Genomic DNA, 66,813 nt, shown 5'->3' with positions numbered 1-66,813 from the left:
GGCAGGCCTGGTCCCCAGTTCTTGCTGAGCCAGGGAGACCAGGGCTTAAAGACCAATCAAGGGCTTTCACACTTTCATTTATTGCACTTGAACTCTTCAGTGGTCCTTTGGCCGCTTTCCGATACTGGCACTATTGTCAGCTACTGTCCACAGCTCTCGCTGGCTCACAGATTCACCTGGGGAACGCGGCCACCACAGGCCTCTTTCCCAACACTGGACCCTGGGCCTTAAGCCTAGTCGGGGCCCTACAGGTGTCCTCATCTGGAAAGAAGGGGAGCTGTTACCCTCTGCTGCCCCCAAAGTCCTTCAAGTCACCACCTCTTGCTTGGATTCCCTGAAGCGCAGGACACTCAAGCCACGGGTCTCGGCTTACTCCTCTGTGTCAAGTCTCGGGGATGGGGGACTTCGTTGGCCTGCGCAGAGTTGTGTCCCGCCGCTGGGTGGCCTGACCGGGCCGTACCAGCAGCCTGGTTGGCTCCGCTGGCGTTGGCAGAGCTGGCAGCCCGGGGGGCCTGGTTGGCTCCGCTGGCGCTGGCAGAGCGGGCAGCCTGGGGAGCCTGGTTGGCCCCGTCGGCGTTGCGGGCCGCCCCGGGGGCGTGGTTGGCTCCATTGGCAGCGTGGGCCGCCCCCTGGGCGTGGTTGGCTCCATTGGCAGTGCGGCGGACATCGCGCGCTGGGGACTTGGGCGGGCTGGGCGGCTTGAGCGCTCTGACCGCCCGGATGAGGCCCATGCGGCGGCGGATGGAATGGTCCAGGTTGACCGTGCAGCGCAGCAGGTTCTGCGCCTCAGCCACGGTGAAGGGGAAGTCGGCGCTCAGGAAGCGCTGGAAGAGCTCGGGGTCACCGTCCAGGTCGAGCACGTTCTGCAGCGCCTTGGTATTGGTGTGCAGCTCCTGGCTGTTGTCGCGGAACACATCCCAGAGGCGCGCGCGGGCCTCTGGCGCGCCCCCGGACTGCTGCCGGTCCTCCAGGCACTGCAGCGCCCAGCTGAGGCGGCAGGGCCACTGGTTGGCGAGCACGACCCAGGCCACGGCCTGGCGCGGCGTGGGGCCCTCGAAGTCCCGCTGCTGCTGTTGCAGCAGGCGCAAGGTGATGGGCACGGTGTTGACGATGCGCCGCATGGACACCACGTTGTCGGGCACGTACTCGTAGAGGCAGTCGCGCTCGTCGTGCAGGCAGAAGAGCGCCTCCTGGATGCGGCGGGCCGCCTCGGCGTCGATACGGCTCTGCGTGCGCTCGGCCCCCGCCTGCATCTCCACCGCCAGCAGCTGCGAGCCCTCGTCAGCGCCCGGGCTCGGCGGCTGCAGCTGGCGCGTCATCTCCCTGTACAGCAGGTCGTCGCGGCTCTGCACGGCGTCTTGCAGGAACTGCAGCTTGGTGCGGCGGCCCATGATGGGCACGGAGAAGGGCAGCGTGACCGTGCGGTTGAGGAAGAGGTAGCCGTTGTCGGCCATGCCCTTCATGGAGCCGGCGCATTCGAGGCACGCGGCCAGAATGCTGGGGTCCACCACCAGGATGAAGATGAAGGGTGCGTGGCTGTCAGACAGTAGTGTGTTGATGGCGTTGAGCACGCCCACCACGTGCTCGGAGTAGCACGTGTCCAGCCCGGTGACCTCGAGCACCACGCGCAGCCGGCGCCGCTGGTAGATCTCCAGGAAGCACAGGAAGTCGGTGAGCAGCTCCACCTCCTTCTTCACCTCGCACATGAAACCCAGCTGGCTGCCGAATTTCTCTTGCGACACTAGCCGCTCTATCTTCTTGCGCTGGCTCACGAACAGGTGCTTGCCCACCGAGTACACAGCCATGAGCAGGCCCGAGCCCGAAAGCGTGGTGGCCGCGCCACCGAACACCCGCAGCATGCTGTTGTTGGCGCCACTGTGGCTCAGCGCGTGGGCGCCCAGCGACAGGTAGAGCAGCGCCACGCCGAGGCCCAGCGCCGCCAGCAGCGCCACCAGCGCCAGGCACACGCGGCGCCGGCAGTGCCATTCGCGCTGGCGGAAGCCGGTCGACGTGGCCGGCTTGTTGCCCAGCACCGAGTATACGCTGAAGGGCAGCGCGCCGTAGTGGTGGCGGATGCCCTCGCACAGCGTGGTCACCAGGCCAGCCCACAGCTTGTCCGAGCCCTCGTACTGCCAGGCGCTGAAGCGGATGAAGAGGAACTTCACGTTCCTGCGCCGCAGGTGCACCTCGGTGATGACCGGCTGCAGGAACACCAGGTACCACAGCAGCTGCGGTAAGCCCCAGCCGCGCACCGCCCTCGGCTGCCACTGCACGCGCTGCAGCACCTCGGCCTCGCGCTGCGTCGCCTCCTGCTCCATCAGCGCTGTGGGGACAGAGGGGCGCGGGGATCGGGTCGGCTGCAGAGGGTCGGGGCCAGGCTCGGGCGCGCGCAGCGCTCGGGTGTGGGCGGGGCTCGTCGGGGGCGGGGCTCTGGTAGGGGCGGGGCCTGGATATTAGGGTGGGCGGGGCTGAAACGGCCGGGCTGGCGCGGACAGTGTGGGAGGAAAGGCTTGGCTGCGGCTTGGACCAGGAAAGGTCGGAGGGCGAGGCCAGCGAGGGTCAGGGGTGGACATAAGTAGAGCCCCCGGAGGAAGAGGAACGGAGAGTGCAAGGAGGGCTCGAAAGAGTGAAAGAATGGATACGAGGTTCTAACGAAGACAAATGTTGGGCCGCAAGGGTACAGCCTTGATCTGGTTTTCCTGGCTTATTGCTCCTTCTACAGCTCTCAGCTCCGCTGCCTCCTCCAGGAAGCCCTCTATGATTCCCAGACTGGATTAGGCGCCCCCTGGCTCTCCTCCCTCCCCCACCTCCCTCCAAGTCGGCTCACCTACTTTGAGTTGTCACTAGGGACAGGTGTGTCGACCTCTCTGGCCTGTGAGCCCTTGAAGGGGAGGGCCCTGGTTGTCTTGGTAACCAAGAAAGTGCTGGAGAATGTTTGAAGGATGGATCAGGAGAGGCTGGGGGCAGGATCTGTCTGCTCTGAGGTCAGTCAATGAATGAATGGGAATGTGTCAGTCACCTAGCACAGAGGAGGTGCTCCATATGTCATATCCTTTTTCCTTATAGACAAATCTGCTCTTCTCCCAGGACCCTGTGTTACTCCAGGACAACACGGGGCAGAGCTGGGCCTGTTTATTAGGTGCTTGCCAGGCCTGGGTACAGGAAGGTGAGTCACCTCCAGCCCTTTTGGCCACAATTGGAGCTGGGGTCTGAGTTCCAGCAGGGTTTGAACCAGGTCCAAGCTGCTGCAGATCCTGACCAGGTTTCAGCTCATGCCTTCAGTTGACACCTATCTGTTAGGGCTCTGTGGGCACCAGGCCATGAGCCAGAGCTGAGGAAAAGAGATGGATCTAGGGGGCAAGAGTCTACAGCCTCAGTGAGGAGGAAGCTGGGCTTTCTCCCTACGGTGCTAGGGAGCCATAGAAGGCTTTTGAGCAGGGAAATGATGGGGATAGATATGTATTTTAAGAAGATTCCTTGCAGTGGGTTTGGTAGGGGAGGGGGGGAGGCCAGGAGGTCAGAGAGGAAACTGGAGCAGGGATCTGGGGGCAGAGGCTGTGGGTATGGGTAGGAACCTGGTTAAAACTAAGTTATAGGCATCTGGCCTGGGGCAGGCTGGCCTCAGGGATGAGTGGATCTTGGGGAAGCCTGGGGCTGGGCAGAGACCAGAGTCTATTTCCTCTACCCTCACCCCCAACACACGAGGGATCCTCACCCGTGATCTTGTCCAGCATCAGGTGCAGGCGGCAGCCAAAGGGGGCGTAGAAACCCACAGTCACAGGCACAGGCACATGGCAGAGGGTCTTGGCCAGGCAGCTGCAGTAGACATCATCCTCTGTCAGAATATCTGGGGGCCAGGGTTGGGGAGGGGGTAGAGGTGGGGTGTCAATGAGTCTGGCGGGGCACCACCCTCCTCCCACCATCACCACCCTCCAGAGCACCCACTCAGCCCCTCCCTGCACCAGTATCCCCCTCCCAGAGATGACTCAGGTCAAACCTCAGATGGATGGAAGTTATGTGGCTGCAGGCAGCCCCTTCCTCCAGGGCTGCCCAGGGTGAGCTGACTCCAAGTTTTCCAGGCAAAGGCAGGGAGGCTAGACTCCCCTGGCTCTAGCCCAGAGACCTGTGCTAATTCACCAGCCCATGACTCCCCTGGGAAAATCCCATGGCCCTTTCTTGGAACTCATGGCCCTTGGATGCTTAAGACACCGCTTTCTGTGCTCCGGGTGTCCGCTCCTGCCTGTTGTGGTAGCCTGGCTTCAGTGTGGATGGGACCCCTGTAACCAGATCCTCTCAGCTTCCTGTCCACTCTGACCCTGACCTCTCTCCCTCTCCATGACCCCATGCCCACAGTCACTCATCCTGCCCTGAGCCCAGGCAGACCTGCCTTTTGGTGCTGGCCCTGTCATCTTTCTCTGCGTGACCCGGGCAGAGTGATGCCTCTGGGAGTGACAGAGACACTGGGGCATGGGTACCAAAGGATCTGGCCAGGGACAGACCCTCAGTCAATGCCATGGTCTGGAATGGCCATTGAGGGCACAGACTTGGGGTTAAGTCCTGACACCATGCGCAAGCACCTGGAGTAGGGGTGTCAGAAAGGCAGGGCTCAGTCACAGGGCTGGGGGGAGTCGCAAGGCCAGCCTTTCAGAGAGGCCCGTGGGCTGTAGGCCCCATCCCTTGCCAAGGGCCAACACTGGGCCTGCAGGCTCAACTGGGAGGGTCAGAGGAGGATGTGCGACGAAGTGGGCCAAGGTGGTGGCCAGGACCAATCTGCTGCCCCTCTTCCTGATAGCTGGTGACCTCACCTCATTCAGCCTCTGCTTGTCTGTGTGTGAATTGCGCATCGTGGACCAGAGGCTCCAGTCACAAGGCTGCTCCTGATTTGTAGTCCCAGTCCCTGCTCAGCTGTTGCTCTATTTTCTAACCAGAGTTGGAAACCAGCTGTGTGTCCCCACCTTTCCCTGAGGTCAGGCCACCAGCACCTCTGGCCTGGACTCCTGCATCCGCCCTCGCCTCCCACAGTCCACTCTCCTGTTAGGTCCGGAGTCAGCTGCCATCCCTTCCACCCATCGATCCACCCGCCCTTTCCCCTCACTGCCTGTGCTGCAGCCACACTGACCTCCTCGCTGTCCCCCCGAGTCTGCATTTGCTGATCCTGCTGCCACTTACTTAAGAGAACTGCCCCATCTTTGGTCAAATGTTGCCTTCCTGATGACACTATTTAATTTGAAAACCTGGATGTTCCCCAACTCCCCTCCCTGCTGTATTTTCCCCGAGTGCAGTGACGCACCTTTGAACTTTCCTATTTCTCGTTTCCTGTACCGGCCTCCCCCAAACACCTGTAGAACTTGAGCTGTGGGAGGGCAGCGGACTGTCTGCCCTGCTCCCTTTGCCCGCCCCCCAGAACAGAGCCTCGCACCCTCTGTAGGCGTTTAATACCTAGTCAGCGAGTGAATGAATGGATGGATGGATGGATGGATGGATGGATTCCGCCCATCGCTGCATTGCTCTCTCCATCCCCCAGGCCACTCCCTACCTCTTGCTGCAGCCGCTCACTTGACCATGTTCCCCACACCAGAGCTGCCAGCAAGCTGGTGCTCGGCACCCTGCCCATGCCCCTGTGGCCTGTTGGGCCAGTGAGACAGAAAGCAAAGCAAGGGAGTCAGCTCAGGCCCCTGGCCAGCCCAGCATGGAGGCACCATGGACAGGCCCTGCCTGGAAGCCTTGGATCCCAACAGATGAAGCAGAGTGGCCACCCCGAGGCCCAGGGTCAGGGACAAGCGCCCTCTCAGACAGGGGCCCCAGGGAGGGATGGGGACAGGCTCCAGGCCCGGGCAGAAGCGAGGCAGCAGGGACAGAGCCCCAGGGAGGCTGGGTGAGCACCAGAGCTGTAGGAGGCGAAGGGCCCGCAGGCTGCGGGGGAAGGCAGGGGCCCGGCGTCAGTGGGCCTGCTGGGCTCCTGGAAGCCGGTTGCGGAGGGCAGGGCTGGGCCGCTGCTGGCCATGACGGGTGCCTTGGTGGGTGCAGGGGGCAGCTGGGGGGCGCTGGCTGGTCCCATGAGGGCAGTGGTGGTTGTAGGTGGCCCCTTCTGGGCACCAGGAACAGGGCAAAAACGCTGCCGCAGGGGGCTAGGAGGTAGGGGCTGGGACTGCCGCTGCTGCTGTTGCTGTAGGATAGGGGGCTGGTGCCCCCGACAATAGCCCCCGACACCCCCATGGGGGCTGTGGTAGGCTAGCTGCCACCGCACCTGGGGGGGTGGCTGACAGGGCCTGTGGGCTCGAGGGGCCGCTGGGTCATGGTACCACTGGTGACAGCATCCTAAAAGGAAGGAAGTGGGGGTGACTGGGCCTGGGTCCCTGACACCTGGGGCCACTGGCAGGAACCAGGTTGGGTCTTCAGATGGAGGCTGGGGTTGACCCTCAGCTAAGGCCCAGGAGTCAGAGAGACAATGAGGACCATGGGTGGGGCAGGGAGAGGTACAGGGGCCTGGGCTTTAGCTGGGGGAGGGACTGGAGAGGGATGATACCCAGAGTCCCTGCCACCCCAAATTCCTTGGTCCCTAGGGGTCCTCCAGTGAGGTGACATAGGAATCCATGGGGAGCTGGCCTGGTTGGTCCAGAGGAGGCCAGAGTGATGGGAGATGGCCGTGGAGAGGGGACAGGGCAGGGATGGGGCTCGGGGGCCTACATCCAGTCTCCGGCCAGGCTGGTACCAATGGGGCTGCCCTGGGAGGTGCAGGTCACCCTGGGAAGCTGGCCCCTACCTCATTCATACACACTCAGTTGCGGGGGTCGCTTTCCTATCCCTCCCTCCCACCACACTGCTCCCACCAGGTTGAGGGGCAGCCCCCACAGGCCTGGCGACTTGGGGAGGAAGAATTCTTCCCACACTGGGAAGGGGCAGGCCAGGTGGGCCTCCTCTGCCGACAACCCCAGCCCAGGCTCCCAGCTTTGGTCCCTGGGTCTGTGGTCCCGCATGGTCCCAACTGCCGAAGCCTCGCCAGGGAGTGCTGGTGACTTCTCTCCCGGGGCCTGCGCTTCTGCTGCTCCACCATCCACCCTGCAGCCCCCCACTCACACACCAGAACCCCTCTCCAAACTGAACCCCTACCTTTTTGGTGCCCCAACTCTGGGTCCAGGAAGTAGCTCTCAGTGGGGTTCTGGTGGGGCAGGGTGCCCTTGGCAAAGTGGATAGTATAGTTCTGGTGCATGGCGGCTGGGGGCCCACTCCAGGACGGAGATGATGGGCTCAGTGCCCAGCCCCCTGAGGCATCAGCAGCAGGAGCCCACTTCCAGATCAGCTGCCTGTGACCTAGGACAGGTGAGAGACCCCATCCCAGACGTTGGGTCCCAAGTCACCCAGAGGTGCTCTTCAGAGTAAAAATGAGAGGTCAGGCCCAGGAGAAATGGCCAGATGTTGGAAGATGGGGAGAAGTTGGGGGTGCTAATTTGGGGTTGGCGAGATTTCCAAGGTGATTGGGTGTTTGGGAGTCCGTGGGAGTTTCCAAGAGACCAGGGCTATGGGGTTGCTGAACAGATGTGGGCTGCGGAAACAGCTGGTGGGTGGGTGGGTGGCTGAGGAAAATCAGGGGGAACTAGGCACCGGGGGTGCGTGCTGTGGGAGGCAGGGGCTGATGCTGTTTGAAGGACATGAACCCAGTGTGCTGAGGGCTGGGGGGCAGGGAGCACTGAATGGCTGACTCTCAGGGCTGGGTCCATTTGGAGACTGAATAGGGGGCTGAAGGGAGGGGAATTCTGGGGAGCAAAAGAAAGTGGGTGGTTCCATTTGGGTCTCAGCAAGCTCAGGATGAGATGAATACCCTGGGTTTAAAATGTGAGGCACCAAAAACAGAAGGGAGGGAGGGATACTGTCTGGGGGGAGAGGGCTGGTAAAGCCCAGGGCTGAAGAAATTGGAGTGGTGAGAGTTGGGGCTCAGTGAGGGTTGGGGGCCAGGTGTGTGGCCCCTGCCCACTGCCTCCCAACCTTGGGTCCCCCTTACCTGATGGCAGCCTCGGCCTCCAGGCCCCAGCTCCCTGCCCAGCCACCAAGCTGCTGTGCCAGCCCCGCCACCAGCAGCGCAGGCCCAAATGGTGAGAGGCCCGGTGCTGGGAGCTGAGCTGCCTGACTGACCGGTTTGCCCGCCCAGTCCCCTCCCCTTCCCCCCAGCTTGCCAGGTGCTCTCTGCTCTCTAGGACTGGGGGCACTGCCCCTGCACTGTACCTGAGGTTCAGGGATGGAAATGGCTGGCCTTGGTGCTGCCTGGAAGGGACCTGCCAAAGGGTCTACGGGGGCCAGCCCCAGGGCACTTCTGCTGTGGGAGGGAAGCTGGGGCAGGGATTGGGTCCAGGCCAAGCCAAGATGCAATCCCGGGTTCAGATGCCAGTTCCACAAGGGCCCAGCTGTGTGACCTTGGACAAGTGACTTCACCTCTCTGAGCCTGAGCTTCCTCATTGCTGAGTAGGCCAGTGTTGGTGCCTGCCTCTCATGGTTGTCAGGAGGAGCCCTCTGAGCAGAGCGTGGTATGTAGCGATGACAGCAGCTAGCATGCTGGGGACCGAATGACCCATTTCCCAGGCTGCTCTAAATGCTTCTCATATAATGACCACAACCACACGCTATGAAGGCCTAGCAGGGGCCTCACACGGTCTACATGCCTCTCATACGCTAACCCCATTCTTCCTCATCACGCCCTGGAGGGGGGCATGATGCCCTCCATGGTCCCTCGCAGGGTCACACGGAGGCAGGGTGGGACCTTGAAAGCAGGCTCAGTGGTTTGTGCTCAGGCTCTGCCTCCTGCCTGCTGGTAGATGGGGGCTCCTTAGAGACATTCTTTCAGGGGCGCGGCTGGGGCTCGGCAAGGGGCCTGATGCCATGGGTGCTCTCTGCTCTCCAGGGTCCTGCTTCCTGCACCATCAGACAGTGGCTGCCCGGGGAGATGGGTGACCTGATGGGGCTGGGGGCGGCAACCACGGAACAGTGCCCAGGACAAGGGCGTTCGGGACAGAGAGGAGCCTGAGCTTGGCTCTCTCCTCCCCCAGGCCTTCCAGTTGCTTCTCCTGGAGGGTTTCCTCCCTGTCCTCCACCAATTCTGGACTCGGTCCGGATAGGGGGTGAGTCTGTGGGGGAACCTCCAGGGTGGGCCCCTAAACTTCTTAGAGGCAGGGCTGGATCAGTCCCCCTCCTGCAGGCCCACACACATGGTTTAGCTGAGTAATTATGATTCACCCGGGAGCACCCGCCAGGCTCTGTGCTGGGCAGGGCCAGCACAAACACGACTGGGTGGGCCATCTAGGAGTCCACCTGGGAGGGAGGGTTGGTGACTGTTCCAAGAGGCCTGGTGGCTACTGGATACCCACAAGGGAACAGGAGTTTGGAGGTGGCTGAAGGCAGGGCAGCCTGGGCAGGGAATGGCATGTGCAAAGGCAAAAGCAGGCCAGGGAATGTGGCGCTCAGCTTGTGGGCTGGGGAGGGCAGGCCGCGTCTCTGCACTGGACTCTATAGGGGTGGAGGGGCCCCACGTTCTGGGGTGTTTTAAGCAAGGAAACCCTTCCTTGTTCCATTTGGGTCTCACCCAGCCTCTGTTGGCAGCTCTGAGGTGGAGGTACTTAACCACATTGGGCAGCAGGTGGCAAGGCCTGGGCAACCCAGGTGCCTGATGCTGCCAATGTTATGAATGTAAATGGGGAAGGGAGGGAAGAGAGGCAGAGCCAGGGCCACTGTCCTGGGTATGACTGGAGTCTGCCAGGCATGTGAAGCGTGTACTGTGTGTGTGTGGGGGAAATGAGGGTGTCTGGCCTGCCCCCACTTCCATCCATTCCCACTCTTGGCCACCTGCCCTCCGGGTGCCCCTGACCCTGCTCTCCAGGGAGAGGTCCATGCTCTGGGCTCACTGGGCAGAGGGCAGCCCCACACTTGCTGACAATGGTGGGGTTGCCAGGGCTGGGGCCACCCTCCCATAACAGACATAGAAGCTCCAGGACTCACTGGGGTAAAAGGGGGCCCAGAAAGGGAGGTGATGAGGGGTGGGGAGCCACACAGGATGTTCTGCCCCCCTCCTGCCACAGGCCCTGTGACACAGTCACTTTACAGACTCTCTCGTCCCCCCAGAGCTCAGAGAGTGACCCCAATCTTCCACTTGAACTTGTCTCCACACACGGAACCTTTATTGAGCATCTGCCGTGAGTGAGGTGTCTAATGGGATCTCTCCATACCAGGCCCGATGGTGGCTGGGATCACCCTGCCCTGTGATACCCCCGACCTCCTTGTGACATCCATTTGTTGAGCATGTATGATGCCCTGAAGTGACTGGACCCCCTGCCTTGCTTGTCACTGCCAGAGCCTGGGATTCCCCAGCAGTGGCCCGGCGGGGTTCGTGGGCCCGGGCAGCTGTGAGACTCAGCTGGGGCTGGGGGCCTGGGGCTCCTCAGAATCTCTGGATCACCACCTGGAACTTACCTAGAAGAGAAGAGCTGGCTTTAGCCTGAGGCTGGGATCTGAGGGGAGAGGCAGAAAGCACCTGAACAGAACAGGCCTTGCACCAGCAGACTGGGTGGCGTCACTGTGCAAAGTGGGCGATGTTCCCACCTACCTAGCCTGCGTCCCAGGGCTATGTGTGACTAAGGTACAAAGGCCAAGCATGTGGGGAAGGGCCTGGCACAGGCTTCTATGGCATGTATTGCCCAGGCCCTAACCACGTGGGCCCCAGGGCCCAGCCATGGGTGGGACTGGGAGCCTGACAGGGTGGGCCCCTAAACTTCTTAGAGGCAGGGCTGGATCAGTCCCCCTCCTGCAGGCCCACACACATGGTTGAGGGAGAATGGGGGAGGGAGAATGGAGGGTTGGGTGCAGGCTGCCCCCAGGTAGGAATGGGCTGCAGCCTGCCTGATGGAGGGCCCTGGGGGTCAGAACAGCCCACCCCACAGGCTGCAAGCTCCATGGGGTCTGGCTGCCTTTGGAGCCTCCATCCGGGTGACTTTTATATCTGCTGGGTTCCTTGCTGGGAAGAACGGTCGAAGCCACTAGACCAGGTCATCATGGGGTGCTTTCTGGCCTGGCACACATCCAGGAAGCAGGCTGGGGGACCTCAGGGGCCAGGGGTATAGGTGGGCCGTACCTGCTATGTGGCCTGACATGTGACTTAAGCTCCTGGGGCCTCAAATTTCCTACCTGAAAAATGGAGCTCAGTGGCCTAGCCCAAGGAAGTAAGGACAGGGGAGCTCTGGAGTCCCCACCACACTCAGGGATGGTGGGGATCCCCCAACCCCCACGACTCACAGGCTGGCAGAGCTGCCACAGAGGCGGTGACCAGACTCTTGATGCCCAGGGTACTGAGGGTGCCACACAGGAGGCCGCAGGTGAAGGCCAGGAACTGGGGGCAGGGAGCACAGGTCATTGTGGGAAAAGCGGAGGCCGACACTCAGGACCAGGCCACGATGGGCGTCAGGCTTCACAGTGGGGTCCACCCCTTGGCCTGAGGAGAGGCCTCCCTTGTGTTGGGGGATGGATAAGTAGGAGAAGTGAGGCGTGGGTGTGGCCCAGCACTCCTACCTTAGGTGCTTCCTCCAGATACTGCAGGCCTGAGCCCATCCGGACGAGCAGGGGGAAGCTGTTGTCCTGTAGGACGTAGGTCCCCTGAGGACAGAGGAGAGGCTGTGGGGGCTCAGGCAGTGCCTGTGCGTTTGTAGTGGGGGGAGGGGAAGCCAGGACTCTGGAAGGATCCTTCCCTCAAAACCACTGTAGCCCTGGCCAGTGTGGCTCAGTTGGTAAGAGTGTTGTCTTGTACACAGAAAGGTTGCATGTTTGATTCCCAGTCAGGGCACATACCTGATCCACAGCCCAGGTCGGGTGCGTGCAGAAGGCAACCCATCAATGTTTCTCTCTCACGTCGATGGTTCTTTCTCTCTCTCCCTTGCCCTCTCTCTAAAAATCAGTGAAAATGTCCTCAGGTGAGGATTGAAAAACAAAAACAAACAGGCACCACTGCAGTCATGGCCCTGTCCTTCAGAGCTGCAGAAGGGCCCACAGGCCTCCTGGGCCTGGAGTCCCCCAGGGGTGTGCTGGCCCTGCCCCCCTGGCTGTGCGGTATCTGGGGTAAAAGGCAGACCAGCCTCCCCGGGTTGTGGTGAGAAGCTGCGGACCTGGCCTGAGAAGCAGCCAGTGGGGTGGCAGAGGGTGAACGGCTACTGGAACTCAGACCAGGCTGAGACAGGCAGTGTCATATGAGGCGAGACTGCCAGCCATGGGGCCTGCTGACTCTGGAGCCCCATCCTGGAGGCTCACGGACTCTGGCAAAGCCGGGCCCTGCCTGCTGGCACGGGGGTCCCCTTCAGGAGCTTCGGTCCCACCTCTGCCTGCAGCTCTGCTGGGCCCTCACCTGGTGATTGGTGCGGAGGCTGTCCATCTGCTTTTGGAACACGGCCATCCACAGGTCTTTGCACAGGAACTTGAGGACGTCCAGCTCCTCCCTGAAGGCCAACATCTCCCGGGGCAGCCTGGGGCAGTGGCAGACACTTGGGTCAGGCCCGGCCAGGGTAGGGGAGCCCAGGGTGTTATGCGGGGGGGAGCCAGGCTGGGTTCCTGCATGGAGTAATGCAACCTCCCACCTCGGGTCCCGGTGGGGTGGGAAAGCGCAGGAGGAGCTGGCTCACCTCTCACCCAGGGCTTGGCCCACTCGGAAGCCCATGCCCTCCAGGACCAACAGGTTCATCTTCTGTCCCTAGAAGGCCAGGGAAGAGACACTCAGGGGCACTTGGCCACCTCCAGTGGGGAGCCACCTGGTGAAGCAGCAGCAAGGGGACCAGCCATCTCTCCAGTTCAGCAGTGCCTGGCCAGGGCAGGCTCAGGCCTGGGGAGCAGCAGGCTGGCTTTGTCCCTCCACAGACCCCGTTAGCCCACAGGGCCAGCTCCCCTTTGCTCCAGGAAAAATGGGGATATTCCCCACACGCAGCATCACACCTGCTAGTCAGTTTTTCCTGAGAGCAGCACAACTCCCTAGGAGGCAGCTCTGCTGATCACCCCAGAAGTTCTAGGTGACCTGCCCAAGGGCTCATGTGGCAGCAAGCGTGGGCCTAGCCTGTCCAGCAGGGGGCTGCAAGAGTCAACTATGATCGCTGTGTCTCAAAATATCAGCCAAGAACCCTGGGAAGAGCTGTTCCCTCGGGTGCTGGGGGAAGGCAGTGGTAGCCAAGTGGCATTCTGGAGGGAGGCCAAGGTCTCCCAGTGGGAGAGGCCGAGGCACGGGGAGGGGAATAGCATGGCTGGAGGGCTGCCAACTTGTAATTTTCACTTGGGGAGAGAGCTGAGGGAGGTGCAGATGTTAGAAGTGTCCAAACCTGTAGTGAATTTTTATGAGTTTATTTGAGCCAAACTGATAATTGCCAGGAAGGACTCTCAAGGGGCTGAGAAAATGCTCCTGTCTTATCTTATACGTTACAATCAAAGGAGGAGGCATAAGGAGGGTTACATGAAATCCATGGGTAGTAGATTTAGGGGGTGGGAGAAAACAAGGGGGGGATCTCTGGGATTGGATAAAAAGTAAAATGGAGACACATCTCTACATTCGTGGATACAGGATAGTCAACATTTACAATACACAGAGATGGTATTCGGGGAACAAGGTAACAATGAGGGGTTCTGTCCTCTCTGCTCTAGTGTGGTGGCTGTGCCCTGGGGGGTCCAGTAATCTGGAAATACCAGATTACTCTGACATTTCAAAGGTATATTATCTTAGATGCAAAAAGACGACAGATTCACTTAAGGTAAAAATTGACCTTTGTCAAGAAATCTATGGGCCCGGGATGTGACTACCTGCCGAGCCTCACATTTAGTTAGGAACATGTATATTCAGACCACCCTGTGTGGTTACTCTCAGGCCTCCCCTGAGCTTCTCAGGTTTAGTATGTGGCCCCTTTTTCATCCAGAGGTGGGTCCAGGTTGGGGCATCAGAAATATGTCAGCCTATGGTGTGAGGCTCCAAACTTAAGAGAAAATCAGGCAGAGCCGAGGTGGATGCAGAACCCTGGGAGGGAGGCAGCTAGCTCCTTGGAAGGCTGCAGTGTCCAGGCCTGAACTTCTCCAACCCTTCCCTGCCTCCCCTCCAGCCACCACCTTCTCTTGAGAATGACTGTGACAATCTTCTCTCCAGGCCCACACTGTCATGGAGCCCCCTGCATGGTGAATGGGACTTTTCTGCTTAGATAATGTCCAGTCCTCCTCAGCAGGCCTCACACAGCCTTCTGGGACCCAGCCATCCCTCTGTCACCCTCTGCCAGCCTACACCACACGCACTTCCACTTACTGTCCCCTCTGCCTGACTCCTGCAAGCCATCTTATCACCCGTCCCAGGGCAGGTTTGCAGTCGCAGCCCTGCCACTCTGCACTGTCACTGAGGACACAGCCCTGTAAGGGTGGGGACCAGGCTGACCCTCAGCAGCCAACAAAGGCTTTGGCACCTGGGAGGGAGGTGCTTAGGAAACAGACACTGGACTGAGTGAAGGGTCAGGATTTGGGAGTACACTGTGCGGGTTCTTTGCATAAACCCTACCCGCAAGGTTGGCTGTATTTCACACCCGAAAACAGGCTCAGAGGGGTACGGTGAACCTTGCCATGGGCACCCTTGAGTCTTGCAAACCTGAGCAAGTCTGTCTCCCAAACCTAGGTGACCAGATGGGTGGGTGGCCAGGGCCCCTGGTGGGGAGGCCCGAGCAGAGATCAGCTGAATTTCCAAGCAAGGTGCCCTCTCCTCTGCCAAGCCACCTGGCACCTAGGCCCTTGCCCACCACTCTCTGCTCCACCTGTGGGAACCGGGCGTGGGTCACGACACAGCTTCCTGCTGGGCCATTTTGAGGGTGTGTACAAAGGCAAGGCGGCAGGAAAAAGCATGGAGAATGTAGCTTAGGCCACTGCTAACAAGGGACAGTGATGGGAGGCGGGGAGGGGAGCGGGCCCCTGTAGACCAGGATGAGGAGGGTGCGTTTTTCCCTGTGACAAATGCTGCCTGAATGGTCTTGATTGGGGACAGATGGAGGATGACACGGACAGCCCCTGCCCCTACAGAACTGTGCCCTAGTGCAAAGGTCCTAGCGGGAAGCACGCAAGAACCAGTACAATCGCTGGGCGGGTGCCCGAGGAAGCCATGTCTGCCCTGAACCTGAAGGAAGAGTTAAGCAGGGGAGGGAGCGGATGGGAAGGTTGCAGTCAGGACAGCAGCCCTGAGGAGGGGCGGCCAGAGTCAGTGGGGGGGCCAAAAAGGTTTCCACAAGTTTGTTTCCCTTCAGTGTGCTTTTCGGACTGCCTGGGTTTGAACCCCGGCTCCGCCACTTACTGGATGTGCGACCTTGGGCAAGCTCATGGCCCGGTGCCTCAGTTTCTCCAGTGAAATGGGGCTGATGGCAGTTGTAACAGCTGAAGTGCAGAGACTGGGCATGGTGGGATCTGGGGAATGAGACAGGGAGGGGAAGAAGTGGGGAGGGACAGGCTGAGGATGGGCAGGCGACAGGCGAGCAGAGAGCAGGGGAGGAAGCAGAAGCTGTGCACCTGCCTTTGTCACAGCCTGTTCCCCACTTTATGATGTTTCGCCTGTGTCCCCGCAAAAGCTCTTCAGAGATTAGGGGTTTATCATTCCCAGGGAAGGCAAGGCAGACATTCATTGAATCCTCTGGAACCCGCCCAGAGCCAGTGCGTGTCTGGGCTCCCACGCGGGCTCAGATGAGTTTACACAACAGCCCCGAGAGGAAGTGGGATAATCAGGAACAGAGGGGAACCCCTCAGAGCGCCTTATCAGTGTCGCACCAATGCAGCCACCACACAGCGCGGGTGCTAGGAGGAAGGGACAATCAGACAAAGGGAAGTTCTTGGAAATGAGAAAGATGGTAGCCAAAATAAACATCTGTTAACAGGAGAGCTGAAAAACAGACAAATCTGTCGGGCAGATAAAGCCTCCCAGTTGTCCAGAAGAAATCTGAGGCAGGAAAAATGACAGAAAAGTTGTAAGACAAGTGGAAGTGATCCAGGAAGTCTAATATTCCTCTGAGTGGCAAAAAGACACATGTGGAACAAGGCGGGAGAAGAAATAATCAAAGAGAGCCCTGGTCGGGCGGCTCAGCTGGTTGCAGCAGTCCCATACACCAAAAGGTTGTGGGTTCAGTTCCCAGTTGGGGCGCATGCAGGAGGCCACCAATCGATGTGTCTCTCTCACATCGATGTTTCTCTCTTTCCCTCCTTCCCTCCCTTCCTTCCACTCTCTCTAAATATGGAAAAAGTATCCTCAGGTAGGATTAACAAAAAAGAATCAAAGAGAGGAAAGGAAAATGTTCTGAGCTGAAGGGAGATTCAAGCGTTTACTCTGAGAAGGAGCGGCAAGGGCACCCACTGGGCCCGGGTGGGAGAAGGCCTGGGAAGCAGGGCTGTTCCTGGCCACCTGCTAGCCTAGCAGCTCATTACCTGAGTACACAGGAATTCGCTCCTTTGCCCACAGGCTCCCCTTATCTTCAAAGCCTCTGAGCTGGAGAACCCCCCCCCCCCCCCAGTTTTTCCTGCTTTGAGAACAAAGGCCCTTTGACCTGGCTCCTCTGGCCAGTCTTCCATTCCACCTGTAAGCAGGCAGGAGAATCCATTATTTGTTGCTGTTGAATGGATTCTCCTGCCCTCCTCAGCACAGGGGCTGTATCCAGTTCCTCAATAAATCCATGCAGAGGACCTACTATGTGCAAAAGGTCTACTATGTGGTGATCAACACAGACCTGGTCCCAGCCCACACAACACGCAGTCTGGCGTAGGAAATGGATGTGAATCAAAGGGTCATACAGATACATAGCTCAGACATGCACTTATTGAGGGTGATGAGGCTGCCAAGGAAAAACTGAACATAACAAGGATACCTAACTTCTGGGGGCTCAGGGTTGGCTTCTCTGAGGAAGGGCCATTTGAGCCAAGATTGGAAGAATTAATAGGTGTGAACACAGTGAAGCTATGACAGGTGAAATGAGCTGGGAGATGAGGGAGGAGGCTGGGACAGGGGCGAGGAGGAGGGAGCCTGGACCAAGGCAGATGAGGGGACAGATGTGAAACATTTAGACAACCGAATGGGCAGGTCCTGGTTGGCTGGAGGTGATGGAGAAACGACAGGTGTCGGGGACTACTGAGTTTCTGGTTTGAAAGCCAGGATGGATGGGCTGCTGGGACACTGCAAACCCTCCCCCCTCCGTCCCCAACACACAGGCCAATGCATACTCCTCCCATGCTTTATCTTCTGCATAGCATTTTCCCAATGTACTACACACCAGACTCACTTATCTTATTTGTCTATCTCCTCCCACTACGACATAAGCTCCAGGAGTCCAAGGACTTTTATATGATTCACTGAGTTATCCCCAGAGCCGAGAGCAGGGCCTGGCACCTCGCAGGTTCTAGTTAATGTTTGTTGAATGAATGAACTCTGAAAACACTATGTTGGCATAACATGCAACACCCTCCCTAGGGCTCCTAAATTGGGAAGAAAACCTAAGCCAATAAAAATGTCTTACACATACATGACGATCATAGTAAGAATAATGAAAAAGTGAGCACAGCCCCCATTTATTAAGCACCCCCTCTCTCCTCCACCCTTTCTTCTTGGTAACAGATTTTGCAACCAGAGTTCCCATGTGTTGAGGGTTGATTATGTGCTAGATATTGCACCAAGAGCTTTAAAGTTGGAGCTTGTTTGTACTTCTTAAGGACCAACTTCCAAAATGCTAACCATGCTCCTACCTCAGGGCTCTGCACCTCTTCCTGGCATGCTTCTCTCCCATTTATCCCTGAGGCTTGCTTCCTCCCTTCTCTTCCTCAGAAATGCTCTCCTCCGTAATCTACCACGCCATACCTTTTCTTTCCCCGATTTTACTTAGGTTTCCTTTATAGGAAATTCTCATTAGTTCTTTATGGTGCCCATTTTGTAAAGGAAGGAACAGGCACACCGACAGAGTCACAACCCAGAAGTCCTCAGTACACACCCAGTAATAGTAATTATTGTAATTACTGCCCGCGTATTCAGTGCCAGAGCTTTACCCCGAGCTGTCTCGCTCATTTCTCGAAGTAACCAACCAGCGAGGCCGGCCCGAATGGGACCCCACGTTACAGGGGAGGAAGCCAGGGCCCCAGGTCGCCCAGGAAGGCAGGGGCGGGGCCGAAGTTCAACCCGGGCCGCTGCCGCTCGCTCAGCGCTCCCCGCGACCTCTACCCCGTGACCTGCGCCTCCTCCCCGCCCCGGGCCCCGGCGCTCACCCCGGGGCCGGGGTCGAGGTCAGGGTCGTGCGTGCAGAGCTCCGCCACCATCTCCGTGTGTAGAAGCTCGAACAGAACCGTGTCCACCATTCGTCAGCCTCGCGCGCTTAACTACCACCCAGCGCTCCGTGCTCTCATTGGCCCGGCTGGATTTGCTCCGCCTCCTGCTTCTAGCCGCGAGCCCGCCTACTCTCGCTTCCCTTGCTCTTCCGGACTAGCCCCGCCTCCCTCCCCGGGCTCACGCGGCGCGCGCGTGAACTTGGGAGACCGCGGTCCGTTTTGGGGTCCTCCAGCATAGCCATTGGCCGAATCGCTGATTACACGTGACATAACTCGTTTTTTTTAAAACCCCTATTTGTCCACTTGCCTCGCAGCACAACCCGGAAGCGCAGCTAAAACGCTTCTCTATTGGTTGTACTCCTTTACACCCGCCCACAAAGTGGGCCCGAGGACGGCTTGCTGCCTGGTTGGTGGCCGACCGGCCCACGTGATTGGCCAACGTCCGTCCAACCTGCTGCCCTATTGGTTCGGGCTGCCACTCCTCCCTCCGTCCAGACGCCGCACTTCCTCTGGGTACCGCATCCCGCAGGCTCCGAGCTTTCTCGCCCCGGTACGGTTTTCGGTGATAGCGCTACCGTCTGTCCCCACTAGTGAGTGCACCCTCCCGAGTCCAGCTGGGCTGTCACTCCTATGGCCCTGGCACAGGTCCCTGAGCAGTTCCTGGAGCCCGTGTGAGCAGCTTCCAGGTGTGGCCTCTGCTAGGAGGCAAAATCGGAAAGAGCCCAGTTTGGGACCCTGGGAACTGCGGCCTCAGAGTCTTGGTCGAGCTGGTCCTCAGTTTCCCTATCAGTACACTGAAGAGGCGGGGGTCCAGTAGCCCCGATCAGCGCAGGCAGGGATGATGAGTCGCTTTCACAGAAGAGGAAAACAGGGCCCAGGCATGGGAAGCAGATGCTCCCAAATCGCTGTGATAGTGGAGGGGCTGGGAATCCAGAAAATGCGCCTTTTAACCACCGCCGGGCGCCGCGTCACGCGGTCCCTCCTTTTCTCCGTAGCTCTGTGCCATGGCCTCTCAGGGTCGTCGGCGGAGGCCGCCGCGGAGGCCCGAGACGGTGGTGCGGGGAGAGGCGGCCGAGACGGATTCGGAGCTTTCGGCGTCCTCGTCGGAGGAGGAGGAGCTGTACCTCGGCCCCTCGGGCCCGACGCGCGGCCGCCCCACCGGGCTGCGGGTGGCCGGAGAGGCCGCGGAGACCGACTCTGACCCGGAGCCGGAACCGACGGCCGCGCCAAGGGACTTGCCTCCGCTCGTGGTGCAGCGGGAAACGGCCGGGGAGGCCTGGGGTACGGAGGAGGCGCCGGCGGCCGCCCCGGCGCGCTCGCTGCTGCAGCTCCGGCTGGCCGAGAGCCAGGCGCGCCTGGACCACGACGTGGCTGCCGCGGTGAGCGGCGTGTACCGCCGCGCGGGTCGCGATGTGGCCGCCCTGGCGGCGAGGCTGGCGGCCGCCCAGGCCGCGGGCTTGGCGGCCGCGCACAGCGTGCGCCTGGCTCGGGGGGACCTCTGCGCCCTGGCGGAACGCCTGGACATCGTGGCCGGCTGCTGCCTGCTTCCCGACATCCGTGGCGTGACGGGGTCCGAGCCTAAGCAAGACCCGGGACCGCGGGCCTAGCCTTCACCTCACTCCCCACCTGCCTCTTCGTTCTCGGGGAGGCCTTGTGACCTGGCTCTGAACCCTGTATAGCCCCTCTCCCATCTTGCTGTCACCCTCAGGGCGGACCCCACCCCTTGGATAAAGGTGTGTGTGTGGGGGGGTAATGGTGCTCAGCCCGTCCATCCCCCCCTCCCACCTTCTGGTTCCTCCCCTTGGTCCTGGCCCTTCTCCTTGGTTCCTGGCCTGTATCTGAGGCTTGGCCCCAGTCCCTGGGTAACTGGCCGTTCCTTGATCTGTCTCCATCTTGGGGGCTCACCGCACCCCATCTCCTTGCACTTGCCTAAGTTTGGTTTTTGCTCCCAGGGGCTGATGCTGCTTCTTGCCACAGGAGCCCCAGCATCTACTGATGGGGGCTGCCAACCCCCTCCCTCTGTACAGACACCAGACTTGCACTGGTAGCACATCCTGCACGCTCCCAGCTTTCTGGCACAGATTTCTTTACCTCCTTGGCTCCACCTCTATGCCTGGGACACTAAAGGAATTTTGACCTCTTGGGCTGGACCTTTTTTCCTCTCCCCAGGGCTGGCCCTGGTTCCATCTCCTAGTTTTAGCCCTTGCTCTGCCATCTCTTGGCTGCTTCACCTGGGCTTAGCTCCTCCCCTTAGGCCTGATCTGGTCTCCTGGGTCCAGTTCTACCCTTAGTGTTGGTTTTGCTTCTTTTTTGCTTTTCCCATCCTGTTTATACTGCCTGCCTGATCCTGGGCTCTGGAAACCCCCTATTTCTGTCATCAGGCCCTAGATGGGTCCCCCTCGTGACCCAAGGGGTCCTCCTCCCCACTCCAGGCTCAAGATGCACTTTGCCTGAGCTCCAGATACAAAATGGGCCTCCTTCTGACTCTCTGGGCGGATAGTGGCACCCTTCAGGATTGAACTTCGGGTTCAATAAAGACTGCCTGGTACTTTGGGTGCAATACGATACCACTTTGCAGATAAGGACCACAAGCATGGTGTCTGTTTACTGTTGACCCCTGGATGCTAAGAAGACTTGGATTTCTGTTCCTTCTTCTGGCCCAGCCCTAGTCCCTCAGTCCCATTCACATTTATTACCCCTCCCCACTTTTTTATCCCAACCTAAAGTTGAGATCTGAGTCCCCGGGATGGAGATGTGCTGGAGAGCGCTCTATGGCAAACTCATTAAAAGACAAAACATTTACTGAAATGATCAGTTCCTCTTGTCTCCCCACCTGTGCTGGGGGTGGGTTGGTTAGTGATTTCTCTGAGAATGGGGTCCTTCCTGCCTGGCCTATTGAAGGTGAAACTGCAGCTGGAAATGGAAACTGCAGCCTGGTTCTACATATTTTGTTAACATACATTTACTGAGCACCTGTTCTGTATCTGTCCTGTGCTGGACACGGGATGCAACAACAAGTATGGCCCCTTGCCGAGCTCACAGCCCACTGGGAGAGACAGATGTTAATAAAATATTCTCATAACCTAATGGATAGTTTTAATAATTATGATTTATAGTTTAGTTTTGACTTTTCTGGCACCGTGATTAGTGTCATAAAGAGGTACAGGAGTTTTGGGAGAGTGTAACAGATCTTGCTGACCTTGTCTGGGGAGACAGACCGGGGAGGTCAGGTGGCTTTGCTGAGGAAGCAATGAGTGAGTCTGAGCTGAACCCTGAAAGTATAAATAGGTGGAACTGGATTCGGGTGGAGAAGAGTTGGCAGGCAGGAGGAGTAGTATATGCAAAAGCCCTGAATCAGAAGGGAGCATAACCTATTTAAGTAACAGAAGGTGGTGACCAAGGACGAGGAAATGGGCTCTGAGTAGTATGTGGGAGGAGGGCATATAAACATTTAGCAAGGGCAGCAAAAATAGGAATCAGCTGGTGGCAATGGCCAGCTGCCCCTGGAGATTTACAGAGCTGCTTTTTGGAAGGCAGCTGTGCTCACCACTGTATTACCAACATTTATTTTGGGGAGAGGGAGAGACGGAATTGACTCAAGGTATTCTGAGGTGAATTTTTGACTGTCCTGAGATATGCCCCAAGTGGGTGACAGTTGTTTGCACCCATTTAGATCTGGAGACTTTATGGCCTCCAGCTAGTGCCTTGAGAATGAGCGAGTCTATAAGATCACCCTGTTACTGGGAAATTTCAGTAGGGCTCAGGCTGCCTGTCGCTGTATCCAGTTCAACAGAGGCGGGGTTGAATCATATAAGGCATTTATTGAGAAGGCCGCCAACCAAGAAGACAGGGAGCAGCATCCAAAACACGTCTTAAGGAGTGGCCTGAGAGATAAGGTTATTCAGAGCAAGCTGAGGCTGGGAATGGAATGCAGCTATGTGCAGCCATGGAAGTCATTCTTTTGATCTTGGTCACCTGGGGATGTCTTGATAAGGTGATATCTTGACTCGATGTTAGGCCTGCCGGGCCATGCATCAGTCTTGATAAGACGGTATCTTAAGCCATTGTTCACAGCTGCGCCACCTCCTTAACTGCTTCAGCCCAGGATCACGGGGACTGTAGGGTGCAAAGGCCTAGGAGAAAGAAGCCTAAGGAAAAAAAAGACTTAAATCCCTGCTTACATAAGTATATGTGCTCTACAATTTTATAAGTAATATCATTATATTTCAGATTAACCCAGGTGCTCAATCTTTGGAAATTATAAGTGCCCTCTGATTAGGTAAATTAGTTGATATCTATCAACCTTATACTCTGCTAAATCTTAGTCTTAAATCTGTCCTATTGCTGTAGTGCTAAAATCTTTGCTTCTGCCACACAGCGCCTGTCCGTCTTGGGGCAGACAAACTGGCAGGGGCTGGAAAAGAGAGGCAGACATTGTTGACAACTACACGAAATCAGACAAATGACTCTGAAAAGTAAAAAGACCAGGCAGGCTGCCTTTATCCCAGCCCAGCTGGGTAACCAGGAGGGCGGGCGGCGAGCTCCTTAGTAAAGAAGCCTTCCCCTTGTTTAACATGGGAAAGAGCACCTTTGACTTTCTGTAACTTATGCTCTGTGAGTTCAGAGTTATCAGTTAGATTGAAGCGGCTCCTACCCTTAAAATCGTCACACCCCTGTTTGTGCCTGAGTAACAGGTAATCAATGGCGGCTCCACGTTCCCTGACCCGCCCTAGTTCCCAACCCATCGGCCGCTATACCCTGGGAGGCAGAGTTCAGAGCTTTTACCATAGCACAAGCCAAGTTAGTTACTTCAACTTTCAATCACCCTGCCCTCACTGGAGTGACAAATACAGTCACAGAGATATTCAGCCTGGCTGGACAGATGGATTCCCCATCACAGTTCTCATGTAGTGAGCTCCCGGCGCCTCCGTGGGAACGGGCTTCTGGGTGACATTAGTCAGGCGCCCGAGGGCACACGGGCTCCAGGGCTGTTCGTGGGTACATAAGAGATGCTGTTATTCCACATAATAAAACCAACGGGGCAAGCCGTACATGGCCATTTCCATAGGATGCGGAGGAATTCTCCTTTGAGCGGTTCAATTATCGTTCACTTTGTAACGACAGACAATTTCTCGGGCATCCTGGAAAATAAACACATTCTCCAAAAGAGGCTACTCCTGCTACCTTAACAGAGAACATAGTGCGGTCTTTCTTAGCGACTACCGGACCCAGGCCGTATCAACCATCATAGGTTATATCCTTTGATATATATTGGAATGGGGTAGAATTCCTTAGAGTCAGATGCATTCAGTATTTTCCTGGCTGGGAAACCCGAACATCTCACCCCGTTGAAGGGGCCCGAGTCTGCCCCGACAGGGACAGGAACACAGAGGAAGCGGCACATCACTGTTTCCTTAACACGGTCTCAAGGGGCGCGGTGGCTGGGCCCGCAGGGCCTTCGGAGCCTCTGCCCCAGGTGTGATGGAGCCAAGGCCTTATCCCGCCGGCTCCACGGCCCAGCTAGGGGCTCAGTGTTGCGTGCCAGGGTCCGCTCCACTTCTCTTCTAATTCATCTCCAGGTGACCCGACCTCCCACGTCTACAGGAGAACTCGGTCCCCAGCCGAAAAGGAATGGAGAGAACCTGGCAGGGGAGAGACCCGAGGGGAAGCAAGAATGCGAGCAGTTGCTAAGTGTTTATTCAAATGCTCTGCATATTTCTGCATAAGCGCACCTTGGTCTATGCGGGTGTTTCCTGTCTCAAGGAGGGTCTGAAACAGTGGGCCAGAAGCAATTTCATAGGGACTTAGGGCAGCCCCGCTTCGGGGGGGTGGGGGGGGGGCAGCTCGGACTTGCAACCGGGCCATCGGCAGCGTCTGGCCCCAGTGTCGGTGAGTTTCTTTGCACAATTTTGCAATTGTCCTTTTCAGGGTCTGATTCATTCTTCCGACCTTTCCTGAGGCCTGTGGTGTCCATGCTGAATGGAGCTCCATTTGGTGCACAAAGGCTCCTTACTTTCTGGTTACTCCGCTACAAAGGCAGGCCCCTTATCACTCTGCAGACGGCAGGGAGCCCACAGGGGGATTCTCTCCTGACCGAGCACCTTCACTCCTTCACTTCGGAAGCTCGTTCGCTTTAAGCGGGGAACTCCTCTCCCCCCGAGAAGGTGTCTACCAGATCTTTCCATCATCCCCTTGCTGGCATCTGAGTAAAATCTATTTGCCAGTCCTCCAAAGGGACTTGTTCATGGTACTGGTGTCCCAGATGCGGTGCATTAGGAAGACTCTTTGGGTGGTTCCTCTGGCAAGTGATATAGTGTGACAGTTTGTCGCACGATCTTGTTCAACCTGGGGCCTGTTATCCGTGGCCTTGTGTGCTCTAGAAGGGCATCCCTTCCATAATGTGATGACCGATGTCCATACTTTAGCACCGGTTCTACTAATTTTTCTGGAAGGAGGATAACTCCGTTCTGATTCCTCCTCCAGCTTTGACTGTAGTGGAGTGTAGCCCCACCTTTGGGCTCTTTGTAAGTCCTGATCTGAATAGTCTGGATTGAATTCAGTTAAATCAACAGCTGGAAGGAGGGGCAACAGTTTAGACATGACGACAGTCTTAGCCGTTTTATCTGCAAAATTATTACCTCTTGGTGGCCTACACAATGCATGACTGCTACTTGAGCCTAATAATCAAATAGACATGAGACAGATTAGCAAGAGAAAATTACCAAATTTAATACATTCTCGCGTATGGGACCCCTGCATACCTGTGAGAGTCAGAGAGCCCATACTCAGGAGTAGCTTGGAGATAAAAAGGGAACATCTGGAGCTAGAGAAGAGGTAAGTTGCCTTGGGGCTTCAAAAGGTCATTGCAGGATAGTAAGAGCAGATCTTTAGTAAACATGTCAAAAGAAGTTATCCTCTCTCAAGGGCAAGGCCTCCAACTCAGATTCTTGTAGGTAGTTAAGGTGGGAGGCAGAGCCTTACCTATTTGTCTCAAGACAATGAAGATGCTGTCAAAAGCCCAGACATTGGCCCTTAAGGTGTTTATTGAGGAGGCCGCCAACCAAGAAGACAGGGAGCCTAAGAGCATCCAAAACATGTTTTAAGGAGTGGCCTGAGAGATAAGGTTTTTCGGAGCAAGCTGCAGCTGGGAATGGAACACAGCTATGTGCAGTCCTGGAAGTCATTCTTTTGATCTTGGTCCCCTGGGGATGTCTTGATAAGGTGATATCTTGACACTGTTAGGCCTGCGCTGCCAAGCATCTTAGTCTTGATAAGCCATTGTTCACAGCTGCGCCACCTCCTTAACTGCTTCAGCCCAGGATCAAGGGGAGTGCAGGGTGCAAAGGCCTAGGACAAAGAAGCCTAAGGAAAAAAGAAACTTAGATCCCTGCTCACATAAGTGTATGTGTTCTACAATTTTATAAGTAATATATTTCAGGTTAATCCAGGTGCTCAATCTTTGGCAATTATAAGTGCCCCTGTCAGTATACCTCAGAAAGCATGGGAAGTGCACTGGCAACCCCACCTGGCAGCCGGTTGGACCACATTTTGGCTGTTTGGTCAATTTATGCTTATGACTCTATGACGAAGAAGAAGATGGTTTTCTATTGTAATACTGTTTGGCCTATGTCTGATTTAGATTTAAGGGAAAGATAGCCTTTGTTTGGATGTCTGAATTATTATACTATCCTACAGCTTGAATTGTTTTGTCAATGATCTGGAAAATGGGAAGAGATCCCCCATGTACAGGCTTTTATGGCTCTCCATAACACTGAATCCAAAAAAAGTGCAACAAAGTTAATGGTAAAACTGGTCAGCTGGCCTGCCAGTTGCTTATCTATCTGGAAACTTAGACTCTACTGCCCAAGGCTGACCACCCTGCCTGAGGGCAGTAGCAGCTATTTGCCAGTTATTACAGGACAAATCAACCAAGGTTCATGTTCCTCATCAGGTACTCACACTTCTACAGCAAAAAGGAAACTTTTGGCTAAGTGCAGGAAGGATGGGGAAATATCAGGCATCCTCTTAGATAAGCCCAACGTGACATTAAAAGTTGTTACTACGTTGAATCCAACTACCTTACTGCCAGAGCTAAAAGAACCTATCTTAATGCATGACTGCGCAGAAACATTAGGGGAAGTATTTTCCAGCAGACCTGATCTTAAGGACTCTCCCACAGATGGTGCAGAATGGACTCTATTTGTAGATGGCAGCAGTTATATTCAGAAGGGTGAGTGACAAGCAGGGTATGCGGTGGTGACCAGGGGCTCAGGACCAGAAGCCCAGGCTTTACCGCCAGGAACATCAGCCCAGAAAGCAGAACTGAATGCCCTTCCCCGAGCACTTGAGATGGCTGGGGTAGGACTGTCAATGTGTATGCTGACCCCAGGTACGCCTTCTTAGTTTCACATGCACCTGGCTCTATTTGGAAAGAGAGGGGACTATTAACTGCTAACAAGAAAGACATTAAGAATTCCCAAGAGATTCTACGTTTGCCAGATGCCGTACACCTTCTGGCTCCAGTAGCAGTCATGCCTTGTGCAGGCCACCAAGAGGTAATAATTTTGCAGATAAAACGGCTAAGACTGCCGTCATGTCTAAACTATTGCCCCTCCTTGAGACAGGAAACACCCGCATAGACCAAGGTGCGCTTATGCAGAAATATGCAGAGCATTTGAATAAACACTTAGCAACTGCTCGCATTCTTGCTTCCCCTCGGGTCTCTCCCCTGCCAGGTTCTCTCCATTCCTTTTCGGCTGGGGACCGAGTTCTCCTGTAGACGTGGGAGGTCGGGTCACCTGGAGATGAATTAGAAGAGAAGTGGAGCGGACCCTGGCACGCAACACTGAGCCCCTAGCTGGGCCGTGGAGCCGGCGGGATAAGGCCTTGGCTCCATCACACCTGGGGCAGAGGCTCCGAAGGCCCTGCGGGCCCAGCCACCGCGCCCCTTGAGACCGTGTTAAGGAAACAGTGATGTGCCGCTTCCTCTGTGTTCCTGTCCCTGTCGGGGCAGACTCGGGCCCCTTCAACAGGGTGAGATGTTCGGGTTTCCCAGCCAGGAAAATACTGAATGCATCTGACTCTAAGGAATTCTACCCCGTTCCAATATATACCAAAGGATATAACCTATGATGGTTGATACGGCCTGGGTCCGGTAGTCGCTAAGAAAGACCGCACTATGTTCTCTGTTAAGGTAGCAGGAATAGCCTCTTTTGGAGAATGTGTTTATTTTCCAGGATGCCCGAGAAATTGTCTGTCGTTACAAAGTGAACGATAATTGAACCGCTCAAAGGAGAATTCCTCCCCATCCTATGGAAATGGCCATGTACGGCTTGCCCCGGTTGGTTTTATTATGTGGAATAACAGCATCTCTTATGTACCCACGAACAGCCCTGGAGCCCGTGTGCCCGCGGTGCCTGACTCATGTCACCCAGAAGCCCGTTCCCACGGAGGCGCCGGGAGCTCACTACATGAGAACTGCGATGGGGAATCCATCTGTCCAGCCAGGCTGAATATATCTCTGTGACTGTATTTGTCACTCCAGTGAGGGCAGGGAACTAGGGCGGGTCAGGGAACGTGGAGCCGCCATTGATTACCTGTTACTCAGGAACAATCAGGGGTGTGACGATTTTAAGGGTAGGAGCCGCTTCAGTCTAACTGATAACTCTGAACTCACAGAGCATAAGTTACAGAAAGTCAAAGGTGCTCTTTCCCATGTTAAACAAGGGGAAGGCTTCTTTACTAAGGAGCTCGCCGCCCGCCCTCCTGGTTACCCAGCTGGGCTGGGATAAAGGCAGCCTGCCTGGTCTTTTTACTTTTCAGAGTCATTTGTCTGATTTCGTGTAGTTGTCAACAATGTCTGCCTCTCTTTTCCAGCCCCTGCCGGTTTGTCTGCCCCAAGACGGACAGGCGCTGTGTGGCAGAAGCAAAGATTTTAGCACTACAGCAATAGGACAGATTTAAGACTAAGATTTAGCAGAGTATAAGGTTGATAGATATCAACTAATTTACCTAATCAGAGGGCACTTATAATTTCCAAAGATTGAGCACCTGGATTAATCTGAAATATAATATTACTTATAAAATTGTAGAACACATATACTTATGTAAGCAGGGATTTAAGGTTTTTTTTCCTTAGGCTTCTTTCTCCTAGACCTTTGCACCCTACAGTCCCCGTGATCCTGGGCTGAAGCAGTTAAGGAGGTGGCGCAGCTGTGAACAATGGCTTAAGATATCGCCTCATCAAGACTAAGATGCAAGGCCGGGCAGGCCTAACAGTGAGTCAAGATATCACCTTATCAAGACATCCCCAGGTGACCTAATAATCAAATAGACATGAGACAGATTAGCACGAGAAAATGGCCAAATTTAATACATACTTGGGTACGGGACCCCTGCATACCTGTGAGAGTCAGAGAGCCCATACTCAGGAGTAGCTTGGAGATAAAAAGGGAACATCTGGAGCTAGAGAGGAGGTAAGTTGCCTTGGGGCTTCAAAAGATCATTGCAGGATGGTAAGAGCAGATCTTCAGTAAACATGTCAAAAGAAGTTATCCTCTCTCAAGGGCAAGGCCTCCAACTCAAATTCTTGTAGGTAGTTTAGGTGGGAGGCAGAGCCTTACCTATTTGTCTCAAGACAGTGAAGATGCTGTCAGAAGCCCAGACATTGGCCCATAAGGTGTTTATTGAGGAGGCCGCCAACCAAGAAGACAGGGAGCCTACGAGCATCCAAAACCTGTCTAATGGAGTAGCCTCAGAGATAGGGTTCTATGCGGCAAACTGAGGCCGGAACGGAACGCAGCTATGTGCAGTCCTGGAAGTCATTCTTTTGATCTTGGTCCCCTGGGGATGTCTTGATAAGGTGATATCTTGACTCACTGTTAGGCCTGCCCGGCCTTGCATCTTGGTCTTGACAAGGTGATATCTTAAGCCATTGTTCACAGCTGTGCCGCCTCGGTAATTGCTTCAGTCCAGGATCAAGGGGGTATCAGAAATACAAAGCGAGTGCCCCCCAAATCAGCGATATTTGAGAATTTACACACCATCTCAATGTGGAAAGGGAGGGAGAGAGAGGCCACTTATGGGAGAAAAAATAATCTTTTGTGTGAAAGAGAAATGAGCCCTTAGGGACAGGTGATTTGAGGGACAATGTCTGTCTTGGGTGTGCTGCTGACCGCTAGTCTCATCTCCTGGGATGAGAGTCAATCTTCCCTGGGCAATGAAACTCCTAGGGAGGCTATTTATGACAAGTGAGTTATTTATTTTATTTTATTTTTTTGAGGATCTGTTTTTAGGCAGATAAGGGAAGTTCAGAGAAAGCCTCGCCCACATTTGTTGATTCTCAAATGTTTTGTCTCAAAATAATCTATGTTAGCACCCACTCTCCAAGCGCCCTTCTCCCTAACACAGAGGAACCACTAGCCACCCAAATAAACAAAAGTTGAGGGAGTTCATTACCACTGGACCTGTACTACAAGAAACGATAAGTGGAGGTTCAGGGTGAAATGAAACAAAGTTAAACAGTAACTCTAAGGTATGAAGACATTAAGACCTGCCAGTAAAGGTAATGCATGGGCAAAGGTAAAAGCTGGTATCATTTTCATTTTAAAAAATGGTTTTAGAAAGAGAGAATGGGGGAGAGAGAGAGAGAGAGAGAGAGAAACCTTAGTTTGCTGTTCCACTTTATTGGTGCATCATTGGTTGGTTCTTGTGTGTGCCCTGACCAGGATCAAACCCACAACCTTGGTGCTTTGGGATGATGCTTTACCCAATCAGGGCTGCTTTTTAATCTTTTTGAGGGATGCCCTAAGGCTAGTCGGAGTGCTCTTTTGTGTCACTCTTTCAATTTGATATAAGGTTCCAATAGGACACTTAGTTAGGATTAGAGCTCTCTAAAACATAGTTCAAATGTAAGAGTTTTTTCCAAATGAAAAGACCCCTCTGGCCATTGAAGAGTAGGACCTTCAAAGGCATTCTCATTCCAATGGAGACTCCATCTAATAAGCCTTTTCACGGAAAGACCAAGGGGTAATTTTCCTGGTTTAGAATACATTTTTACCATGGGTGCGAGAGCATCCCCGAAGTGGGTAGTGGATATAGCCCCCATGAACTAAAGGCTGTAACCACAGAGCCAGGCCAAAGTCCTATCCTGTTTCTAAGGTTCTGAGTTAGTTGCCTTTCAGAGTCAACAGAGAAAAACTGCAAGGCATGAAGCCCAAGCATGTACAGAGGAGAGAAATCTGACCTCTAGCTGTATCCCAAACCAAAGCCTCCCCCTCCCCTCATGGAACCAAAGTGTAATGAAGTAGAAACTTCATTTTTTAATTTTTTTTAAATATATCTTTATTGACTTCAGAGAGAGGAAAGGAGAGGGAGAGACCTAGATAGAAACATCGATGATGAGAGAGTCATTGATCGGCTGCCTCCCGCACGCCCCTGACTGGGGATCAAGCCTGCAACCCGGGCATGTGCCCTGACCGGGAATCGAACCCCAATCGCCTGGATCCTAGGTTGACGCTCAACCGCTGAGCCATACCCAGCCAGGAGAAACTTCATTTTTAAATATGATCTTTTCTCCTTTCCTTTTGGCTCACGCTGGCCTCATCCAGCGCCTGACTCACTGGCCTCCTTCTCCCGGGCACCAGCACTCCTTAATCATCAAGCCCTTATCGTCAGCATCCAAGAACCTAGAACAAAACAAGGGCTTAGGTCAGACTAGAGATAACATCAAGGCCTCGGTTGTGTTTTAGCTCCAGGGCTGGAAAAGCAATGCAAGGACACCATGGCTGACATCAGGGCCAGATGCACTGACCAGGCTACCCCCCTGCCCTAGCACCAAGCAATCAGTAGAGACAACGACCTTGCCAGTGACCCTGACTCCTTTAGTCACCACGATGAGTGATTTTCCCCTGTATAATCCATGCCCTGGAAGCCATCGGCGAGCCAGGTCTTCGAGCATTAGCTCATCTGTCTCCAGGCAGGGCCACTTCCTGAAATAGGCCCTTCCTTTCTTTGCTGCAAAAGCCCATTCCCTGCGGGGCTCTGAAACGCACACGCAAACGCACTCCTTTAGTTCGCTACCAAAAGGACCAGAGCATGGCCGGAACCCTTTCAGAAGTAAAGGGTCAATTTTCCAGGAAGATCCGGGGCTGAAGCCCCTTTCCTTAATGACCAAGTTCCAAAGTTCTGCAAGCAGCCCTGGCTGGTATGGTCCAGTTGGTTGGGTGTCCTCCGGTGGGCTGGAAGGTTGCTGGTTCAGCTCTGACCAGGGCACATGCCTGGGCCCCAGTAGGGGGCCTGCCAGAGGCAGCTTATCAAAGTTTCACTCTCACATCAACGTTTCTATCTCTCTCTCCCTCCCTCTCTCTAAAAATTAATAAAATCTTAAAAAAAACACAGTTTTGCAATCAAAGCCTGCAGAAGCACATACCAGCCTCTTCCTCCTAACCCCAAACCTCAGTCTTTGCCATTAAAAACCGTTTATTAAAAGCCACTGGGAGGGTTGGGTTTTAAGCTATAGCTTCTCATTCTTCTTGTTTGGCAACTTGCAAATCAAATGGCTTTGCCCTGGCTGTTGCTCAGTTGGTTGCAGCATCATACCTAGTACACTGAGCTGTCACTGGTTTGATTCCCGGTCAGGGCACATACTCAGGGTTGATCCCAGGTTGTAGTGTGAATGGGAGGCGACTGATGGATGTTTCTCTCTCCCTCTCCCTTCCTCTCTTTATAAAATTTTTAAAAAAAGATTACCAGGACCTGGGGGGAGGAAGGATGGCAAGGGATGTTTTTAACGGGTACAAAGTTTCTATTTGGGATGATGAAATATTTCTGGAAGTGGTGGTGGTAGGTTGCCCAACATTGTGACTAAATTTTATGTTGTGTATATTTTTATTATAATAATGTTGTGCATATTTATGTGGTGTATATAATAATAATAAATATTAAGAACAAGTAAAAAAAAGAGAAACAGAATTTGTAAAAGGGGAATTTGAGCGAGGTCATGTAAAGGCATTGTAAGGGCTTTGGCTTTAGTCTGTTTGAGCAGCATATCCGTAGATCAGGGTATTCTGACAAACTCTGTGTATTGACAAAACCCAAATGAGGCTCCCACCAGGTGCTAAGGTGAGTTCAGTGACCAAAACAAAGGTCACCTATGGGCGTCCTTTACCCAGCTCTGTGGGAGGAGAGCCGAGGCTGTCCCTGGGCCTGCAGGGAAGGGGCGAGGTGACATTCTGCATAACGGTGACTTAAACAGATCGCAAGGCGCGGTGCTCGGGCAGCTGCCCCGGTTTGACGTTGAGAATAAAGCTCGGGGCCTGGCCGGCGGGGCGGGGCCAGATGCGGGCGGTGTGGGCGGGGCCAGTGCGGGCGGGCCCCGCGGGCGAGGTGGAAACAGCTGCGCCCCAGCGCGGGCTCGGGACTGGACCCAGAGGCCGGGATGGAGTGGGACCCGCTGAGAGCGCTGGGCGCCGTCACCGCCGCCAGCCTGCTGCTGTGGGCGGCCTGGGCGGTGGGCTGCACGGTCTACGTGTACCTGCTGCCCCAGGTGCGCCGCGGTGCCCCTTGGCTCAGGGCGCACGGAGCCTGGGCAGGTAAGAGGCAAGGGCTCTGTGCCAAGCGGGTAGCGATGGGCATCGCAGGCACGAGGACAGACGACAGGCGAGGGCCCCCAATCACGGCAGAAAGCCCCCAATCAAGGGAGTTCTGGAAGCAAGAGAAGTGAAGGCTGGGTCAACCAGGACAAGGGAGGCGCCGAGTCCCCGCAGCTGCCCAGGTGAGGGGAGCAGGTGTCAGAGACCCCGCAGGTGAGGCATGAGGGGCCCGTGCTGTGTGCGCGTGGGTCTCAGCGGCAGGGGCTGAGGGTGGGCTGCGGCAGTGTCAGGCTACCCCTCCTGCTTGTCCTTCTTCTCTCCTCTCCAGTGGTGACAGGAGCCACCAGTGGCATCGGCAGGGCCTATGCACATGAGGTGAGCCGGGGCCTGGAGCCCGTGGGTGGCGGGGGCTTCCCCGGTCTGTTTGCCTGTTGTCAGCTGCGCCTACTAGACTGGGAATCGCATAGCTCGTCTGGTTCCCTCAGACACCCTCTCCCTCAGGAAGCCTTCCCTCTGCTCCCCAGCCTGGGTTCACGCCTTTACACTGGGCTTCTACAGGCTCTTGACATTCCCCCATCGCCGCCCGGCTTCATTCATCCAAAGCATATTTATCGACCACCTCTATTGCCAGACGTCTTCCAGGTGCTGGGGGAAAGCAGTGAACAAAATAGATTTTCAAACTTGCCCTCGTGGAGCTTATGTTCACTAGAGTGAGGGGAGACAGGTGTAAAAAAAAGATAAATAAATAAAAGGTAGTGGGTCAACTGGCTGTAAGGGTTAAAGAGAAAATTAAATCACGAAAAGAAGAACAAGGAGCCCTGAGGATGTGCAGGTTCCAATTTTTATGTAGGGTGATCGAGAGGTGTCACTGAGAAGGCAACGTTGAGAAAAGACCTGATGGAGGTGAGGGTCACATGGATAATTGAGACATGACTTCCAGGGAGAAGAAATAGCTCATGCAAAGGTTCTGGAGTAAAGGAGCATTGTTACTGAACCAAAGAGGACCCACCCACTTGACTAAACATTAAACACCAAATTGTGTGGTGGAAAAATTAAATCAGTTTATTAGCAGGGCACCAAGCCAGGAGAATGGTGAGCTATCACTCAATATCCAAACTCCCTGATGGTTTTTCATCAGGGTTTTTAAAAGCAAAGATTGAGGGGTAGGGGTAGGGCTTAGGAGTCAGGGGCAAAGCCGATTGGTTAGTTTTTGTGCAAGCTTCCCGCGGTTTTCCTTTGTCTCATTAATTCAGTTCCTGAGGGCCTTTTGTCTGGTGCTTTCATCACCGTGGTTGATAGACCTAACTGGGTTGAAGAACCAAGATTCTGCAAGATATCTCAGAATTGTGTGTCAGCATGGTTACCATTAAAGCAAAAGGCAGAAACTCATGCAAAGGTTCTGGGGTAAAGGAGCATTGTTACTGGTTTAAGCTATCATTGTTTTGGGCTTAACTAGCTGTATTATCTGTTATCTCAAGCAAAGTGTACTTCTAAGCATTTTTCCTGGAAGTTGATTTACAGGCAGGCCCCTGGGACATGACTAACATAACCTTATTAATCTTTGACTGGAAGCTACATGACAACCAAAGCACTTGAATCATTTAGTTAAAGCCTATGCCAGTATCTCTAAACTCTGTGATCCACATACCTAAATGTGTTTACTGTGGACTGTTGTTTTCAGCATTGCTTGTTGGAGGAGCAGGAAGGCGGCCACTGTGATTGTATCAGAGGGAGAGGGAGAGGGGAGCAGATGAGGAGAGATGCAATTTCAGGGCAGATCATGGAGAATCTCGTGGGTTATTCTGAGGATTTTAATACTTACTGAGATGAGATCCTGGGAGGGTTCTGAGCAGAACAGGAATCTGATACTGCAGGAAGTGAGGGTGGAAGCAGGGACATCCGCTGAGAGGCTGTTGCGAAAACCAAGCAAGAGATGCTGGCAACTTAGACCAGGGTGATAACACTGGAGGTGAGAAGTACTAGGATTCGGAATTGATTTTGCTGGTAGAGCAGATAACGCTAAGGAAGGTTCCTCTATACCTCGGTTGCTGAGAGGTTTTTGTTGTTGTGTTATTGTTGTGTGGGTTTTTTTAATCATGAATGGAGGTTGAGTTTTGTCAAATGATTTTTCTGGTCTTATTGAGACGATCCTGTGGTTTTTCTTCTTTAGTCTGTTTATATGGTAAATTACATTGATTGATTTTTCAAAGGTTGAACCAACCCTGAATTCGTGATATAAACCCCACTTGGTCATTATATATATTTATATATATATATATTGCTGGGTTTGATTTACCAGTATGTTGTTGTTGAGGGTCTTTGTATCCAAGTTTATGAGAGATATTGGTTTGTAGTGTTTTTTTTCTTGTAATATCTTTGGGTTTTGGTACGAGAGTAATGCTGGCCTCATAAAATAAATTACTACAAGATTTTTTACCAGAACACCTCAAAGAATGGAGCTGCAGTTACTGAGATGGGGTTGAACTGAGGGAGGAACAGGTTGCTGGGAGACAGACAGGAGTTTAGTTTGGGCCATTTTAAGTTTGAGATACCAATCAGGCGTCCAGGTTGAGAAGTATGCAGTTGGGGGGGTGTTCTGGAGTACAGAGGGAATGTCCACGTGGAGATAAACATGTCAGCATCATCAACATCTCAATGCCGTTTATTTATTTATTTATTTTAGAGAGAGAAAGGGAGAGAGCGAGAAAGGGGGGGGAGAGAAACATGGATGTGAAAGAGAAACATTGGTCAGCTGCCTCCCATACACACTCCAACCGGGGATCGAACCCACAACCTGAGTATGTGCCCTGACCGGGAACCCACCACCTTTTGGTGTGTGGGATGACACTCCAACCAACTGAGCCACATCAGCCAGGGCTCAAGGCAGGTTCTGAGCAGCAGAGGGAGGGGCAGGTTTGTGCCTTAGAAACAGCCCCCAGGTGGGTGGAGGGGTGAGACTGAGTCTGTCACGGGCACCTGTGTCCCCAGCACCACCCAGCAAAGATCAGGTGCCAGTAAACACATTTCGAATAAATGTATGAATGAAGAAAGGAGCGAACACTTGAATGATTGAATTTTTTTTTAAAAAAATACGTTTTGCCCAGCGGGGTGTAGCTCAGCAGTTGAGCAGTGACCTAGGATCCAGGAGATTGGGGTTCGATTCCCGGTCAGGGCACATGCCCGGGTTGCAGGCTAGGCAGCCGATCAATGATTCTCTCATCATTGACGTTTCTATCTCTCTCTCTCCCGCTCCTTTCCTCTCTCTGAAATCAATAAAGATATGTTTTTAAAAAAACCACATTTTTATTGATTTTTTAAAGAGAGAGGAAGGGAGAGGAAGAGAGAGAGATACAGAAACATCCATCAGCTGCCTCCTGCTGGGAGTCGGGCCAGCAGCCGGTGCATGTGCCCTGACCGGGAATCGAGCTGGTAACCTACTGGTGCATGGGGTAGACGCTCAACCGCTGAGCAACACCAGCCCGGCAAATGATTGACTTTTTATATCACCGAGAACAAAAGCCAAAGTCCTTACGGGGGGCATTCGAGGCTCTGTCTGGTTCCTTGCCCAACTCATGAGCTGCTCCACAACTGGTCGCTTCGCTCAGTGCTCGGAGCCTGGTGCCGTCCTCCAGGCTGCCACCTTTGTGCGGGGGCCTTTGCACTTGCTGTTCCTTCTGCCCGGAATGCTCTTTCCCCAGAAGGCATGTTCCTTGAGAGCAGCCTTCGTTTTTCTCCTTCGTTCACCTTGGCAGCCAGCGCGCAGCACATATCCGTGGAATTAATGAGTAAGCAAATTAAATTCCCCGCAGCTCTCCCGGAGAGGCCTCAACATCGTCCTCATCAGCCGAAACCTGAGCAAGCTGGAGCATGAGGCAAAGGAGATAGGTGACAGCCCCACCCTCCGGAGGCTGGGCAAGCTGGGGACAGGGGCTGGGCTAGGTTGGGGCGAGGGCTGCAGCCTCTCCTGGGACTGGGCTGGACCTGGGCCTGGTGAGGGGGGTGGTCGGGGTGGGGCGGAGGGGGGGCTTCCTCCGGGGAAGGGAGGATGGGGCTGAACGCGGACGGGGTGGCCGAGGTGGGGCTGGTTCCAGCTCAGGCCTGGCTCCCGCTGCCACTGTCCCCAGAGCGGCTCCATGGCAGGCTCACTCGAATCATCCAGGCCGACTTCACCGGGGGCTTGGAGATCTACGAGGCCATTAAGACCGGACTGAAGGACCTGGAGATTGGAATCCTGGGTATGTCCCCAAGCTTGCTTGGAGCAGCGGCTCCCTCAAGTGCCCCCACGCTCACCCTGACCCGAAGCCCTCTGTGGCCGCCCTCCCTCTGCCCCAGTCGGTCTCTCTGGGACTGTTGGAGGGACACAGACATCTCGTTTCCTCTTGCTCAGTGAACAACGTGGGCATGTTATATGCTAATGTCATGATGAAGCTGCTGGACTGTGAGAACTTCGAGAAGGTGAGTGAAACCCACTAGTGCCCTCTCGGCACCTCTTGCTCCCACTACTGCCCTCTGTGGGAAAACTCACGCAGCTCCTGGCTTTGTTGGAAGAAGGCACTCTGTTGCCTCCTGTTGGAAAACTGTTTTCAAAGCTGCGAGTCTGATGTCTAGGCCGTGGAGGAGGTCCCGTGATGGGGCGCCTTCTGCACTGCCAGCCAGTACAACTGTTCAACCTGTCTGGTTCTGCCCTTTTCTGTTCTCTGGTGCTAACTTTAGGGGGGGGGAGACCTACATGGGAAAACCAGTGCCTGCCATTTAGAGTCTGTGGTTTTTATTTTTTTTTAAATATACCTTTATTGATTTCAGAGAGAGGAAAGGAGAGAGAGAAACATCAATGATGAGAGAGTCATTGATCGAGCCCACAACCCGGGCATGTGCCCTGACCGGGAATCGAACCCTGATCACCTGGATCCTAGGTCGACGCTCAACTGCTGAGCCACACCCAGCCGGGCTAGAGTCTGTGATTTTTAAATTTTTATTTGGGATCATTCTTGAACCCATGGCTTCTTTTTTCTTAATCACCTGTAGATATATCCCCATACTTCCGATGGGAGTCACATGGTCTCTTGTACCTCAGTTTCAGGTGCCTGCCTCTTTTGTTAAATGAAATATTATCTATAAGGTTTTTAAAAAATCAAAGTTATAAAAGTCACATAGTTCTACAAGAGTTGTTTAAGATACCTGATACTTTTTTTTCTCTCCAAAAATTGCACCCAGGAAAAGCAGAGCTGTAGCTGATGTGAGCGTGTTGTTTGGGCATTAGCAGTAGTGCCCTCCCCACAGACCCAGTGGGCGGTCGTGCAGCCCCGAGAAAAGGATGGTCAGATATATATTTATAGTGTACCTCTTGATGTCTCAGGGTCAGCCATTATTTAGGGACCACCCACAGTGGAAGATGAGGAATAGTTCCAGTTCGCAGACACCTGTGTCCACACTACACACATCCTCCCAGGTTCTAGTCCCCAGCTGATATTTCACAGATGTGGCTACAGAGCCACGTTACTGTGCATATGAGAACGCTGTCCACAGCTGAGCCATGTAGTAGACTAGGATGAGTTTTCCTTTCTTTTTTTATATTTTATTGATTTCAGAGAGAGGAAGGGAGAGAGAGAGAAACATCAGTGATGAGAGTCATTGATCGGCTGCCTCCTGCACGCCCCCTACCGGGGATTGAGCCCGCAACCCGGGCATGTGCCCTGACCGGGAATCAAACCGAGGTCTCCTGGATCCTAGGTCGGTGCTCAACCACCGAGCCATGCTGTTCCTTTCTTGGACAACTTTATTCTCCCTGGAGTGAGTCATTTTTGTCTTGATTTTGCACTTCCTTGAGTTTCCATGTACTTATCGCTACTTCAACTCCAAACTGCAATCCAAAAATATGAAAGAAGTTCAAGCCATTTCATCTTCTTGCTGAACTTGTTACCCTCTTTTCCACAAATCCTGGGACCTCCGTTAATCTTTCTCTTAAGAAGCCCCCGTTTTCTCTATCATGTCATAGCATTGTTTGGTTTACTCCTTCATTTTGTTGAAACATATCCTTTAGTAGCTGCCTGATAAAGAATGCATGGATGGGTCCTGGCCAGTGTGGCTCAGTAGGTTGGAGCATTGTCTGGTACAATGAAAGGTTGAGGGTTCGATTCCTGGTCAGGGCACCTAGTACGTAGGTTGCAGGTTCGGTCCCTGGTTGGGGTGTGTACGAGAGGCAGCTGATCCAATGTTTCTCTCTCACATTGATGTTTCTTTTTCTTTTTCTCTCTCTTTCCCTTTCTCTCCCTCTCAAATCAGTAAACATCTTCAGGTGAGAATTAAAAAAAAAAGAATACATAGATGGTAAAATTTCCAGCTTTGTTTTCTATCAGTTATGTGACTTTAGATAAATGACTTCATTTCTCTGGGCCTCAGTTTCATATCTATAAAATGAGAATAAATACTTTTCCTGGCCTCACAAGGCTGTTATCACAATGGGATGAAGTAACACACATATATCTAGGTTGTGTGTTCCATAAGTGTTAGCCTTTACTATCAGACAGACAAAACAGAAGATCGGGATGGCTTTTAAATGTTAAATATTATTTCAAAGTTATGCATATGCTTATTTTATCAAATTTAAAGAGAGGCTAGCTGCATATTCTGCCTCTAGTATTAGAGGAGGTTGTTGTTTGAGACTGACTCTGCAAATGAGAATGGGGAAAAAAAATTTTTTTTAAAAATATTTTTGAAATAGTTGTTCGAGGGCATTATACAACCCCTAAAGAAAGGAGGAATTGTAGCACCAAGATTTGAGGGAAGGGAGAATCCAAACAGGAAAATTTGACATTTGGAGCAACATTTCCCTTCAAGTGGCTGAGAGACATTGATTTGCAGTTCCACTTATTTGTGCATTCATTAGTTGCTTCTTGTATGTGCCCCGACTGGAGATCAAACTGGCAACCTTGGTGCACCAAGAGGTTGCCGGTTCGATTCCTGATCAGGGCACATGCGTGGGTTTCGGGCTCAAGTTGTGGGCTCGATCCCATGTGTGGGGCGTGAAGGAGGCAGCCGATCAATGACTCTCTCATCATTGATGTTTCTACCTCTCTTCCTTTCTCTTCCTCTCTCTGAAATCAATAAAGACATATTTAAAATAAATAAATAAAAATATAATAAAATGTGGTAGGTATTTTTCCTGTATGCATATGAAAGCATGTATGTGTCGGTTTTGTCCGGATGTCAGGCAGCCTGTTCGGTGCTGTACCTTTTACAAGTAGCCATGTATCTTGGAAATTATTCCAATCAGAAGAAATAGCTGACCCATGCTTTTGACTTGCTGCACAGTGATGCATCTGGGCTACACTGTGTTTATTTAGCCACATTCCACCAGTGACCAACGTTGGGGAGGTCTCCTATTACATGCGACTACAGTGTTGCAACCAATATCTCTGGACATAACTCATTTCCCACATGTGTGAGTATCTTGGGAAGGAATAAATGTCCAGAAGTGGAGTTGATGGGTCAAAGGGTGGGTGCATTTTAAATTCTAGTAGCTCTCTTCTACTTAAAAGAGAGAAAAACAAATGTGTTCCATCTTAAAAGAAAAGTAAGCTAGGAAATAAAAGGTGGGACTTGAGGCAGGGTTGGTGAAGGGAGGGACTGATGGCTCTGTTTTCTTCCCAGCGACTCTCGGATGTTATAAACTGCAACATCATGTCTGTGGCCCAGGTGAGACTGGGCTAGGGGGAGCTAAGTCCACTCTGGGTGATCCCCAGACACCCCTGCCTCTGGGCCTGTCCAGTGGAGAAGGTGCTAGGGGAATACTCCCCAAGGGAAGGTAGGGGGTGGGAGTGAACTTGAGGATGGGGCAGGTGAAAGGGTTGGAAAGGGAAAACGAGGCCCTTCCCGCTCTTCTCTACAGATGACAGCAATTGTGCTGCCCCAGATGGTCTCCAGGTAAGAGGCAGCCTTTTTCTCTCCCACTCCGGGTCCTCCCCCATCCAACCTCCAGGCTTTTTCCCTTTCCCAGTTGTCCCACCTACGTTTCCAGCTCTTCCCTGTCCCTCTGACATTTCTCAGATTAGGACATGGCTCAGGGGTGGAGGGGTGGGAATCACCTGGATCCTCTCCTCCCCGCCTTTCAGCTAATGCTTCCCTCTCCAGGAGCAAAGGCATCATCATCAACATCTCTTCAGTTTCTGACAGTAGACCCTGCCCATTTTTAGCAGCGTACGCAGCTTCTAAGGTACCCAGACCCCACAGACTGGGGCGAGGGCTTGTCTTGCCTGGGATTCCTGCCATAGCCCCGAATGCATGTGTGTGAGAGAGAGAGACAGAGAGGCAGAGAGACAGACAGACAGGGACATTGGGACACAATCCAGCAGTTTTTTTAAAAAAAAAAGAGAAATGGGCCCCGCGCACGGCCAGGCCCTTTGCATCTGCGTCCTTGGGCCCAGGCCCAGGGTCTCGGCGGTGCATGAGGCAAGATGCTGAGGCACAGCTTGGAAAACCCGACGCTCAAACCAGACAATTGCAAAATGCTGTCACAATTGTGGAGAAGCATTTGGGACAGCTGTGCCAAATATTTGCTGCTTGTGTGCGGAAAGCTGCCAGACTGCGAGACAAAGCAGACCTCCCGGCGAATGAAATAAACGTGCACGCCTCCACAGAGACCCCGAATTTAAAGCAGGGCCTGCAAAACGTTGCTGATGAGTTTGCCACACTTCAGGGTTATCGACAGGCAGAGGCTGAAAGACCTGAAGCCAAAGTAGTTGACCCATTGAAAGCTTATGGAACTATTGTAAAAATGAAACGAGATGACCTCAACGCAACATTAACAGCCGGGAATCGAGAAGCTAAACAGTTAACTCCATGAGAAAGAACCCGGCAGCCAAACCCATCTGACCGATGTGTCAGTTCGCAGGCAGAAGCCGAATTACAGACGGCTGCCGTGGATGCCACCCGAAGGGCTCCTCGGCTAGAGGAAACCACTGACAGTTTTGAAGAGCAGAAAATAAAGGATATACGACCATATTTTCAGAATTGTCACCATTGGAATGCTAGTGCATGGCAGAGCTTCAGGAGTCGTCACTGCCGCCTACCGGAGCATACAAAAGGCTGACCACGAAGATGACCTGGAGGCTCTCCCAGACTCTCCCCACGGCCACATTGCTCAACTCGCCTCGATGCTGCGAGAGCAAACTCAGTCGCCTCTTCGGAGTTACTGTCAGCTAAGTGTGTGCCGGGAACCGGACGGTGTCCACCTGTCGACTAAGAGAGGGTCAGCAAGCAGATGATGATGATGATGATGAAGGCAATTTTTTTAAACTTCACATTTCCATTTTTATCTTAAATGACTTGGAATCCAGAATTACTAAACTGTAAAGCTTTATACTGGCTTGATACATTAAACTTCAAAATGAAACCCTACTGGAAATGGAAAATAAAGGAAATTTAATGCTGACTAAATAAATAAATTAATTAAATAAATAAAATAAGAAAAGAGAAACGGAGGCTAGGGCAGGAGAGCGCAGTGAAGTGGGGAGATCGGAGCCCGGCCCTGGGAAGAGCGCGTGTGTGGGAATCGAGGGAGTGCTTAGAGCTGGAAGCCTTCGGGGGTTGCGGTGAGGACTTGGGGCGGGGGCTTGGGAGCCTTCGGGGGTTCTAGGAGCAGGCTTGGTGCTGGGGCAGGGCAAGGGGGGGCTGGGGGGCTGCACACAGGCTCCCGAGCCTGAGGCCCTCCCTCTCCTTCCTCCACAGGCCTTTGTGCGAAGCTTCTCGCAGGCGCTGAGCGCAGAGTACCTCTCCCACGGGGTCACCGTGCAGGTGCCTGCGGGGGGGGGGGGGGGGGGGGCTCCTGGGGACCTGACCCGAGCGCAGCTCCGAAGGCCAGGGGCTGGGGGGAGGAGCTTAGAGACAGTGGGGCTCACGGGGGGGGGGGGGGGGGGGCGCGCGAGGCAGGGATGTCCGACAGAACCCTGACTCTGAAGGCCTCGCAGGGGGCGTGGCCTGGAGGCGCGGGGGGGGCAGGGGGCGTGGCCTGGAGGCGAGAGCAGCAAGTGGGTGGGACTCAGATCCTCAGAGGTCCTGGGAGCTTAAGCTGGGGCGAGAAGGGAGTTCTTCTCCTTACCCCCCTCCTTCCTGCAGACCGTGAGCCCCTTCTTGGTGGAATCAAACATGACTGATAACATAAAATACCGGTCCATGGTACTGAATGCCCAAGACTTCGTTCGGCAGGCGTTGGACACCCTTGGCCTCGCCTCCCAAACCGCTGGGTGCTTCACACACGCTGTGCAGGTACGTTCGTGGGGCACCTATGAGCCAGAGCTGGAAGGGACGCCCCCTGGCCCAAGGCCACTAGTCCTCCCTCTGAAGGGAGATGTCCAGGGGCGGGGAGGGCCCCCACCTTGGGCTGGGGAGACAGAAGAGGAGATGGGGAGGGGACCCACGTGTGGGGTGTATCCTGATTCCTGGTACCTCTTCTTCCAGGGTGCCCTGGTGGCTCTCTTCCTGCCCAAGTGGCTTTGTGTCAGTCGCTGGGGACCAAAGTTTTTATTTCTGCTGAGCAATATCGCAAAGACAGAGCCCTCTGACAAAAAGCCCTGAAAAGGTGTGGCTACTTGCCTGCCCCCCCCCCCCCCAATCCTCGGCCAGGGCTGTTGACGTTAGCAAAGATGCCCCACACCTGAGAATAAATGACAAGCAGACCCATGGAACAGAACTGGACATCTGAACATCTGGATATTTGGTGACAACTGTGTCATCTCAAACTCCTGACAGAAAGATGGCATTTTAAATATGTACACTCAGACAACTAGACAGCTATTGGGGGAATATATATGTAAATGTACATAGACTAGGAGGATACGTGAATGAAAATTCCTTTCCATTCTGGGGTGAGAGAATCTTCCTAATACAGAAGGTGAAAAGCAACAACAGAATCATATAGAACCCTAGGTAGTGATATGTGGGACTTACTTTTAAGGAAGATGTACTGATGACCACAACTTACTTTGAAATGCATTGAAAACCCATTTGATGGCCCGGCCAGCATGACTCAGTGGCTAAGCATCGGCCTATGATCCAGAAGATCTCAGTTTGATTCCTGGTCACAGCACAAGCCCGGGTTGCAGGCTCCATCCCATTGGGAGTCGTGCAGGAGGCAGCTGATCAATGATTCTCTCTCACTGGTCTTTCTCTCCCTCTCTCTGAAATCAATAAAGATATATTTTTAAAAATAATATTAATTAAAATGATTCTGAAGTAGCATTTCTCACCTATAAAATTGGCACAAATGCATAAGCCAGAAAACAGCTCTCATGCATTGCTGGTAGGCATGCAAAGTGGTACAGCCTCCAAGGGGAGAAATTTGATAATAGCCGATTAACAAAGCAATTTAAGCTCTCAGACCTAGCAACAGCCCCTTCCAGGAATATACCTTAAAGGCCCACTTCCATGCTCAAACAATCAGGGCTGAGAAGACCTCACCTTGGGGTGAAATTTGCTACCTGCAGAGAGCAGAAAGGAAGCCCGCATCTCTGGAACAGGTGGGGCAATTTTCTCTTGAAGGTTTTTAAACCCATAGAAGTTATAAGACTAGTATCTGTATACCCATCATCTGGATTCCCTGCCCATTAATCATTGCTTAATTTGCTCTTATATCTTTCCATGTTTATGTGATGGTGACAAATGGACCATTTGAAAGTAAGTTAAGACATTGTGATCCTTTTTCCCTAAAGGCTTTAGCAGGTAATTCCTATGAAGAAAGGCACCCAAATAACAACAATGCAGAGATGGAATTGAGGAAATTTATCATTGACATGTACTATTTTTAATACACAATCCATATACAAAAATTTTCCAGTTGTCACAGTAATGTCTTTTTTAGCAATGTGTTTTCCTGTTTGGATTTCAATCCAGAAGTACCTATTGCATTTTATTTATTTACTTTTTTATTTTTATTTTTGTTCATCTTCACCTGAGCTGATTTTTTCTTTGGTTTTTAGAGAGAGTGGAAGGGAGGGAGTGGAGCGGGGAGAGAGAGAAACATTGATGTTCTTCTGTTGGTTCTCTCCCACACGTGCCCCGGAATCAAACTTGAAACCAAGGTACATGCCCTTGACAGGAAATTGAACCTGAGACCTGGGGGGGGGGGGGGTACGCTCTAACCACTGAGCCACACCGGCCAGGGCCACACCTATTGCATTTAGTTGTCATGGTTTTTTAGTCTTCTGATCCTTGTCTTTTCTTTGTGCTCCATGACATTGACAGTTTTGAGGCAGAAATATTTTGCAGTTGAAATACACTGAGTTCTCTGGAGCAAGAGATTTATTCTAGGAATAAGACCTTACACAATTGCCTATAGGATCTATGGTGATGTCTCCTTCAATTCCTGATACTGGTAATTTGCTTTCTCTTTTATTTCTTCATTGGCTTTGATAGGAATTTGTTGATTACATTACTATTTTAAATAACTTTTGGGTTGTTGATTTTTATATTGTATGTTTGTTTTCTGTTTCATTGACTTCTGCTCTTACCTGTATTATTTGGTTTTCTACTTTGTTTTTAATTTGTTCTTTTTCTTCCTTATTAGATATTTGTTTAAAATTTTTACTTTTCTGCCTTGGCAGATGTGGCTCGGTTGGTTGGAGTGTCATCCAGTATACCCTGAAAGGTTTCAGGCTCAATTCCAGGTCAGAGCATATACATAGGTTGTGATTTGATCCCCTGTCAGGGCATGTACGGGAAGCAACCAATCGATGTTTCTCTCTCTCCCTCTCTCTCTCTTTCTCTCTCTCACATATCCTTGAATGAGGAATAAAAATGTTTTCTTTTACTTTTCTAATATATACATTAAAGCTATACACTTCCTTCTAAACATAATGTTTACAGCATCTGCAATTTTGCTAGCTTACATTTTTACTGTTCTTCAGTTTAAAAAGATATCTTATTTCCATTTTTATTCCTTTGACTCAGGAATTATTTAGATGTTGCTTACTTTCTGAGTAAGATATTCTACTTATTAACTCCTATAGCCCTCTAATTTAATTCAAAAGTGATTGGAATCTTGTCACATAGAAACCCACACCTGAAACCTGTATGTTCATATTAACCATTGTCACCCAATCAATTTAATTTAAAAAATAACAATAACAATAATAATAAAGTGGTTGGAGCCCTGGTCAGTTGGTTGAAGCATCATTCCTGCACCAAAAGATTGCAGGTTTGATTCTCTGTCAGGGCCAGGGCTGTACAGGTGGGGCCCTAGCACCTGCTAGGTGGGTGACTTTGGCTGCATTCCTTCCCCTGTCTGGGCCTCTGTTTCCAAGTCTGCAAGTTTGTTGAGCAGGGGCACTGAGTAAAAACCCTGGGTGCATGGGACTTGGAATGCAGTAAGTGCTAAATTATTGCAGCTGTTAGGACCTTTCCCCCATTTTACAAAAGTGGAAACAGGATCTGGATAAGGTCAGAGCTTCTAAGGTCAGACTAAGAAAATATTTGCAAAACCTGAAAAGAACAAACCCGGACGAGCACACCTGGAACAAAATGCCTATGAACTCTATGTCGTTAATTCTTCCATTCCGTTCATGTATCAATGACGCTGAAAGTGTCATTTTAGGGTTGAAGTGAGGGCATGTCTCACCTTGTCCTGGGCAAAGACAGCTTAAGCAGTTCTGCAGAGACAGACAGGAACCACAGCCCAGAGAGGGTCAGCTTCCCACCCCAGGTCACACAAACCCGGGGGCTCCAAGGACCCTGAGTTCCCACCTTCAGAGTTCAAATGTGCGTGAGGTTCCATCCCAGCCCCAGTGCTGACCCCTGGCTGCCTCCTCCTGACTTCTCAGGAAAAAAAAAACAACCACACACACAAAAAAAACATGCCAGGAAGCATCCATCATAGGCTGTCCAACTGAGCCGGAGGGGCACCGGTCAGCAGGGAGGTGACCTCAAGGTCTCCGTGGGGACCAGGATCTGGCAAGGCTGGGGGTGAGAGTCTGGAACTTTTCCCACCCTGAGATTTTCCTGCGTCAACCCAGGAGGGCGCCCTGGATGCCGCAGGCCCTGCCCCCAACCTCCTTCCTCTCTTGACACAGCTTCCCGGCTAAGGATGGATGGGGAGGGCGGGCCGAGGTGAACTGCCAGGCCCAGGAAAGGAGAGGCACTTGAGATTAACGAAATGGAGGGGCCTGGCTCCGAGTGGCCAAGGGCTGGCTGCGGAGTCACGCAGCCCAGGGACTCGGTGCAAATGGGGCAGCCTGTAAGCTCCTGGCCCACCGGGCCTCAGTCTCCACTGTGCTGCCCAGGAATTGGACCCTAGCCCGGCCTGGGCGTGTGAGAAGCCCTTGGCCCTGGGCCCTGCCTCTGGTCCTTCCTCCCCCCATACACTGGAGACTCAGCCCTTCCTCACGTTAAATAGAAACCTCTTTATTCTAAGTATCGTACATTCCTTAATACATTGGATTGGGGCCAGACCTTGAGGTGAGGGGGGGGAGGGGGGCTGGGATATTTCTGCAGAGTCTTCCAACACCACCCGTGTGCACGAGGCTGGGAGCTGGTGCTGGGAGCACGTCTCCTGGCCTTGGGAAAGTCCTTGCTCCCTCTGATCCCTGATTCTCCTCTGTACAGCGAGTTTGGAGGTGAGAAGACCTCCATCCCAGGGGTCTGTGGTCCGAGGCAGGGAGTCAGGGGGACGGTGTGTCAGCAGCAAAGATGGGGCACTGAGGCAGAGGGCTGGGAGTCTCAGCGCTGGGCCCGGGGCCGTGATGGAGGCGGAGGCCGAAGCCTGGGCAGACGGGCCAGACTGGCCAGACTGGGCCTGGCCAGCCGGGAGGCCGGGAGGCAGCCCAGGGAGAGCGGGAGGCCGAGGCAGAAGGGTGGGCGGGGCACGGGGATGTCTGCGAAGAAGGCGCGGTCCCGGCGCGGTGACAGCGCTCCCCCCTCGGATTGTTCCAGGTCCCGGGCCACGGCCAGGATCTCCTGGCGGGCTGCGGTGTTGTGCAGGCCGCGGATGTCGAGGAGGGCAGCCACGTGCTTCCGCCTGGATGCAGAGGAAGGGACAGGGATGGGGGTCTGTGCTCTGAGCACACCCGGCCCATCTGTGGCCCCACCTGACTCATGTCCCTCCCAGAACCTGCCTTAGCTCTGGAGTCCCTTTTCCCCTCCAGATACCTCCAAACCAGTCCTCTCAGACCCCCCCCCACCAGCCACCCAAATCTCTCCCTTCACATCAGCCCCCCTCCAGATCCCCTCTGGCACCGACCCCCAGTCTCCCCCATGCCAGGCCTCTCCAGAACTTCACTTCCAGCCATTTCTAAATCCTCCCATTCATGATGGGTTCCAGAGCCCTCGCCTCCAAACGCAGTCTCAGCTCCTGATTCAAATAGCCTTCAATCTTCAGCCCCAGCTTAGCTGAGGCAGCTCCCAAATTTCCATTCCGGCGCCCTCACGTCCGTTTCAGCTCTGGCATCTACAGCAACACTGAACTTCATCTTCTCTTTTATCTCAAATGGCCCCACTTCGTCACTTAGCTATAGCCTGGAAGTGGCCATCCACGTTCCCCTCTTTACCCTCACCTTGCCCCAAGGCCAGTCTGGAAGTTTCTCACCAATGCGGCTCCAAAACTCGACTCAGGATCGCTCAACACAGATCCCATTCTAGAAACGTCATCCCCAAATTCCGCCTTGGAACCCTCACTCCACCCCCAATCCATTCCCAAATTCCAGTTCAACCAAAATTCCACTCCCCGGACTAAAATTCACTTTGGGGACCTTGATTTCAGCTGGAAACACCATATTCCAAACCAACTCTACTCTACGACCTTTGCCCCTAAACCCACACAGTGGACCCTTCCCCTTCACCCCCACCTCAGCTCCAGATCACGGTCCAAAACAGCTCCAGAACCACCACCATATTTCAACTCAAAGATGCTGAGCCCCACATTCATTTCCAGAAGCTTCATTCCAAACGGCTCTGGGGCCTTCCCTGCTCCCTTCAATCCCGCTCAGTGCCTATACCTCCCCACATCCCTGTTTGGAATCCCCAAAGCTCCAAAACACCCACAATGTGGCTCAAGAACCACCCAGCTCAGGTGAACTCCAAAACCCAGCCCCCAAACTCAGCTTTGGAACCGCTCCTCCCAGTGCGGCCTGAGCCCTCTGAAGCTGAGCTTCAGATTCAAGTTCAGAAACCCCAACCCAGCAGGAATGCTGGGTCCCCCAGCCCCATGAGACTCCAGGGCTCTCTGTCCTCCCAAGGGCATGAGCTCCACACCCAGAACCAGAACAGCCCATCCTGAATCAGTTCCAAATCCTCACCCTCAACCTCTAGCCCTCAACCCTGGAACCCAGACCCCTCAATGTCTCATTTCCTGTTAGTGTGGGCTTTGTCTCTCTTGGGTACAGAATGTCTGTCTGTCTGTCTGTCTGTCTGGATAGCACTGTGGTCTCCCTGCCACCACGGTCTGGATTTACAGGTGGCAGTGTGGTGTGGGGACCAGGTACGCCAGCTTTAGGGGCAGCCTGCTGCCTGGGTTCGTCTCAGCTTTGCCACTTGCTACTTAGTTTCTGCCACCTCAGATGGTGCCAGGTACGTAGGGCCAGTGCTGCCTTTTACGTACAGAGTGGTCATGTAAGATGCTTTCTTCAGTCGGACTTAAGGACTCAATAAACAAGAACTGGTATTGTTATTGATGACGATGATGATGATATGATTTCACAATCTTATGAAAAGAGTACTATTATCCTCATGGAACAGATGAGGAAACTAAGGGTCAGAGAGGACCACGGAGAAAGGAAATGGTCCACTAGGACCTGAACGGCGCCTGCCACTGTGGCAGTGCGTGTGTGCCCGTGTGCCCGTGCATGTCCCCGTGTCCCCTGCGGCTCCCCTGTTGGGCCAGCCCTTCCTGCCGCCCGGCGGCCCTGAGCCCCCCTGCCCTGCGCTTCCTGTGCTTGCCTGTTTGTTTTCGAGCCCTGGTGGCTGCGGCAGCGACCTCGGCGGCGGCAGTCGAAGGAGGGAAATCGTGTTAATAATGCCCTGGTTCCAGCAGGAAACGGCCGTCAGACACGCTCGCCGCCTCCCTCCCTCACCGCAGTGGCAGGAAACCCAGGGACGGATGCCAAGGCCGTCGGGAGACCTCAGCCAGGCTGTGGCGCGGGGATGGGCGCGCTCACCTGATGTCTGGGTAGTCCCGAACCAGCACCCCCACCTCCACCTGGATGCTGGGCGTGTCTTCCAGCTGCAGGACTTCAGCCAAGTGGGGCACCACGGCATCCAGCCATGAGGCCTGGGACTCCTGCAGGGCAAGACCCAGGGCTCACGCTTTGCCCCACGGCCCTCTCCCCAAACCACACTCTCCCGAGGCCCCAGCTTCCTCATCTGCAGAGGACAGGCCCTGGTCAGAGGTTATCTGGAACCTTCGGAAATTTGAAGAACTATCCGCAATAGAAGCTATTCCCACTTTTGCAGATAATTTGGGTTACGGGGGCACCCCTCAGAATCTAGTCCACATTTGCAAACTTGAGAGGGGGAACTGGATAACATGCACAAGGGCTCGCTCTACATTCTCAATAAAATTTGCCAAAAAATAATTGTTTTTTGTTCCAAGGACTCCAGACCAGAAACTGGGATTGCGGTTGACCAGGCCCTTTTGTGATTTAAAATTCCTGGGTTTGGGCAGGTTAAGATTCTGAGTCTCTGTTGCATTTGGCTCCTACCTTAGTGCTCAGAATAATAGCTAGTGTTTATGAAATAGCAACTCTGTGCCAGGTAGGGGCCTAAGCACTTCACGGATGTAACTGATCTAACCCCCAACAATGTATCGAACCGCGATTCCCGTAGGCGCGGGGAGGGGAGCCCTAAGAAAGCCGGATTTTACCCCGCGAGGGGAGGATCGGAGCGCTACCGGTGGCTGTGGGCTGAAAGCTGGGTGAAAGTCTTCTTCTAAGACCCCGCCCCGGCTATCGAGTTGGTGATATCCGAGCCCTTGCCCCCCGGGCCAAACTGACCAGCCGCCGGAACAGCCTCTGGAGCTGCGCCGCGTCCTCCCGGAGCCTCCCGGCCACGCGGCTGCGGGTCCGAGCCGAGCGGCAGCGCAGGCGCCCGCGGAGCAGGGGCCTCACGTACTCCACCAGCGCCCGCCGGTGCAGCTCGACCACCAGCGCCTGGGGACCCGGGACACGCGAGGGGTGAGAGCCGCTGGTGAGTCCCCTCTCCCCGCTCCCCACACGGCACCCAGTGGGACCCCCCCCCCCGCCCTGCCCACAGGGCGCGGGGCCCCTCCCAGCCCCCGAGGGTGACCCCTGACCTGTCTGATGATACCCTCTTCTGCCCCTAAGCAGACTGTAGATACCCACTACCGGTCCCCAAAGGGTGCCCCATCCGCGCCTTCTCCCCATTCTCCGGGGCCCCAGCTCCCAGAGGCCCCAAGCCAGTCTACACCCACCCTACCGCAAATACCTGCGGGCTCGCCTCCCCGCAGGGCGCAGGGCGCAGGGCGCCACCTAGCTCGCCCCGAGAGAGCTGCTCCCCGCCTTGAGGGGTCTCCCACAGCACAGCGCCCTTGCTCCCCTCTCCCGCGCCCCACCCCCAGCAGGCGCACCTGGTAAGGCTCATCCTGCATCCTGCGCAGGGCCAGGGCCTGAGCTCCCAGCGTGCCCACGATGCCGTCCAGGGCCTCAGTGCTGCTCAGCCACTTCCTGCGCATCAGCTTGTTGAAGTAAGGCTGGAGGGACAGAGCGGAGGGAGGGTCGTGTCATAGCTCCCCTCCCCGCCACTCTCTTCACTTAGTAATTCAACATATGTTCCCACACGCTGCTCTGAGCTGAACCAGGATTGCCCGGTGCTGGGACCACAGCCCACAAGCCCTGACTGAGACAGCCCAGCCCTGCCTTCCTGGGGATGAGTCCAGAGAAGGAGACAGACCCCGTCCCCGGAGAGTGATGACCTAGGGTGTGCAGGGCTGGGACCCGGGAGCCCAGGCAGGGGTTTAGGAAGCTCAGAAAGGATGCCCAAGTCAGCATAGAGTCAAGGAGGACTTCTTGGAGGAGGAGACACCAGAGCTGAGGCCCTGATGATGGTCATCGTTAGCCAGATGGAAGAGGGAGTGGCTCAACCAGAGGGAAGTGTGAAGAAGGTTTGGATTTCAGACCAGCTTGCCGGTCAGAGGGCCAGGATGCAGGGCAACATGGCTGGCAAGACCATCTGTATAATTCCCGGGGCCCAGTGCAAATGAAAATGGGCGATACTTATTCAAAAATTATTAAGAACTGCAAGACAGAGACAGCAGAGAATTAAACCAAGCTCTGGCCCTTCTAAGCAGTGGGGCCCTGTGTGCCTACTCAGCTCTTCAGGTCCCTAAGGCCATAACTAGCGAAGGAACAGTGGGTCAAGGGGTGGAGCCGAGCACACAGGGCAGAAATCAGGGGGGAGGCTAGAAGGAGGGAAAAGGGGGAGTGATGGGGATCAGGAGGAAAGAACAACTTCGGTGGTATGATCAGAGGGTGTAGTGAGTGACCACCTGTGCAGGGAGAGGGAGGAGGCATCTGGATGAAGTGCAGGTGGAGGGGCAGTGGATCTGTCCCTGAGATGCCCTCTGGGAGGAGTGAGAGGAGACAGGGTCTGGGGTAGACACCAGGAGTGTGAGGTACCCAGAAACCTCTGGGGTTGGTGTCTGTGGGGGTCTGAAGTAGGTCCCTACCCCAATTGGCCCTGCACCCCCTTTCTGCTCTCTTATCCTGACAGCAGCCCTGTTTCCAGAACCTCTAAAAACGGGGCCTGTGGGCTCTGGTTGAAAATCTGGTGGGAATGAAATGAGCTGATGTTCTGGGTACCGCGCCTGGCTCAGGACGGACACATTCCTGTTGCCATGAAGTCTGTACATTTATGAAGATAACAATGGCAATGGCCAATCTCTGCGCCTGGACCCAGGCTAAGCACTTTGTGGCCACAATCCCATTGCTTCCTCGCAGCCCCTGAGAAGCCTGGAATTCCTGTGCCCTCTGTCTACACAGAGGCCCTGAGAGGACAAGCGGTTTACCAAGGTCCCCCTCCTGGAAGAGAGTAGTGAGCAGCGGGCCTGGAACAAAGACTGTACCCCCTTCCCAGCACCCCACCCCCACAACTCAGTCACCTCCATTTACATACTTATTCAGTCACTCAAGAAACACTCTCTGAGCCTTCCTGTGGGCCCAGCCTTGGGTGGGTCGCTGGGGAAACATCAGGGAACACTTGGGGACACGGCCCAGAATGAGACAAACAACACTTGATAATCTTAAGCAGGCCAGAGGAATCTACATGCCAACATGATAGCTGATGATACTGAGTCATTGTTCTATGTGTCGGGTATAAAAATGGCATTTAGTTATGTTTGTTTAGAGAGGAGTCCTTATCTTCTGGAGATGCAGGCTGCAGTGCTGATGGATGGTGACAGGATGTCAAGGGTCTGCTCCAAAGTGATGGGGGGGGGGGGGGGAGATAAACAAGACTGGCCCCGAGCTGACTTGCTGGGTGATGGGTCCACAGGAGGTCAATCTGTCATTCTGCCTAGTTTTGTGTATGTTTAAAATTTTCCATAATAAGAAGTTTTTTTAGAAACATTCCAACAAATCCTTGCTCTTGAGAAACTAACATTCCAGTGGGAGGAGACCGATGTAGAAAAGAAAAGTGGCAGGTGGCCGCAGGCGCTCTGGCGACAAATAGAGCAAGGAGTGAGGAAGGGAGCCTATTGTATTATGTTCTTTAAATTTTTATTTATTGACTTTAGAGAGAGGAAGGGAGACGGTGGGAGGGGGAGAGAGAGGGAGGGAGGGAGAGGGAGAGAGAGACACACATCGATTTGTGTTCCACTTATTTACGTGTTCATGGTTGATTCTTTTACACGCCCTAACTGGGTGTGAACCACAGCCTCCAGCCTACTGAGCTACCCAGCCATGGCGGGAGTCTGTTTTAACTTGGACAGTCAGAGGAGGTCTCACTGAGAAGGTGACATCTGAGTCCAGACTTCAGAGAGGTGAGAGAGCGGGTGTGTGGCCACTGGAAGGAAGAGTGGCCCAGGCAAAAGGCAAAGGAAGTGCAAAGGTACTTTGCGGGGCGGGCGGCTAGAGTGGAGTCGGGGAAAGCGGGAGGAGGTGGGGTCAGAGAGGGGAGAGGCGGACTGTGCAGGGCTCGGGCCACAGCAAGGACTCTGGCTTTGGCCCTGAGTGAGCTGGGAGCCACAGAGGCTTCGGAGCAGAGGGACATGATCTGATGTACAACACGGACTCAACATGCGCTACAACCACACAGCTCAACCACACACCTCAGTCTCATTCCCCGTTTTCCCACCACCCTCCCCACATGCTCTCACCCACCTCTGAACCCAGCCCGCTCTGGACGTGCACAGGAGCCCAGTGAAGGTGACCAGGGCAAGCATTTTGGGGACCTCAGTGGGGAAGGGCTCCACCCAGTCCCCAAGACCCTTCCTGCTGGTGGCTCTCTGTGCTCACCTTGACCATATCCTCCCACCTCTTCCTTCCTGTATCCCCTCTGTCCCCCAAATAGCCCAGATGTGGCCATCAACCCCCACTCCCCACCCCCGCCTGCTTCCCAAACACTGAGTCATGGCTGAGGGGCAGGTGTGCGCCCCTGTCCCAGCAGGGCTCCACCCAGCCCTCGCTTCACTCACCTGCAGCTCCTGGAACAGGAGGTCAGCCAGCACACGGTGGCAGAGCCGGGTCACTCGGTCCAGAGCGCTGGCTGCTGCTTCCCGGGCTGGCTCACTTTCGGGGGGGCCCACTCGGGCCAGGCGCTCTGCTAGAGCCCTGTGGGGATCAGTGAAGCCAAAAGTCAAGGAGCCCCAACATTCAGCCCACCTTCCTGGACCTGTCTCCCTCCTTAGAGGGACCCTATTTTGTGGGACATAGGGATGACAGGCCAGATGGGGTGCTAGGGAAAGCGAGGGGCTCCTTCCCCCCCAGAATGGCCCTCTTCTCCACACACTGTGGGTGCTCTCACCTCAGGGGGGGCCCACAGTTGACCAGGACGATGGTCCTGCTGATATAGGTGTCGGGTGGCAGCTCCCGGACTCCTGGGTTCTCATGGAATCGCTCGACTCGCTGCTGGAAGCTGGTGGGGGGGCAGGAGAGGGCAGTAGACAGTTGGAACGCTGCTAGATAAGGGTCCCTGAGCCCAGCAAAGCCTGTGACCCCCGCTGAGGCACCCCACCCAACCTGCCTCCTCCCCTTTCATCTCTCCCCTCCGTCAGTGCAGCCCAGCCCCTGCTGCACCCAGACCCCACACCTCTGCAGGAACTCTGCCAGCCCCCCCAGGCAGCAGTGGGCCATCCGCTCCCCAAACTCCTGGCTGATGCGGGGCGCTCGCTCCGTGTGCTCCTCCAGCAGCTGCAAGGTGCGGGGGATGACAAGGGGTGAGGAGGGGGCAGGCCCCACTTTCCCACCCGGCACTGTCCAGCTGATTGTCCTTCCTCTTCCCCGCACCCTACCTCACACACGTCCTGGGCCAGGCTGCTGGGCAGGTCCTCGGGGCTCCCCCAGTGCTCCTCGTCTTCCTGCAGGGCTCGCAGCAGGGCTGCCCGGGTCTGAGCCTGCGGGGAGGGGAGGCGGGGGAGAGGCAGGAGTCAAGGGCTCCTGGGAGCCGCTCCCTCGCTTCCTCCTGCACCATCCCCGCACCTTTGCCCCAAGCTGGTCTGGATTCTACCAGTGAGCGCCTCCAAGTTACGCTGGGGAGCAAGGCTGGGCCAGAAAACCTCCCAGCCCTTTCCATTGCTCAGTCTACGATTTGGAGCCTGATACTGAGTCTGGTTTTAGTCCTGGCCGGTTTGCTCAGTAGTTAGAGCATCAGCCCGTGGACTGAAGGGTCCCTGGTTCAATTTCGGCCAAGGGAATGTACCTCGATTGCAGGCTCAGGCCCCGGTCAGGGTGTGTGCAGGAGGCAACCAATTGATGTCTCTCTCTCACATCGATGTTTCTCTCCCTTCCACTCTCTCTGAAAAGCAATGGAAAAAATATCCTCGATTGAGGATTAAAAATAGGAAGAATTAACAACAAAAAAAGAGTCTGGTTTTAAGCTTCCTCCATCTACTACCCAGAGGGTTTAAGGGCCAACTCTCCTTATTTCATGGCCCTAAGACTGTTCTCAGATTCGACAAAAAGCAACAAATTCATTCAAAATTGTCAGATTCTGGAATTTTAAAATTCCCAGCATCTGGGATTCTAGGTTAACCCATCTCTGATTCTCTGGTCCAGAGTTGCCTTCAGCTCAGTGACCCTGAGAATCTAGACATATTCAAGTCCTAAGATTCTCTGCTCTCAAGTTGCAAAGACTCTGATTTTCGTGGCTGAGCAGGACCAGCATTCAGGTAGGAAACCCCTGTGGCCAAGCCAGCTGTTTATGGCTGGGCCACTGTGCTCTGTGGGGTCCATCCCAGCCAGTCGTTAACCAGGTTTACTGTCAGCCCTGCTTATGCACAGAGACGCCCTGATGCCTCCCATGAGTCTGGCTCCGTGAGGCGAGGTTCCATGTCTGACTTTCTCTTGCTCTAAGATTTGAATGTCTGAATGTATTGAACCTTCTCTGAGTGTCTCTGTGCCCAGCCTGGTGCTTAGAATACAGCTCTGAACCTAAGACAGAAGGGATCAGTATGGATTTACATTTCTATGTCTTTTGGACAGAACTCAGAAGCCACAGAGGGACAAGAAAAATGGAAATATTGAAAGCGGAAGGGGAGAGGCCCCAAACTCAGTGTGACCCCCTCCCTCCTGAATCACCAATGCCAAGTCTCAGGTACCTTAACATCTGTGACACATTCATCTTCCAAGCCCCGAACGGTGCCAGGCGACAGAAGGGACCCTAGCTCCCCGTTCTCCAGGGCCACCATGTCCACCAGCCCCAAGACTTCTCTGAGGGTGGGGGTAAGAGACAGGGAAGTCTGTGAGAAGTGGGGCAGAGCAACTGACCCCTCCCCATCCCCATCCCTTCACACCCAGCGTGTGACCCTGGGCCACTCCCTTCCTCTCTTGGGCCAGCTTTGCTCATCCCTCAGAGGAAGTCTCTGCAATGTGGCTCCCCTGGCCCCAGCTCTCTGAGTCAGCTCCCTGATGGATGACGTCCGGACAAGACTTATAGGAGTCAAGTCCAAGCTTGACTACCTGGCACACAAGGTCTCACCCATGATCAGCTTGACCAGACAGAAGCTCCCTTCCACCCCCGCTCCTCCCTCGCCTGGCCTTGGAGGCCTCTCCAGTCCAGCCCTCAGTCTTTGTTTCAACACCCCTGTGCGCCCTGCGCTGTGCAATCCCCCACTCTCCCCACTGCTCCCCACCACCCCACGCGCACACTAGGCTTTTGCTGGTGGCATCTTGTCAGCCAGAAGCACCGTCTCCCTACAGATCGGACTTAACTCATGTCCCACTATTCCAGGAACTTTTCCAGACTCCCTCTCCTGCCTCCATCTCCATGGACCGTGTGAGAGTGTCATTAACACATATTCCCAAAGGGGACCTAGGGGGTGGGTGTTAGTAGCTGTTGCCTTCCCGTTTTTCTAGTGGCGGCATCCTGATTTTGTCTGAGGGACCACCCACTCTCTTCACTCTCCAGTGTGTGGTTTAGGTGTGGCCAACTCCCTTTTCCCTGGCCTGGGGAGGTGACCCAGCCATGGCTAATCACCATTTTCCACCCCCCAGCCACAATAATGGGTATTCAAAGGCTTGATAGTTATAAGATTCTAGGACTGGGAGGGTCAATGGTGCCAGGTTCTAGACGCTAAAATTTCAGAACTCACAGGGCCAACAGTGCCACCGTCCTCAGACTGATGGATTGACAGTGTTATCCAAAGAAGGGGTGAGGCTAAGGCTTAGGGTTCGAAGGCTCATTGGTACTAAGATTCTAGTTTTGAAGCCTCATCGACTCTAAAGTTCTAGGACTGGAGGAGTCAACAGTGCTCATGCCCTAGGAGCTAAAGAGGGAGCAGTGTCAGGGTTCTAGAACTCCAAGGGTCAACAGTGCCAAGACTTTAAGACAGGAAGGGTCAGTGGCGCTTTGGTTCTAGGCCTGGAAGGGTCAGTGGTGCTTTGGTTCTAGGCCTGGAAAGGTCAGTGGTGCTTTGGCTCGAGGCCTGGAAGGATCAGTGGTGCTTTGGTTCTAGGCCTGGAAAGGTCAGTGGTGCTTTGGCTCGAGGCCTGGAAGGGTCAGTGGCGCTTTGGTTCTAGGCCTGGAAGGGTCAGTGGCGCTTTGGCTCTAGGCCTGGAAGGGTCAGTGGCGCTTTGGTTCTAGGCCTGGAAGGGTCAGTGGCGCTTTGGTTCTAGGCCTGGAAGGGTCAGTGGTGCTTTGGTTCTAGGCCTGGAAGGGTCAGTGGCGCTTTGGCTCTAGGCCTGGAAGGGTCAGTGGCGCTTTGGTTCTAGGCCTGGAAGGGTACACAGCGCGGAGGTTCTAGAACGGGGGGATCCATGTTCTAAGGTTCTAGCACTGGGAGAGAAGACAGCGCTACGACTCTGGGATTGTAAATGTCACCAGTGAGGAAGATCAGAAGCGTCACCGGGGTTAAGGCTGTAGAACTGAAGGGTGGGCTGTTCTGAGACTCCCAGGAGCTGAACAGGCCAGACTGGGCGGGTTGGGGGCGGTTCTACGCGCTCTGGGAGCACTGTTTCTGGTCCGGGGCGGTGCGGTCTGCGGCGGCCGCGCTCACCTGGGGTACACCTGGTGGTGCCAATGCAGCAGCGCGTAGCGGTCGGCGAGCGGCAGCCTCCGGCGGGCGGCGGCGCCCAGCCACTCGGCCAGCGCGCCGTGGTAGCCGCGCAGGTAGACCCCGAAGGCGCCCAGGCCGGCGGGGTAGGCGGGCGCCAGGCGGCCCCGCACCACGCCCATGTCCTCCAGCAGCCGCGCCCGCAGCGCCTCCAGCTGCGCCGCCAGGCCCCCGGGCGCCCCGGGCGCCGCCGCCTCCAGGCGCTCCCGTGCGGCGCGCGCCACCGCCTCGGCCCAGCGGGCGCGCAGCTTGCGGGCCGCCCCGGGGCCGCGGCGCCCGTCGGCCGCCTCCTCCTGCACCAGCACCTGGCCCAGCTGCGCCACGGCGCCCGCCCCGGCGCCCACGCCCGGCCCGGGGCCAGCCAGCGTCTCGCGCACCAGCGCCCACAGCTCGCGCTGCAGGGCCTCGTACAGCAGCGCCACGTCCCGCGCCCGGCGGCCCGCGCCCGCGCCCTCGACCTTGGGCGGCCAGGGCGCGCCGCCGCCCGACGACGCCAGCTCCTCGGCCTCCAGCTCCAAGATGTGCTCGTCGGCCCGCGCGAGCTCGCGCTGCTGGATCAGACTCAGGATTTCCAGCACTGTGGGCGCAAAGCGGGAGTCAGGGGAGGAAGATGGTCCGAGGGGGCGGCGGAGTCGGGGGTGGGGGGTGGGAGTTGGGGGAGGAGGAAAGGTGTGGTGCCGGGAGGGGAGGCCGGGGAGGACCAAGAGAAGGGGGAAGAGCCCCGCCCAGCGTGGAGCCTCGACCTGTGATCCAGGAGTTGGCGGTTCGATTCCCGCTCAGGGCACTTGCCCGGGTTGCGGGCTCGACCCCCAGTAGGGGGCGTGCAGGAGGCAGCCGATCAATGACTCTCATCATTGATGTTTCTCTTTCTCTCTCCCCCCTTCCTCTCTCTGAAATCAATAAAGACATTTAAAAAAAGAGAGAGAGAGAAGGGGGAAGAGAGAGGGTGTCAGAAGAGGGGTTTGGGGGGAGGGGGGGGAGGAGGCAATTGAGGGCTGGTGGGGGAGCTTGGAAGAGCCGGACTTGAACGGAGGAGGGGGTTCAAGGGAGGAGGGTGAGGAGACTGGAGCGAGGGGGAAGACTAGGGGGCGCGGAGAATGAACGAGGGGGAGGGGTCAGTTGGGGGGGGACAAGGAGAGAGCCAGGACGAGGGGGAGGAGCGGGAGAGGTTAGGGAAGGGAAGAGAGGGTTTGGCAATGGGAGAGGGTATCTGGATATGAGAAGTAGGTTAAAGGACCAGATAGAGGATGTCACCTCAGTAAGAGGATTGGAGGGGGGGCTCAGAGGAAATGGGGGATAGGTGTTGAGGAAGAAGGGAAGGAGCTAGGGCATGAGGTAAGGGGTCAGGGCCTGGAAGAGAGCATAGGGGAGTGGGTTAGGGAATGGGGAGAGCAGGGAGTTGAGGGTTAGGATAGAAAAAGGGCGTCGGGGCAGAGGACATGGGAGGGCTGAGGCACAGCGATGGAGAGAGCCCCTGGACCAGCGGCAGGGTGGAGGCTTGGGCTGGGGAGAGGGCAGCAAGGCCAGAGGTGGGTCTTTTGGGGGTGGGCACAGCTGTGGGGTGATCTGGGACTCTGAGGAGTTCAGACTGCCCCAAGAGGGGAGTCAAGGGGCTGGGAGGCCTCTGAATGAAGGCAGAGAGAGGGTCCCAGTGGCCTAGGGTTACCCCCGACACCTCCACCCCCCCTCCACTTCCTCCCTGGCAGAGAAACTATTTCCTGGCCAGCGCTATTTCTGCCCATCCGTTTCCAGAAGGCGGGGGCTCCAGTCACCCCCTTCTCACCTCCCTGCAGTGCCCTCCCAGTCTCCAGGGAGCAGGGGCTGAAATAGCTCTGGGCAGGATGTGGAGGGCATCAGAGGACGCCGAAAGGGCTCTCCGGAGGTCCCAGTGCTGGGCCAGCAGGGGCGGCCCAAGGCTGGAGGGCGAGGAGCTGGGATGGGGCGGAGGGAGGGCGCGGAGACAGGGATAGGGGAGGGGTGGGTTGAAACCTGTAGAGGGTGTGGGAAAGGAGAATACCATTTGGGGCTGGGGTAGGAACTGGCTTGGAGATGTGGGTGAGATTAGGCGAGAGTAAGGATGGAGAGGAGGCAGACGTGGTTGAGTCTGAAGATGGAGGTGAACGTGTGTTGGGACTGTGAATGGATGACGTTGAAGGTGGAGGCTGGGAATGGGGGTTAGGATTGGGACTCAGGATAGGGGTAGAGATGGGGTTCAAAATGAAGGAGGAGGCTGAGTGTGGGGTTGGGGTTGAAATTGGAGGTTGGAGAGGGACTAGGACTGAATGAAAAGTTGGGGAGGGGAATGGGGCTGAAGGTGGATGTGGAGATAGACCTGGGGTTGGGGATTCAGAGTGAGAATGAAGAGGGGAGAGGGTGGAAGTTGCACTTGGGGTAGCGTAGAGAAATGAGCCAAGGGATAGGGCTGGGCCAGTTGGCGGTTGCCATGGCGTTGGGCAGAGTGATCAGGTTAAAGATGGCATTTGGAGAAAGGGATGGGTTGGGGATAAGCATGTGATATGTCTCAAGGTGGAGATTGCTGCTGGGGTTGGAATAAATATGGGGTAGAAACCAGAGGCATTAAGGAAGACACTAGGGCTTGGGTAGGATTGGGGTTGAGGATACCGATGGCAGTGTTATGAGTTGAATTGTCTTAGGGAGGGACATAGGGTCAAGGTCGAATGTGGGTACTTTGAAAGGAGATGGGACTGAGGTTGAGGTTGAGGGTAGGGAGGGAAAGAGGGTTGAAACTGGGGATAGAAGGGGGTTGGAGGAGGTGGGAACAAAGTTGGTGATTCACTTGTCACTGGACATGGGTGAGGCTGACGATGGCAGGTGGAGAGAGGGAGAGCCGGGGATAAGCGTGGAGATGGGGTGGGATCTGGAGCGAAGTGACCCTCTGCTGGCCTTGTCCACAGAGGCGGTCAGGGCTGGGGTGGAAATAGGGTCAGGACTCACCGGACAACGGCTCCTTCATCTTTGGGGGCTCCGGGACCTTGGGCGGGGGCTCAGGAGCCGCCTCGCCTGCAGGCACCACCCTCTCGGCCAGGGAGGCCCGCCGGGGCTTGGGCCCTCGCCCCAGTCTCAGGAAGGCCAGTCTCCTGGCAGCATCCCCGGTTGTCTCCTCATCACCCTGGGCTCGGGTCCCCTGAAACCTGGCCAGGAGGCCAAAATCTGCTGAGCTCCTGCGGATGCCCGGTGTCAGCACCCGGCCCAGGAAGGAGCGGGACTGCCCGTTGCTGGGGCTGGCCCGCCGGCCAGGGGTCCAGCCCAGCCGGAAGGGAGCCAGGCCTGCCAGCTTCTCCAGGGTGGCTCGGCGGCCACATGATGTTCCGTTGGGTAGGGTCCCCAGCCGCCCAGCTTCCTCTTCTTCCAGACCTGGAACTTCCTCAAAGGGGTTCCGAGAGGACCTCTGGGGCAGGGTTCCTGCCTTGGGCACCTTGGAATCTGCCACCCCTAGACTCTTCAGGATGGGCATTTTGACTGGTGGGGGACCTGGGGAAAAAATAATGGGCCATGAATGGTGTTGATGACAGTGGTGATGTCCATGACAATCCCTCTGTCCCAGGCACTAGGCTGGGCACTCACTAACTCCTTGAATCCTCACTTCACACTAGGTGAGCACTATTATTGTGTACATTTTGCAGATCAGTACACAGGCTCAGAAGGGCAAGAGCACTTGTCTAAGGTCCCCCCAGTGATTCAGGGACAAAGGCAGGATGCGCACACACCCAGACCCGTCTGATTCCAGAGCCGCACTCAGACCCTTCCCCTATCTTATTCTCAGGCCCTTCCCCCACTTTACTCGCCTTGGGGTGTTTGTCATCTTAGTTCACCCTCCTACTCCATGAAGAAACAGGCTCAGAGAGGCACAGGGTCTCTCTCACAGTGGCACAGCGGCAAAGGGCAGAGACTGCTTGGGACCCAGGACCCATCATTATCCAGGTCACACACCTGCTTCATCTCCCCTGTCACCTCTACCCCGTTCATTCCTCCAGCAAAACCTTCCTCAGAAATATCCACAATAGGCAAATCCACAGAGACAGAGACAGAGACAGAGATGTTAGTGGTCACCAGGGGCTGGGAGACCCGACTGGGGAGTGATTGTAATGGATACAGAGTTTCCTTTTAGGGGGATGAAAATGTTCTGAAACTAGATAGAGGAGATGGCTGACCACACTGTGAATGTACCAGATGCTACTGAATAGGACGCTTTGAAATGGTTAATATGGCCCTGGCCAGGTAGCCCAGCTCGTTAGCGCACCATCCTCATATGCCAAGGTCACAGGTTCAATCCTGGGTCAGGGCACGTACAAGAAAACCAAGGAATGCATAGATAGTGGAACAAGTTGATGTTTCTCTCTCTCAATGAAAAAAATCTTCTTAGGTATTGTGCAGGCATTGGGGACACAACAGTGGCCAAAGAAGACCCCATTTGTACCCTCACGGGGCTCGAAGCTTCCTGCCCATTTAATCTTCTTAGTCCCTGTCTCCCTCCCTTTCCATGGTCCCTAACCCTGTCCAAGCCCCTTCCTGCTTCCCTGCCTTTTCCCTGATCTCTAGACTCTAGTCTTGGCCCCTCCAGTCCACCTTTGAGGATCTTATTAAAGTACAAACCTGTCCCTCCCCTTCTCTTAACCTTCCATGGCTCCCTAGTGCCCTTGGGACAAAATTCAGGCCCCTCACTTGCCAGCTGTGTGCCTCACCAGTGCTATCCAATACCCTCTTCCTTACTCCAAACTCCTCTGGGTTTCAGCATCTGTTGATCTTTTTACATGGAAGCCTGTTCTCCATGTTCCACTCATGTTTTAGGACTCAGCTTCAACTCCTCCTCCTCCAGGAAGCCCTCCCTGATGCCCAGGCTGGGTCAGGTGTCCCCCTCAGGACTCCCTCTACTCTGGGTTGTCACTATCTGGGGATGGTTCTGTGTCCGCCACTGGACTGTGAGCCCCCAAGAGGGCTAGGTCAGGGCCCTCTCTGTCATCACTGTGTCCCCGGCTCCCAGGGCAGACATTTGGGGAATGAATGGGTGATAAACAGGAAATGAAGGAAGGAGGCAAAAACTTCATTCCTTGCGGAGAAGAGGAACGATGAGTCATGCTGGAGAGGTCAGTAAGGAGCAGGCCACGCAGAACCCTGAATGCCGTGCCGGGGACTCAGGCTTTCTCCCGGGGGCCTTGGGGAGCCATGAGAGGGTGCTTTTTAAAATGATGAAATAGTCCAAACATTCAGAAAAGTATAGAGGGCAAACTTAATGAGCAGCTCTTTGCCTACAATCCTAGTGCATCTAAAGCAAACATTGGCTCGATTTGCTCCGGCTTTTTTAAGAATCAAGCATGACAAATGCGCTGACCCCCGGCGCCCTGCCTGATCTTGCTCGCCCCAGCCCTCTCCCAAGGAAAGCAGCTCTTGTATCCAGAAATAATCATATATCGTTTTACATGGTTTCAAACTCTCTATAAATGCTGTCATTGTATGTGGATCTGGCAACTTGCTTTATTTGGGGAGCAGGGGAGCTTACTTATCCATGCCTATCTCTGTGGCTCTAGCGGATTTATTTTAAGGGCTGCATAGTATTCCACTGTGTGACTTGGCAAAATTGTGTCCGTGTCCGATATTCACACGTTTCCTATTGCAGGACATGTGGGTTGCTTTGAACTGGGTCTGAGCAGGTGAGGGATGGGGTCAGGACTGGGGGGCCGTGTGGGGGTACATGGGGGCCTGGGGGCAGGCTGATGCTGAAGGGGCCCCGAGTTGGCGGGACCGTGGCCCTTTTCTGGTGGGGAGCTCCCTTCTTTCCTCCACACTTCAGTCTCTAGACCTCAGCTGGCCTTTCTCAAACCTCCTGTTCCTAGAAATACCCTCCCAGCCTCTCTCCAGTCTTCATTGTTCCTGATCCCCCAGGGAGGCAGTAACCATGGCAACCTCTTGCCTGGAGCCCCCATGGCTGAGGGCAATCGATACCACCCCCCAGACACACACACTGTTCATACACGGATTTCTCATCTTTCGTCTTCCAAACAGGCTTCTATGCACCTCACCCCCCAAATGGCTCTGTCATCCCCCAGAACTGACTCCAACATCCCCCCAACTCCACCTCCCCTGCAAAATGGAAGCTCCAATGTCTCTCCAGTTGAAGTCAACACTGTCCAAACTAGATTGGACATTTCCCCACTGGCTTCCATGTCCACCCCCAAACCGGATCCAGTACCCCCAAACCAACATCCTCAGAACTGGCTGCAACATTTTTCCAAAACTCGCCCCGACGTCTTTCCCCTTCCTGGCTCCAGCACCCCCCTCTGCAAACTGGCTCCGACATCCTGCCCCCTCCAGCCCCCTTGTCTGCCTCCTGGTGCCAGGCCCCTGACTCACTTCCGAGGCATCCCCAAGCCCCCAGCCTCCCGGCTCCCGCAGGATGTCTTGGCCACCAGAGTTTCCCTCTTTGGGCTCCTCCTCCTCTTCCTCGCTGCCAGCCTTTCCCCAAAAACCCAGACCCTCCCCGGGCCGCCTGACCTGTTTGCAGAAGTCCTCACCTCCAGTCCCCCGGGCCTGCACCAGAGAAATGCCCTTACAAATTGTGCGTCCAAGCCAGACCCTAACGAATACAGCCCCTGTCCAGTCTTGCCCCCAAACAACCCGTACGAGCCCAGGCTATTTCAAGTTCATCCACATCTTCACTCCCAACCCGTCCCATCACCGTCCCCTGCTCCATCTCCATCCCAACCCTTGTACCTTCTCCCATCTCCAAGACCCCATCTCTTGGGCCTAGAGCAAAACACCCATCCCTTCTGGCCTCAGTCTTCCCACCTGAACCCAAAGGACGTCAGACCCAGCTGCATCTTGCCTCTTCTCCCTTGGCTGTTCTAAGCTCTGCACTGCCTCGCAGCCTCTCTGGACCCCCAGTCTCCCCTGCACCCTTCTCCTGCTCTCACCTCTTCCCGCCCTCTCGTTGGCACCCTGCGGAGGTCGGCCCCCAGCTCTGCTCTTTGCCCCCAGCTTCTCTTGGCTTCAGGACACATGTTTTCTCCAACCCTGGTCCAGCCCAACTCTGGGCTGTGCCACTCCTGGAGGGGCTGTGAATCCTGCCCTTTCCCCAGCACCCCAGCACTCTCACCTCTGTCCTCAGTGCCTCGTCCCTCTGTCCCTGCTGCTGTCCCGTCCTGAGGCTACTTCAGCCAGGACTGCTAAGAGCTTGGATCTGAGGAGGGGGGGGTTAGAGGAGGTCAATTTCCTGTCAGGAAACCCCTCCCTCTCTGGGGCCAGGGGTGGGAAGGACTCGCTATCTGTCTGCCCTTTTAGGCCAGGCTGCGGTTTGGCCCCCACCCTCACCCCCACCCGGCCGGAATCGCACGCCCCCCCTGCCTACTCTTCACGCCTCCCAAGGTGACAACACCATCCTAGGCGCCTGGGGAGACACCCCCTGCTGGACATGGGCCCAAAGCTCTCTCTTGGTTCCCTGCTGTGAGCGGAAAACAAGGAGGAAGGTTCTGCTGGGCCCACATGCCAGAATTGGAGGCCTAAGGGTTGGCACTGGGCATGGCCCTTGAAATGGGGCTGTTTTCCTAAGAGCCCCTGTCCTCAGGTCTCTGCATGGCCCCCTCCTTTGTTACCATCCCACTCTCAGTTCCAGTGTCTCTTCCTCAAAGAACACATTCCCCGGTGCAGCCAAAGTTCTTCTGCTGGCCTCCCCCCCCCCCCCCATCAAGGACATGGCTCTAATAGGTCAATTCCTTCTTTGCACCTTCCACAGTCTGATCCAATCAGACTCCTCTGTCTCCCCTGTAGATTCTCTGACTCTCCCACTCGAATGTAAATTCAAAGCAGGTTGTTTGGGTGTCCATCTCTATGTCCCTAGACTCATGCCTGTCACAGAGCAGGTGCTCTGTAAAGATTCATTAACCAAATGCACAGTGGGGATAGGTCAGAGCAGAAGTTGGGCATGGAGGTGGCTGGTGCAGTGGGGGTTGGGAATGAGTTGGGTGTTGGATGAGGTTAGATGCAGGATTGGGGTTACTTTTAAGGCTGGGTTTTAGGCTTACGTGGCCTTTCAGGGGCTCAGGCACAGTGTCCCAGGTGTTGGGCTGGGATGAGTGATGAGTTGCCTAGACAAAGTTGGGGAATTATGGTCACTGCTCCCCTCGAGGCCCCAGCTGTGAGGGCTCCGTAGACAAGTAGGCTGGGAGAATCAGGCCAGAGGTTAAG

At 54.6% G+C, this 66,813-nt stretch overlaps 5 protein-coding genes and 1 pseudogene across 10 annotated transcripts; 3 read left to right on the top strand and 3 right to left on the bottom strand.

Annotated features, from left to right (window-relative positions):
• Nucleotides 1-71: 71 nt before the first annotated feature.
• On the bottom strand, nt 72-10,561 carry NKPD1 (NTPase KAP family P-loop domain containing 1). Of its 3 annotated transcripts, none has more exons than XM_081118104.1 (5): nt 10,456-10,561; nt 7,111-7,311; nt 5,884-6,318; nt 3,716-3,847; nt 72-2,323 (listed from the first exon to the last, which is right to left on the bottom strand). In XM_081118104.1, exons 2-5 carry the CDS (start codon nt 7,208-7,210, stop codon nt 351-353), a joined length of 2,640 nt encoding a protein of 879 aa, XP_080974230.1. In that variant the 5' UTR covers nt 7,211-7,311; nt 10,456-10,561; the 3' UTR covers nt 72-350. The 3 variants fall into 3 exon arrangements, with proteins under 3 accessions (XP_080974230.1, XP_080974231.1, XP_080974232.1); XM_081118105.1 differs by lacking the exon at nt 10,456-10,561 and adding an exon at nt 8,000-8,128; XM_081118106.1 differs by lacking the exon at nt 5,884-6,318.
• On the top strand, nt 648-21,406 carry BLOC1S3 (biogenesis of lysosomal organelles complex 1 subunit 3). 3 transcript variants are annotated; one of them, XM_081118111.1, is made up of 2 exons: nt 648-2,233; nt 19,317-21,400. In XM_081118111.1, the coding sequence occupies exon 2, from the start codon at nt 19,326-19,328 to the stop codon at nt 19,926-19,928; it is 603 nt and encodes a 200-aa protein (XP_080974237.1). In that variant the 5' UTR covers nt 648-2,233; nt 19,317-19,325; the 3' UTR covers nt 19,929-21,400. The 3 variants fall into 3 exon arrangements, with proteins under 3 accessions (XP_080974237.1, XP_080974236.1, XP_080974235.1); XM_081118110.1 differs by lacking the exon at nt 648-2,233 and adding an exon at nt 18,811-18,911 and having other exon boundaries at nt 19,317-21,406; XM_081118109.1 differs by lacking the exon at nt 648-2,233 and adding an exon at nt 18,817-18,871 and having other exon boundaries at nt 19,317-21,406.
• TRAPPC6A (trafficking protein particle complex subunit 6A) lies at nt 10,096-18,492 on the bottom strand. The gene is made up of 6 exons (XM_081118112.1): nt 18,262-18,492; nt 12,648-12,715; nt 12,374-12,491; nt 11,548-11,631; nt 11,275-11,368; nt 10,096-10,455 (listed from the first exon to the last, which is right to left on the bottom strand). Exons 1-6 carry the CDS (start codon nt 18,349-18,351, stop codon nt 10,424-10,426), a joined length of 486 nt encoding a protein of 161 aa, XP_080974238.1. The 5' UTR covers nt 18,352-18,492; the 3' UTR covers nt 10,096-10,423.
• An 11,250-nt stretch (nt 21,407-32,656) lies between the features above and the next one.
• On the top strand, nt 32,657-47,328 carry LOC308547542 (17-beta-hydroxysteroid dehydrogenase type 3-like). The gene is made up of 11 exons (XM_081118108.1): nt 32,657-32,912; nt 33,241-33,287; nt 36,722-36,797; nt 37,037-37,147; nt 37,300-37,367; nt 40,563-40,607; nt 40,801-40,835; nt 41,043-41,124; nt 42,639-42,704; nt 43,026-43,175; nt 43,368-47,328. Exons 1-11 carry the CDS (start codon nt 32,759-32,761, stop codon nt 43,482-43,484), a joined length of 951 nt encoding a protein of 316 aa, XP_080974234.1. The 5' UTR covers nt 32,657-32,758; the 3' UTR covers nt 43,485-47,328.
• LOC308547960 (CBY1-interacting BAR domain-containing protein 1 pseudogene) lies at nt 41,366-42,263 on the top strand (annotated as a pseudogene). The gene has a single exon. The product of its transcript is annotated as a CBY1-interacting BAR domain-containing protein 1 pseudogene (transcript).
• On the bottom strand, nt 47,284-65,788 carry EXOC3L2 (exocyst complex component 3 like 2). Its single transcript, XM_081118107.1, has 12 exons — nt 65,726-65,788; nt 61,570-62,106; nt 58,558-59,191; nt 56,662-56,773; nt 55,357-55,458; nt 55,155-55,255; nt 54,870-54,980; nt 54,541-54,676; nt 51,478-51,600; nt 50,885-51,040; nt 50,051-50,172; nt 47,284-47,916 (listed from the first exon to the last, which is right to left on the bottom strand). The coding sequence occupies exons 2-12, from the start codon at nt 62,087-62,089 to the stop codon at nt 47,619-47,621; spliced, it is 2,415 nt and encodes an 804-aa protein (XP_080974233.1). The 5' UTR covers nt 62,090-62,106; nt 65,726-65,788; the 3' UTR covers nt 47,284-47,618.
• Nucleotides 65,789-66,813: the final 1,025 nt, after the last annotated feature.

The sequence above is a fragment of the Miniopterus schreibersii genome, assembly GCF_964146895.1.
Source record: "Miniopterus schreibersii genome assembly, chromosome: 18".
NCBI lineage: Eukaryota > Metazoa > Chordata > Mammalia > Chiroptera > Miniopteridae > Miniopterus > Miniopterus schreibersii.
This window is presented reverse-complemented; position numbering and strand designations above follow the sequence as displayed.

Coding starts and splice junctions, on each gene's coding strand:
- EXOC3L2 (XM_081118107.1), bottom strand. CDS start 62,089: ATGCCCATCCTGAAGAGTCTAGGGGTGGCAGATTCCAAGGTGCCCAAG. Junction 54,677..54,869: donor AACTGTGGGCCCCCCCTGAG/GTGAGAGCACCC, acceptor TGATCCCCACAG/GGCTCTAGCAGAGCGCCTGG. Junction 47,917..50,050: donor CGGGACTACCCAGACATCAG/GTGAGCGCGCCC, acceptor CTCTGCATCCAG/GCGGAAGCACGTGGCTGCCC.
- TRAPPC6A (XM_081118112.1), bottom strand. CDS start 18,351: ATGGTGGACACGGTTCTGTTCGAGCTTCTACACACGGAGATGGTGGCG. Junction 11,632..12,373: donor GCCTCCGCACCAATCACCAG/GTGAGGGCCCAG, acceptor CTCTGTCCTCAG/GGGACCTACGTCCTACAGGA. Junction 10,456..11,274: donor TGTGGCAGCTCTGCCAGCCT/GTGAGTCGTGGG, acceptor CTTCTCTTCTAG/GTAAGTTCCAGGTGGTGATC.
- NKPD1 (XM_081118104.1), bottom strand. CDS start 7,210: ATGCACCAGAACTATACTATCCACTTTGCCAAGGGCACCCTGCCCCAC. Junction 6,319..7,110: donor AGAGTTGGGGCACCAAAAAG/GTAGGGGTTCAG, acceptor CCTTCCTTTTAG/GATGCTGTCACCAGTGGTAC. Junction 2,324..3,715: donor GATGCTGGACAAGATCACGG/GTGAGGATCCCT, acceptor CTGTCCCCACAG/CGCTGATGGAGCAGGAGGCG.
- LOC308547542 (XM_081118108.1), top strand. CDS start 32,759: ATGGAGTGGGACCCGCTGAGAGCGCTGGGCGCCGTCACCGCCGCCAGC. Junction 40,608..40,800: donor ACATCATGTCTGTGGCCCAG/GTGAGACTGGGC, acceptor TCTTCTCTACAG/ATGACAGCAATTGTGCTGCC. Junction 42,705..43,025: donor CCCACGGGGTCACCGTGCAG/GTGCCTGCGGGG, acceptor TCCTTCCTGCAG/ACCGTGAGCCCCTTCTTGGT.
- BLOC1S3 (XM_081118110.1), top strand. CDS start 19,326: ATGGCCTCTCAGGGTCGTCGGCGGAGGCCGCCGCGGAGGCCCGAGACG.